At 37.4% G+C, this 72,089-nt stretch overlaps 3 protein-coding genes and 1 long non-coding RNA gene across 5 annotated transcripts in view; all 4 read right to left on the reverse strand.

Annotated features, from left to right (window-relative positions):
- LOC140341319 (V-set and immunoglobulin domain-containing protein 10-like) overlaps positions 1-2,377 on the reverse strand; it is a 7,537-nt gene extending 5,160 nt beyond the window's left edge. Inside the window, exons 1-2 of the mRNA XM_072426969.1 lie at positions 2,318-2,377; positions 449-508 (exon numbers count right to left, since the gene is read on the reverse strand). Coding sequence (XP_072283070.1) covers positions 449-508; positions 2,318-2,369 — 112 coding nt within the window. The 5' untranslated portion in view covers positions 2,370-2,377. The remainder of the gene's footprint in view (positions 1-448; positions 509-2,317) is intronic.
- An 8,874-nt stretch (positions 2,378-11,251) lies between these two features.
- On the reverse strand, positions 11,252-22,582 carry LOC140340845 (cell adhesion molecule CEACAM1-like). Of its 2 annotated transcripts, none has more exons than XM_072426263.1 (6): positions 22,513-22,582; positions 17,513-17,809; positions 15,238-15,480; positions 14,397-14,702; positions 13,851-13,961; positions 11,252-11,701 (listed from the first exon to the last, which is right to left on the reverse strand). In XM_072426263.1, exons 1-5 carry the CDS (start codon positions 22,562-22,564, stop codon positions 13,852-13,854), a joined length of 1,008 nt encoding a protein of 335 aa, XP_072282364.1. In that variant the 5' UTR covers positions 22,565-22,582; the 3' UTR covers positions 11,252-11,701; position 13,851. The 2 variants fall into 2 exon arrangements, with proteins under 2 accessions (XP_072282364.1, XP_072282363.1); XM_072426262.1 differs by lacking the exon at positions 22,513-22,582 and adding an exon at positions 18,564-18,712.
- A 9,135-nt stretch (positions 22,583-31,717) lies between these two features.
- On the reverse strand, positions 31,718-53,017 carry LOC140340784 (cell adhesion molecule CEACAM1-like). Its single transcript, XM_072426164.1, has 8 exons — positions 52,878-53,017; positions 52,382-52,693; positions 49,491-49,769; positions 37,261-37,551; positions 36,060-36,302; positions 35,055-35,360; positions 34,773-34,878; positions 31,718-33,232 (listed from the first exon to the last, which is right to left on the reverse strand). The coding sequence occupies exons 1-8, from the start codon at positions 52,990-52,992 to the stop codon at positions 33,220-33,222; spliced, it is 1,665 nt and encodes a 554-aa protein (XP_072282265.1). The 5' UTR covers positions 52,993-53,017; the 3' UTR covers positions 31,718-33,219.
- Positions 53,018-58,634: 5,617 nt separating this feature from the next.
- Positions 58,635-64,042, reverse strand: LOC140340647 (uncharacterized). Its single transcript, XR_011922695.1, has 3 exons — positions 63,895-64,042; positions 61,952-62,004; positions 58,635-60,715 (listed from the first exon to the last, which is right to left on the reverse strand). It is a non-coding gene; the product is annotated as an uncharacterized lncRNA (long non-coding RNA).
- Between the last annotated feature and the right edge of the window lie 8,047 nt (positions 64,043-72,089).

Below are 72,089 nucleotides of genomic sequence, written 5' to 3' on the forward strand. Positions count from 1 at the left end.
AAAGGATTTTTCCCACGCTGCATTCATTCATGAGTAGCCAGCGAGACTCACACTGTGTTCCTGGATAGAGAAACTCTATCCCAGAACACATAGTACAGGGCTGCAACAGCAATCAGAGGAGCGGAGCTGACAGCTTCACTCCCCGGATTGGTCTTGCAGGTCCCAAAAATTTGCTCTGTTTGGTAAGATAGAACAGCCCAATTTGCAGCGAGACCAAATTTAAAAAATTTGCTCGCTCATCCCTACCCAACACCACTATTTTCTTCTTCTCAAAGTTGTATTTTCGTAACATCTGAACATCTCTTCGGTCCCTTTTCTATAGCCATTAAAATTAAAATTGCCTCTCCTATTGTAATAATCAGAATTTTCCTGTCCTGTGCACTCTGTATCGGAACTCTTGATATAGTGCAAGGAAAGTTGTCAAGAAAAATATTTCAATATTACTTACTGGCCACACTGGGGTTCAGAGCATCATTGATCTCCTTCTCCACTTCACAGGAGGCCGGAGCTTCAAATTAAAAGAAAAGATTTCATTAAAACAAAAACGTCTAAGGTTTAAAACTAAAGCATGTACCTAAATATTCTCCAAAGTGTTAGCAAACTCTGCATGAAAGTTTACAGTCTAATTTTTTGGAATTGTTATTTAATATTAGAATTGAATAAGACAATCACAACACAGGAGTACAGATCAGAGCTGTCCATGCAATTGGTCTTTCTATATAACAAAAAGTGCATAATATGGTCCACAAACATAAAAGTGACAAATAAGTGGAGCCCAATAGGTTGTCTCTACATTGTGTGTGCTCCAACTTCTGCTAGATGTACAATCCAACAAGATGATGTTAGATGTGTATACCATGATTCTTCTGACCAGAAATATCACCAAAATAATCTTCAAAATTAAAGTTCTATTATCACTTTTAGTTGGATTGAACACATATCATTGGGAATACATTATGACTTCATCATAGCATTAGAAAACATTTAATAAAAATGTGATTGAGCTTTAAAAGTAAGCAATACATTTTTTAACTTTTATTTTGCTGGCCTTCCATTTAAAAAAAAGTAATGAAAGTCTACAAGTCTGATCTGTCTACAAAGAATACCAGTTGTCTGGCAGTAATATTGTCCTCTCTTGCTGCAGTGCTTTAAAGCAGTGATCCCCGACCTTTTCTAGCTCGCAGACCAGTAAATCCACGCACTGTGGACCGTGCATGTGTGGGGAGCCGTGTGTCACTGAAAGGGGAAGAAACTTTGTGACGTCAGGTTTCCAAAATCCACCCATTCCCCCAGTGGGGAGCCCTGCTTTAAAGTAAATGTACACTCCAGTTTTCTTTTCCTAATTTCTGTACAGTATTGAAAGCCCTGACAGATTTTAATTACTTTTAGATGGGAGACACGTATTACAAACACCATGTTTGATAAAAAGAATCTTTGGTGAGTTACATTTCTGGTGATACAGAAAAGAAATGTAACTCATCTAGTGATCTAAATTAATTAAAAGGTCAATATCACAGAAAGTAATAGGGCGCCGTATTGATGCTGTCGATTTCAAGAAAAAAAAAAATGACATCATTTTTGACTTATTTAATTATCCATAAATAATAATAAAGCAGACATAAACTACTTTTTTTACTTTACATAAAAAGATAGACAACCAGTTTTTATATTTTTTTTTGGAGGGGTTTAAAAACAAAAGGAGCATGAAGCCCCTTCCTTTCGATGTGGCGATAGAGATGGAATTGGAGCGCAGAGCCTCCAGGGATACCTACGTCACACATCCCAGGAAGCTTCTGGCTGCTCCTTCTGTGCATGCCGGATCTTAGACATGTGCACAAGGACCTTTTCTTCAATGGGTAAAAAAATTCTGATCTCACGCATGTACAGTGAGATTGAGACACTCTTTTTTCCCCATATACAGCACGCTACGTCACACCTCCACAGTGCGTGATTGGGTGATGTAGGCAGAAGCAGGAAGAAGAGAAATAAACATGGTGGTGCCCGGTGCATCCTCCACACTGGGACGAAGACAGATAACCAGACGGTGCTGGACCCTATCCAGGAAAACTATGCAGGGATTGAGGGATCTGCAGAAGTTTTTTTTTTCTTTTAGTTTAGTTCCACTTTACCAGAAAAGTCACAAGACTTGAAACAAATATACAGATAAGGTCAAATGAAATACAATGAAAAATCCAATGTAATAACCTATGTGACTAAACTACTTGCAGTGGGCCAGTAATGCAGATGCTCTGTGCAAATTTCATCTTGATGGATCAGGGCTATGGTTGGACATAGGTTGGAGTATTTATGTACTCACCTAATGCAGCACACAAAACGATGCTGATGGACACAACAGGATTGAGTTCCATGTTTGTAGTTTTTCTTGATCTGTGTTTGGGCTGATCTTCTGATTGCTTATATATGAAATCTTTAATCCCTGTTGTTTACTCAATAACCAGCCTAAATGGCTGGATAAGTTTATTTTTCTGGGTGGTTCCTGTAACTGCAGACTGTAAACTGACCGCAAGTGTAATGACAAGTTAATTGTTGGCATTGCTAAACCTTTCAGGTAATGCAATATCTTTGGCTGAGAAAAAAAATAATCGGATTATGGTAAAACTATTTTTCACCAACATTAGATAAAGAAAAGTTTTCTTTAAAAATTGCTTGGGAGTTGTCTTTAGGGCAGTTTAGCTAGTTTTATGTACATTCTTTTTTTTTTTTGCTTTTGTTGTATATAAAGTTCATCATGTAGTCAATTTAAATGTATACTGATTTTTTATGCACTTTGATAATGTATAAAATATTGAGAGTTTAGATCTTCATAACTCCTGTAACTCTGAGAATACCTTTAAAGTATGCTGCATATTTTACAAAACCTTGTCTCATTGACAAGAATGCGGTTTGTTAAAATAGCGATTTTCATCAATATCTCCTGATAAATATTTTGCCATCATTTTGCTCAACCTACCAGAAAACAAACATAGGCAGGGTACATAGTTAAGGGCCTTATACCAATTTCATATAAAACCTATTTCTCAATTCAATCAGAAAATACCTTTCCTAGAAATATATATTTTGTTCTGGTAGAGAAACAAATTATATTTAAACTGATCTTACAAAACATAAGTAACAAGATAGTCTTCATTCATTGAATTATTGATTATTATAATACACAGGTACTCTAAGGTACATATTGTTGTCCCCTTTGCTCTGCTCCACCTCAACTTCCTCCATCACCACCATTGTACCTCAAATCTTGGGCAAAGAACAGGTGAGGTGATAGGCCTTATCACCACATTTGTAACATTATTAAAATGGTGACTAACCCTTTTATATAATGTAAAAGCTTGGGTTTTTATTATTTTTTTATTGTTTTTAAAACAGTTTTGGGAAATGACTCCTACCTTTCCATCTTTTCCGCCGTACATATGACACATAAACCTCCTCCTTCCTACTGCACATGCCCAAAATCAGGCATGCTTCATAAAGGATTTGAAAGAAAGAATGAAAAAAATAGAGTTTGGCCCCTTTCATTTTTACATCTTCAGGAAGACATGTCACCCGATTTTGCTCCTGCACCATTTGAGATCGAGGCACATAAGCAGAACCCAGAAGAAGAATATGGCCCCTGTCCTATCTGCGCCAGAAAGAAGCTAGGAGGACATGAAACCTACTGGATTTTCGGGGTGTGATAGAGGGTTTTTCATCAGTAAAATTCTAAAATGTGCCATGGTAAATCAGTAAAAAAGAGAAAAGATAAGCTGCAGGCAAAACTTGTGAGTATTCTTTAAACTTTTTAAAGAGTTAGGCACCTGTTTAAAGGGTTAGGCTGCCCCCACCAGCAAACCTGTAATGGATTTCTCAAAAGTAATTTGCTATTTGTTGGTAAATGTTTTCAATCCTGTACCAGATCCATTCCAGATTTGCTGGATCACCCAGCTTCACTGATGAAAGTGTATCCTCTCCAGCCTTGGAGAGATTTATTAAATCAGGCCCATTGTTTTAGAGGAATTTTTGACCACTCTTCTTTAAAACATTGCTTCAGTTTCTGAGGTTTGCAGGTGTTTGTTTATGCACAGTTCTCTAATGTTCCTGGCACAGTATTTTGATTAGGTTGAAGTATGGACTGGGCCATTTCAAACGTTTGATTCTTTTCTTTTTAAGCCACTCTGTTGTTCATAGTTTGGAAATTCCCTTATTATAATAATAAACTTTATGTATAAAGTTTCAAAATGTAAATACTAATAAAGTACCTAATTTTGATAGAAAAAGAAGATGAGAAGACTTTTTCTTTCCAGGATTCTTTCTTTTGCTTTTCTTTCTGCTTTACAGTTTAATATCACAGAGAAGATTATGTATTATGATTGTGGCAGTCTTTCTGCCAACCACTGAGTCCCGTATTTAATTTCTTTTTTAAGAACATAGCACATTAGATCTGTTCTTAGGGGGTCTGCTTTAAATTCAAGGGGAACCCCTTGGGATTATCGATCGTCTTGATTGGTCAGGGCAGAATGATTTGCCTACCATGCGTAAGCAGAGGAATTCATTTTTGTACACTGAGTTGTGTAACTCCTAGTGTTCATTCAACAGTAGATTGAAAACAGGTAGGTAAGTTTGTTTTAGTGCAAAGGAGACATAGCATAACCCCTCCACCTAAATAACATGTCTGTTCTAAACTTATTATATTTTATATATATTTTATATACTTTTCTAGAGCTGCCCCAATTCTCTGAAATGGTCTTCCTTGTCCTATTCAGCTTGCTCCTAGTTTCTGCTCATTTGAAAGAGCACTCAAAACCCATTTTTTTAATCTTGCCTACCCCTCTTCTTCTGTCTTTTGAAACCGTCACTACTTCCCACCACTACATATCTCCCTCCTATTGTGAATTACTTCCCCCACCTCCTAGACTGTAAGCTCTTTGGGGCAGGGTTCTCTCCTCCTGTGTCACTGTCTGTATTTGCAACCCCTATTTAATGTACAGCGCTGCATAATATGTTGGCGCTATATAAATCCTGTTTATTATTAATATTAATAAAATAATAATAAAAATATTAATAATAATGATAATAATATTGTATTACTCTGCTTTGATTAGCTGTATGTATTGCCCTCACATAGCTGAAACTAAATGTGACAGCATAATAAAATAAAGATAACACAACCTTCTCTGACCTTTGGCCAATCGGCACTAAACATGTATTACCTGAAATCTAGCAGCCTTGGTAAATCATCAACTGTGCATTGCCATATATCGACCAATAAGATTAAAAAACTGTAATTATATATAGGTTAAAGAATTCAGACCAAACCTTTTTCATTTAATATCACATTAATCTTAGTGATATCTCTCAATCAAAAGATACATGGGGGGAGATTTTCACCTCCTACTCAATTTAACAATCTGAAATGAAGGGTAAGATGATTGTAAAGGCAGAATCTGTACACATTTGTGAAGTGTTTTGCAACCAAACAATTATCCTTTCAAATATTTATTAGATGAGTTGGTCGAGGGCAAAACTGGCATTGGATCTGGTCTTATGTACTATGCCCTACACTTAGATCACAATCTCATTTATCTTCCACTGCTCAGTGCATTAGGAGCCACAGAAACGTCCTGGGATTGTAAAAGGTTATAAATATGGTGTGTTGAAAAGATATTGACAACATAAAAACCTTTTTTTTTTTCATTTTGGCTAGAAAATGAAATCATCTGCATCCTGCTAAAGATATTTCTCTTTATTTCTCAACAACAGGAATTGGGAGAAAATCTATACAGCGTAAAAAATCTCCCCTTTATGAATGCCACTGGAACAAGTATCCCGTTTGGGACTGTTCTGGTAACAACTCTAAATTTGGGTTATTCCCTTACTTTCATTACTGATACCATTATTCATCAATACAAAATGGGAGAGTGAATCTCTCTAGCGAGGGAAATACAGACAATAAAAACCTGAAATGGTTCTATGCCTAACCCATTCTATCCGAAAGGTAAAGCTTCAAATATGTTCAGATTTAGGTAGGAATGGAGTGGACCATATAACCTCTCATTATAATTAACCTGAAAATGGACAGTAATATATCCAGCTTAATATATTATTAAACGCAAAAAAAAAAATATGGAAGCTGCCATTGCAGTCCTCCTTCTAAAATTCTAGTTGCCTCGCCCTTCCTGACCTAGAAGAAGAGTAGTAAACAAAGAACGGGAAATTTTAGGACCCCTAATCCATATACTTTCTCAAGTATTGCTTCTTGATCAGTAGTTATGTGCCTTTAGTCTCTCTAACCTAAGGTGGCCATGCACTGGTCATTAATGGATCTTTCTGATATAAACTGGTTAAACACTTCACCTATTAACCAGCCTTATCAGATGTTTAGCAGGGAGATCCCTGCATTGCCGGTCATCAGGTACAGCTTCCCCTCCAGAAAGGAGAACAGTGATTGGCACTGCAATGACACCTCACCAAACCTTACACTAACACTTCTGGTTAAACTAACATACAAAATAGTGCCTTTGATCACACACTGCATACAGCTACAGGCTGGAGACTTTCATAGACACATAGATGACTAATGGCTGTTTTTACAAAAGACTCCACACAAAAGAATTCATTTATAAATGATTCCCTCTCCAGTTCACTGATAAAATTCAATTCCTTCCTATTCTTTTCCTTTTGTGAAAGCTGTGCACTTTTAACAATTGGCCACTGGATGGCAGAACGAGTCATTGTTTTAATAGGAGACCAGTACAAATATGCAAACCTAGAATTCACCACCATAATTTTCAGAGAATTTGGCTGGGGAAATAATACATAGAGCCCAACATGTATATTTTTCATGATGCTGCTTAGTAAAATTACCATTTCTTTCTGTTCCCTAGATATCTTTTTTTTTTTATTCAAAACTATTATCAAATACATGACAGTGCAAAAATTGTTGTAAAATACTTAAAAATAAAGTGTTATAAAAAAAATTCAAAAATCACGTGCCAAACCCTACATCAAGTTTCCAAAATGAAGTCAAGTGTTGCTTGAGAACTTGGTATACAATTCCTGCTTTGCAATTCATGATAGATACAGTACTACAAAACAAAAAAAAAATGAAAGGAAAAAAATATATAATCGAAGCATTGATTTTCTTCACCCCTCAGGTACAAAAGAATTAATATAAAATTCTTACGGGGTTACTTATATCAATTGCAGACAAAGTTCAATACATTTCCATTGATGAACATGGTAGCTCATTGTAACCTTGAATGGTTTGGCTAACACAGCACATCACAACGCATATCAGAAAAAACGTACACTGTGGCTCGATGCACGGTGCTGTAAATTTGTGACATCTAGTGTATGCATTTTGGTCTAAAAATGGTGAACTGAAAAACCATGTGCTTTCCTATTTACCTAATTGATCTTGATGCCATTGAGTCCTAATTCTCTATGTTAAGTATTTACCAAGGACAATGAGACTCCTAAAATAGATAGGCAGAGATAAGATTGAAGGTGGAGGCAACTCAACACCTGACTCAAAAATGATAAAAATGCAAAGGACAATGTATAAAGATGGCATAACAGTCCTGACACACCTTTACAGCACATTTAGAATTTTTTTTTAATCAATGCTAATTCTGAATCTAATATCATAGTTGCAAATTAATTTACCAATAATAACTTAGTATAGTAGCAAAAAGTACCATAAAAATCCACCATGAGACATAATTCACACCAATATTTTAGGGGTTGTTTATTGTTAAGTGGCTTTGCTGTGCACCCATGGGGACTCCCGATTATGCCCGCTGATATTTGTAAGGCGGTTGATCAACTCAAATGAAATATAAAACAGCTTTTTTGTACGCGTGTATTTTATACTGTGGTCAACAGTGCTGGCGGGCCACATATTATTGATTTTATGACAGAGGCTGTGGGCCTTTGGAAATCTGAACATGGGCTGCAGCTGGCCCCCGGGCTGGACTTTGGACATGTCTGATCTAAAGGAACCCTAAGGAATGGAACTCTGGTTAAGAATGAATGCTTTCAAAAGTATCTAAACTGAAAAACAGAAATGAATAATTTTTCAGCTTATCAGTCCAAAAATGTAGTGGCTATGTTTGTTGTTCACATTGTGTTCCTACAAGTTACATCACTTACTCACTGTTCAAACAGTTCATGCATTCCTTTTAATGATATAAGGAGAAGGTGTTGAAAGAAGCTACCTATTTGAGGCTCATAGGAGTTCTTGCGATTTTAACTTAGCTACTTCGTGTAGAGAGCTGAGAACACATTGCTTCTGCTATCAGAACCCACATAATCATCAATCTCTGATCCCTGGTTTGTGATGATAAACATTGAAATATCACGCCCCTTATCTTTAATTCAGCAGGACTTAAAAAAAACTGAAATATATTGGGGATATTGTGGCATTCAATATGTGGTCATTGTTTGTCATTTAGTAACGGCTTTCTGTTAAACTTACCTTGGGTGGAATTACAAAGTAGCTCAGTGGTTCATGGAACAACAAGGTTGTGGGGATTTTGACACACATGGTAGTATGATGTGCAGGGCCACATTTCTCTCTAGGCTACCTAGGCCTGGTAAGCCATGGCCACTAGGGAGTGGCCATGTATTGCCCCTTTCAAAGTGACAGTTTCCCTAGATGTCTCATTTACCTGAAAATAGCTCACTATCCAATGACTTATATCCTAGCACATTGGCCTCTAAGCATTACCAGGGCAGACAGTGGGATGCAGTCAGTAGCTCAGGTGGTTTCCTTGGATTGTTCAGAGAAGGTGTTGCTGTCAATGGAAAGAGAAGGGGATGGGGCGGTTTGATGACAACAGAGCACAAAGGCAGCATGGCTTCTATTCTGTACAGCCCTGGTGCACAATGGTTGTGCTGAGGGCACTTCACAGCCTCAGGATATCCACGGGACTCCTGTCCATAATATCACCTTGATCTCATCTTGGCTACCATCCTGGTTGTCCTGCAGATTAGCCCTCCTCTGATGTCCAATGTCCATTTTGGTTTCTTACTTTTTTCTAATCAACAGGCAGTTTTCTAGGCAGCTAAGCGATTACTCCATGACCAGTTGAATTGTGTGCTACTGTAGACAAACGCCAACACGGCTGTAGGTGGCTGAGTGTACATGTTGTTGTGAAACCATTACAGCATTACAGTTTTCAATCATCAAACCTATGAACAAACCTATAGACTTGGTACCCTTAGTGCACTGCCGTTATTTCTTTTCACTTGTTCCATTCTTTGGGCACTTCTGATTTTTCATTAAAGCTATTGTTTAATTTGAGTCATATTACTAGTGTGATATTAAGGGACATATTAAGTCCTGATTTCCCCTTTAAATATAACAAATTGTCTTCCCTTAGAATATCTTTGTTGGAAATTGTCTCTCTAAAGCTACGTACACACTTCCAATTATTATCGTCGGAAAACGAACGACGAACGTTCCTGCACGATATACACGACCGATCGTATAGCACCGATCCTGCACATAGAGGTAACGACACGATCGTTCGTAGATATTGTACACACAATAGATACGATCGTTTGAGCGATAGAGGAACTATGTGCACGACAGGAAAGTGAACGGACGTTCGTTCATCACGCATGCTCTGAACATGGACGATCAACGAACGACCGTACACACGAACGATGTTCAACGATCGTCGCCCAATCCGATCCGCCGGTCCGGTCGTTCCTTTCCAACAATTTTCCTCGTTCGTTGGCGTCGTTGGTTACTTTTTTACGAACAATTTTTTGCCCAATCGATCGTTCGTCGTTCGATTGGAACGATAAAAATTGGAAGTGTGTACGCACCTTAACAGACAGGATCATAGATTTTCCCCAGATATTCCTTGATCTGACAAGCTACATCCTTCCAGAAGCTCTAGTTTACAACATCCATTGTAAAAGTTGGAGTTTTGTGTCTCCAGGTGTCATAAAACTCAGATAAGGCTAGCAGAGTGACCTTGATTGAACTTTGAGATGTATTCTGAAACCCATTTATTAATAATCGAAGTAGTTGGCAGATTTGTAGTTGGATCGTTATGGTGAGCATTTTGAGACCAAGAACTAGTCTCCTTGGCCCCAGGAAAGCCTGGAAACCATAGTTAGCCTGTCCTGGACCTTAAGTCCCAGACATGCCTAGTTTGGTCCTGTGAACTCCCTATTTTGTGGTGAATAATATTCTGGGAGTTGGCAGTTCATAAAACCTGTACTTGTGCAATTATTAATAAATGGCTAGAACAAGGGGATTCTGGGAAGTGTCCACAGAACATCATAACCCATGTGGACACAGCCCCTCAGACAGCCCCCACCCGGCTGTCATTGGATTGTTGTATTAGTGCCACCTCTGTTGTTGGCCTAGAAAAATCCATGTAAGTCTAGCAAAGACAGTCCTCACTGACATTATCTTGTTGCTAAGGACAACGGCGCGGACACATTGAGCACTGCAGGGAGCCCAGTGACTCTGACTAATAATTTGGACTTTACACTGGAGTGGCAGTGGGTGACACTAAAGAAGCAGAAGCATAACTGCGGTTGTCAAGGGTAACGGTGCGCGCTTCCGTCAAAGCACGTGATGGCAGTCTACCTGTATGGTGTGTGTGGCAAGGGTTACCAGAGTGGTTAACCTTGCCCTGTGACGGCCCCTCTTCAGCTTGCTGGTGCGTGGACTATTAGTGAGTGTGATGCGCAGGGGTGTGGGCAGGGAGGGCGTTCATCACAACTAGTATTACTTTCTTCACATGGAACAGCTTCCTAAGTGTGTGTGTCAGTGTCAAAGGATGTTATTGCCTCAAAGGTAAGTGAAGGCATCACAAGCTAGGTGGCCTAGGGGAGAAAAAAAAATAGAAAACCAGCCCTGATGATGTGCATGGACAGCACAGACACAATAAAAGTAGTCAAGGTACTAGATTGTAAGCTCTTCGGGGCAGGGTCCTCTCCTCCTGTATCACTGTCTGTATTAGTCTGTCATTTGCAATCCCTATTTAATGTACAGCGCTGCCTAATATGTTGGCGCTATATAAATCCTGTTTAATAATAATAATTTATTAAAGGTGTGTCATTGATTTGATGTCTGTCAGTGGAGGAGGATTCCAGAGTTGATAATAAACGTTGGTGAAAACTATTATAGGAAAGTTTAGATTAGCCCAGTGTTACTATGTGGGAGATGGTTATATAAAAAAAGCTTAGTTATACTAAAGAAACAAAACAAAGAAAACATAACACATGGCACTTCAAATAGAAAAAATATATATAATTTAAGTTTAAAAATATATGCACAATCCCTCCCTTCCCATTTCATATTAAGATATAAAATTATCTATAAATTATTTTTTTAATTGTCACAAATGCTATAAATAAACACAATTAATGATATTTTCCATTGCACATATATAAACTTAATATGGAAGGCAGTGAAAAAGCAAAGTGCAATGTCTTCTAACTACCAATCAGATTTAGAACAGAAGGACCATGAAAAATGTTTAGTTGCTATAGGTACACAATGCTATCACAAAAAAACAACAAAAAAACAGTATTGTAATGCTAAGAATTATAATTTTAACAGACAGCCAGAACAAAGCTGTCAGGTGTCCAGTTCTCCAAACCAAGGAGTGATGGTAACATATCACACAGACGTTTGTGCAAACTGTAGCTCAGGTTGGCGATGGTTTTCAGTGCCGACCTGAAAAGAAAAGAAGATGTTTGTTTATTGCTTTGTGAGTTGTACTTTGCATTACCATGTTTCATTATACTTATTTTATATCAACCTAAGGTTTTTTGTTACTCATTTTTTCATTTTAGGATAAAGTGCAGATGCCTATAACTTGTGACAGGTCTATTATTGTTGTTTTATATTGATATAGCAAAATCTTTCTTTGTTTGTACAAAGTACAATATACAATACAAAGTACAATATACAATACAAGTTAGGTAGTGGTACAACCTCTGTCAGGCTTAATTGCTGTATGTGTCACCTATCTTTTAGTTATTTTGACAGAAAAGCGGAAATTAAAAATCTGTGAGTTGTCACAGAAACAGGAAGACCTTTGGGATCGTCCAATGGCCAAACCAGGTCTAGTGACAACTGTAAGCCTTCTAAGCCTTCTCCTAGCCTGTTCCTGTGTAGCTAGGACCAGGGCTAGATTAGGATCAACCTTCTTTCTGCAAAATTTGGGGAATGTAGAGTGCTCCAAACCTTGTTGGGAAGATTCTCCCCGGCACTGTGTTGCAATGTCTTCTGAGATTTATAATGCTCACCATTCATGATAAGGGATCTAATCATATCTTCTATGTAGGGTCTATTGTTGAAGAAAAGTGAGGATGAAGTAGGATGGAGCATACGTTGCCTTCTAGATTAACAAGATTACCCAATTTTTCGGATTACCATGGTGGCCCCATTAAATAACAAAATGTCCAGGTATGGGGTAAATTTGCTGAATGCAACCTGCAATTGCATGCTTAATGATTAAGTGACTCCTCACTTAACCAAGAAATAGAACCATCTAGTTCGTTAAGGTTTTAGAAAGCTAGTGCGGTGGATTGGTGGTAGTGGGGTACAAATGCCCTTTTCAGACAATAGATGTAAGAACATGTAGGAAAATAGATGTGGTGCCCTCTGACCAGCCTCATCCTTGCCAATAGTTTGGCTGACGTCATCACAGGTGTACTTTAAACCTTTGTCATCATCATCTATCATTTGAAGTTATAAAGTTACATCTGTGTATTTCTTTTTTTATCAGCAGGCGTTAACGATAAAGATAAATAAAGAAATTAATCAACGTTTGTCTTCTTTCAACATCATCAGTCATCAGCTGCTGTATATTATGATCTATACTCTATGAGATATCCTTATGTCATCTCAAGTTGTCATGTTTATGAATTGTTTATGACTTTTTATGTTCTTTCCCGGAATCATTGTACCCAGTACAGCTCTAAAAACCTGTTTTGGATATCTTTTATTTTTAACCATATAATAATATTATGTCTATATCTCTAACTTTGCTTTTTTTCTACAGTTAAGATTTACCACTGTATGTTGCATGGTGTTGTATTCGTACTTTGTCATTTAAATCTTCAAAAAACAAACAACGGATAAAAAATATATAAACTGTCTAGCTGTCTATATTTAAACGATAATTTCCTTGAAATAATGTTTTCTATTGACACTGCATTTTTTTAAAATATAACATAACATAAGTGTGTTTAATAATAATGCTTAATATTACAACAAAAGGCAAGAAGTCAAGAAGCTCAATAAGCAGTTACAAGTACATATGCAGTACAAATATGTGAAAATTAGTTTAGTCAGCCCTGTAACCCACAACTGTACCAAATGGTATAGCCAGAAATTTACACATTTCTATATATTGTAACTTCTAAATGTGTGTTATAGGACTATGTAGCAAGGTCGAGGTATGCAAATCACAAGTGATATCTATACTTAGCTGTTTGCTGTAGTTATACTTCAAAATCTCCTCTGCTAGACTAGAAGTAGCTGATTATACAGAAAAGCGTATGATTCAAGTAGATGACAAAGTCATTTTTGTTTTTGTTCTTCATTCTTATCACAATGCTCTATCATCAGCTATCCTATATTAATGTATATTAGTATCATTCCTCAATGTATATCTATTTTTATTCTCATTTCTCAGTATTTGTCAACATTTGTTTTTATTATTACCCTCTATGACCTGCTGCAACCATTTATCTATCTTTTATCTTCCCTTATTCTTTATCATCTGTCTATGTCTGTAAAAGAAAAACATATATAGGCATGAAATACATCAAGATATAATATATGCTTACAGGCCATCTGACATTTGTACACTTACTTTACTTCAATTTCTTTACAAGAAAGAACACACCGACCCCAATAAGGGCCACTCCTGCGAGGACTCCAATTACAATGCCAGCTATCGCTCCACCACTTAGTCCACCGGAACCTACAGAAAAAGAAACAGATGAGTATTCAATAATAATTCAAATAATACAAATAGACACACTGGACCTGATTTAATAAAGCTCTCCAAGGCTTTAGTGGATACACTTTCATTAGTGAATTTGGGTGATCCAGCAAACCTGGAATGGATCTGGTCCAGGATTCAAACCATTTGCTAGCAAATAACTTTAAAGAAATCTATTCCAGGTTTGCTGGATCACCCAGCTTCACTGACAAAAGTGTATCCTCTCCAATCTTTTTTTAAATCAGGCCATCTGTGCTTAAAATATAATCTGATCTTATGGTAACAATATAGTTCCTATGTTGTACATACATTCGTCCATTTTAAAGAAAACTGCAATATTCAATATTAGTGTTTTAAATACTGCTTCACATAATATATATATATAACATTTTGCAACTCCAAAATTGGTTTTACCTTTCGATTTGACTTCCACGTTGAATTTAAAGGTTGTGGTTCCAATGATATTCCTGGCTCTGCATTCATAGGTCCCACTCTCACTTCCAGTCGCACTAGAAATGTGAAGTGTGGACCCAGAGCTACTGGATTCTACTTTATATTTCCCATCGCTTGTGATATTAACAGTATCTGTACTGAGGCGGACCCAGGCGTACTCAGGCGTTAGAGAGTTTTGAGATGTCAGGCTCACTGTCAGCTTTATATTTTCTCCTTCTGTCGCTGAAGTTACTGCATTGTTGTCATGACTTGTGGACAATGGACGTTCTGATGGGAAGACATTAAAGGAGATAATGTACACAGTCTTCACACGTCTTCACTTCACATATCATCACACATGAGAACTGCTATTCCTAACCATTGTGTGTTATTCTTTACTATAACTCTATGTTTAGCTACATTCAACCTATGGCAGCAACGTTAGCTGGTATCATGGTCACCCCATTTTATTGTGGTGCCACCACTGAAACCTTTAGGAACTATTAACCAATATATTGTGCCTCGTGTATCTGGAATGCAGGTAGAAGAGTAAAAATTGTCAAAGTTATTAGCGGTAAAGCTTGCTCACAAAAGTGTTCTGTCTTATACTTAGCTTTCTAAACATTCAGAATAATTATCTATAATTTTAGTTATGTCAGGCCCAAAGTACAGTGTATATTTATTATTGATGAGATATATTTAGGACAAACTGACAGCTTCTTACAATCTATCTCTTTTATTTCTAAGTGTATTGACCTACAGTTAGTGAATTGTATGTACAATTTATATGTATAATGCAAAAAAGTTATTGTCATTATCTCACCTAAAGTAATATTACACTTGGATGTCTTTCCCACTTGATTTCCTTGACAAATAAATTCTGGTTGTTGGACGTCATTATCCAGATTCACACTTCGGTTTACCTCGTTTTTTCCCTTATCAATAGTGCCATTAAATGATAGCTCAATGTCAGCTGCAGGATCTCCTCCAATCCAGGAGCAGGTAAGCTGTACTCCACCAGTCAAACTAGCTGCACTGCAACCAATACTTAAACTATCCGGGGGTTCTGTAAAAGGAGGAAATTATAATAGGCAAAGGTGAAAAGAGGTACATTTTTAGATATAGAATGCACACAAATAGATATAAATACTACATAGTTACATAGTAGGGTAGGTTGAAAAAAGACATAAGTCCATCAAGTTCAACCACTAGGGTTAAACATAAACATATCCCAGATATAAAACCATATAAGACATAGCTGGTCCAGAGGAAGGCAAAAAAAAAAAAACCCTGATACAATTTGCTTCAACAGGGGAAACACATTCCTTCCTGATTCCATGAGGGAATCGGATGTTCCCTGGATCAACAATCTCTGTTATTTTTTCTTTAAAGCCTTAATACCCAGTTCTATTCTGTGCTTCTAGAAATCATCCAGCTTTTTATTAAAGCAATCTATAGTAGTTGCTGAAACTACTTCCTGAGGGAGCCGATTCCACATTTTCACAGACCTTACAGTGAAGAATCCCTTCCTTATCTCTCTTCTCTTTTCCTCCAGACGCAAAGAGTGCCCTCTTGTTCTTTGTAATGATCTCAAAGTGAATAATGGTTGAAGAGAGTTCTCTGTATGGACCGTTTATATATTAATACAGGGTGATCATATCCCCCCTTATACGTCTCTTGTCAAGGGAGAATAAATTCAGTTCAGCTAATCTCTCATCATAGCTGAGCTCCTCCATTCCTTTTATTAGTTTAGTTACCCTTCTCTGCACTCTCTCCAATTCCACAATGTCCTTTTTGTGAACTGGTGCCCAAAACTGGACACATATTCCAGATGTGGTCTGACCAATGCTTTGTACAGGGGCAGGATTATGTCTCCATCTCTGCAGTCTATTCCTCTTTTAATACAAGAAAGTACTTTACTAGCTTTAGATATTGCAGCTTGGCAATTGCATGCTGTTATTAAGTCTATGATCTACCATAAACCCCAGATCCTAATATTAATAACAATTTTATAACTATATACATTAAATATTTATGTATATATGTTTGTTAAGGGTTTGTCTCACATTACATAATTTTAGTAGAAAAATAGATTACAATTACAATAGGACTGTTTTATTATTGAAAGTCTAACTTCCCCATGACTGAAGAAAATAGACTATCATGGGAGAACCTAGGTGATCCAGTACACATGGGATACATTTTTATAAATAACTTGCTAATATTTGGCAAATATTTTAAATCCTGGACCAGATCCATTTCAGAACAGTGGTCATAGAATTCCCAACAATTGGAATATGTGGTTCCAATGATAGCTGTCTATACAATAAAAATCTAGCTCTCAAATGTATGTTTCAGACCTCAGACAACAGTTAAAACAAAAGGACTGAAATCCCGAGTAAAATAGCTCAGCTATATAAGGGTTGCACTACCCAAAAGTCATATTTAGTTACATATGGAGCCTGGCATGCTAAGGCCAGGTTGGCCTGGCACCACACAGAAGTATGTAAGATAAAGGGGATTCTTTTACAGTTGTAGCAGATATGTGTGGTGGGACAGATAAATATAATAGCTCCTCTTCTCTGGATGTTCTCTGAGATGTTACATGGTACTGGATATCTAAGGGAAACCTTTACAAAAGCCAGCTCTGGCCAACTCCAAAGAATGGCAGCACTCCGAGGCTCTCCCTACCTGAATCAGTAAGGTGTGAAAAGGTCCATGCTAAGCACAACCCTCTCTCATTCAGTTTTCAATCTAAGAGCAAGTTTATACAGGCAGGAAGGTTACGGTGTTGAACCGTTCCTTACACCCGTGAAACATAATCTTCCATAGGCAATAAATGGGGTCACAGTGAGAAGTTAAGTTTTGCTCACAGCTGATCCCTGTAAAATGTTCAAATTCTTCATTCATTAAGAACCAGTGTACCTGCAGTTTTATCAAACAAGCCCACATTGTCCATGATAAATGAACATCCTACCAATACCTTTTCCAAAGTCATCAAGAACATCTCTCCCCGTGTAATTATTGGAGCTCTCCTGTCCTGTGCAGAAAACCCTTGGTGTAGTGCAGGGACAAATATACATTTCAATATTACTTACTGGCCACACTGATGTTCACAGCATTACTGGTCTCGTTCACTGTTGTGTTAGAGACTTCACAGATAAAAGATCCTGTGTCATTTCTGAAGATGGGACTGATGATCAAAGTAGAATTTGTATTTGCTTCATTTTTAGAAATATAATATCGATCACTTGCAGGTAATGAATCTCCATTCACTTTCCAGAGAAATGTGCCATTCTCAACTTGCGTTGTACAGTCTAGAGACACCGATTCTCCTTCCCAGACCCATTCTGTTGTGTTACTGGTCAGTTCTGTTCCAGAGACCGGAGCTACAACTTAAAAGAGAAGGATTTATCAATGTTAAGACTTGTAAAATGTGTAAAACTAAAGCATATACTTGAATAATCTCCAAAATGTTAGCAAAATCTGCATGCAAGCTTTACCCTGTATTTTAATTACTTTTTTTAATGTTAGCATTGACATGCATAATCACACAAACAGGAGCACAACTCAGATGATATGAGCTCTGTATACCCAGATTTCTGCAAGCAAGAAATCTTACCATTGGAATCTCCAAGATAAAATGTTAAGCAGATTACCTCTCCAGTGTGTTCACTTTTTTTCTTTTTTATCCGTAACTTAACCAAAAAGTCATAAAACGTGAAACATTTGCAAAGATAATTGCATCTAAAGTGTAGGTGACAATCTAATGTAATAATCAACATGATTTGGGTCAGTGACCCAGATGCTCTGTGCAGCCCCCCCGTCACTTCTATTTTCAAAAGCAAAACTGGAAGGACGGACCTTGTTTCTTGTTTACAGGATTTCTTTAGAACATAGACAAAAGCTCCGATTCATAAACCTTCAGTAGCACTTAAAGTATCTTATATGTGTCTTAAACACATAACAAAGCCATCTTTATAGATAATGTTATCCTGGTTGTTTTAGCATGCCTTTAAGTGCTTGTTAGCATGTTGCTGTGAACTTTCTGCTTGATGGATCAAGGCCATGGCTGGATGGAGTCAGCTGATCACAAATCTCATCTTTCCTTTCTTATTTTGTGATTTGATAAAGATTTTATGTACTCACCTAATGTAACAGACAAAAGGATGCAGATGCACACAACAGAACTAAGTTCCATTTTTGTAGTTTTCCTTGATCTGGGTGTCTGCTGATCTTTTAGATGCTTTTATAAGGCCTCTTTTATCTCTGCTGTTTACTTATTAACCTGCCTGAATGACTAAATTCATTTTTTCCTCTGGGCGGTTTCTCTGACTACACATGTAGACTGTAAACTGACTGTAGGTGATATGACAAGTTAATCATCTCTGATGTTTCCAAATCTTTGAGGAAATGCAATGCCATTTTCCTCTATCTCTTTGTCAGCCTAACAAGGGTCATTTCCACCCATTGACCCCCTCATAAGACAACTCCTAACAAGCTCATAAAATACAGCCCATACACCAGCGTAATGTTCGTATTTCATCCTCACTGTAATTATTAAAAAATGTACCCACATTTTTTTTTTTATTTTATGTTTCATAATTATGGAACTTCTTCTCCAATAAGTATACTGTGTCTTTCACTACTTCTAAAGTAGCAACAGAGTTCCATATTAACTAGGAGATGGTCCTTCCTTTATTCCCAGCTTTCATTCCAGAGGATAATTGGAGAGCCATGGACTTAAAGCAAGCATTGTCAGCATATCTACAAAGAACAAAGGAGTTTTGATGGGATGGAGTCTTGATTGTCTATCCAGCAGGTCCAAAAAATTTGTTAGTTTCTTCTCAAATCATTTACAACTGGATTTTACATGCTGCTACAGAGATTCAAGCTTACTCGACAAGAGGTATAGCTACATCAGATGTATAGCTACATAATGGATGGCCTATGCCAAAGTTCAAGTGAAGGTGGTATATAAGAAAGACAGTTGGAGTTTTGAAGCACTTTTAGAGTTGTTTCTGCTTGCCTCTATTGCTAGTCATGTCCCTTTAGACCAGTGGTCACCAACCTTTACGGACCGATGGACCACTAAATTTGCTGCAGGAAGCCGTGTGTCACTCGAAGGGGAAGAAACTTTTCTCATAGTGATGTCATAATGCTAGAACCCCGCCCGGGAGAGTGGGCGGGTTGTGTCTCTGGCCCACCGCCCTAAGCCTGTGATCCGTACAGGAGATTTGGTCTGTGGCTCTGGCCAGTGCCGTCTTTCTACTGACTCTGCTGGGGGGGTGCACCGGCCAGAGCAGTGGACAAAAATTTTCACGCAGACCATCAGTGCTCCGCGGACCACCGGTTGGCGACTTCTGCTTTAGACCATGCTATCTATTCAACAAAAGAAACATATATTTGCCTTTCTCCTTGACTCCAATGCAGTTTGCTAAAATAGCTGAAATCTGGATTTTTTTTTTAAAAACATTTTGCCCTAATTTCCATAACTCCTACTAAAAACAAATAGATCCCAAAAAATAGACATTAGGCTAAGGGCCTAATCTAATCAGATTATGTAGTGTACAGCCAAATCTAGATGTTTGAGGGCTACAAAGGTCACCACTATTGATAAATGACAGGAATGTCACAGACCAGTATTTAGAAGATCCCTGCATCTTGGGTGAATAGTGACTATTAAATTATCAGCAATAAAAACCGTGGGTCCTTCAAAAAACAAACTTTCCATAAAATCACATTTTAACTGTCAAATTGACTTTTCAAGCCTCAGGCACCAGTTAAAACAAAATGTTTGTACTCCTGTATGAAATAGCTCAGATATACCAGGGTTGCTGTATCTGAAAGTAGTATTTTATATAAATATTGGTATCTGGTGGGCTAAGTCAAGGTTGGCCTGAGACCTTACAGTAAAGTCAGATAAATGGGATTTTTTTTACAGTCATAGCACACAATTGGCAGCATGTGAGGAAGGACATGTATGTATTCTATCTCATTCTCAAAGAAAACTTTTGCTTTACTTTTAAATATAGCAACAATGCTACTTTGAAATGTAAAGGACTGAATGTCCAGGGATGTAAAAGTCAGTGATATTTGAAAAAGCCTAGGATGAGCACATCGCTCTCTCATACATTGCTCAAACTAATTATTGATGGGGAGGATGTGGTATAGTTATTGCTTTGATGGGTAGTAATTTAGTACTGCCCACACCAGCTTTCTGTAACATGTTCAAATGTCTGCTTAGTAAAAACCAATATAGATTAAAAAAAAATACTCAATATAAAGAAATGTAAGGTATAAAAACTAAAGCACGTACCTGAATAACCTCCAAAGTGTCTCCAAAATGTGAATTAAAGCCTTAACCATTATATTTACCTACTTTTATTGTTAGTGTTGAGTCATGATATAGAAGTACTAATTAAAGCTGACCATACAAATGATCCTTCTATGAACCTTACAGCCTATAGCAGCATTTCCTTGGAGTTCTATGGAATCCTAGGATTCCTCCAGAGATTGCTAGGGGTTTATCAAAATGTGGCTTATTGAATTTCAGTTTAATGATGCCTATGTAGCTGTGAGGAAAAAACAACTTTGTAGAGCTGGGTGCGTGACTTTACTGATGTTAGCTTATAAAATGGCATTCTTTCCATTGGCCACCAATTCAAGAACATTTTTTCCCACTGACTCCCAATAAATTTGTTTTAGTGGAGGTTGCCAGAGACCTGAAAAATATTTTAGGGGTTTCTCGGGTAAAAAGGTTGAGAAAGGCTGGGGCATGCTTTGGTTTAAATTCACAGACTACAGTACTGCAGCACTGATAATTTTGAGTCCAAAATTAAAAATAAAACATTTTGATATATTATTATTTTTTATCACAAATGCCAATAAATGTCATGGGCTTGTACTTGTTTCATTCAGGAGCATTTGCCATGAAACTTATCCAAACACGCACAACAAACAATGGCACTCTGCCGTTTAGTTTGCTGTCAGTCAATGTTTATTGCAGTTGTGTTACCCCTCATGTGCTAAAATCATGAGAAGTTTAAAAGTTTAAAAGAAGTAAATTTGGATTTTTTAGTAAAATTTCACACAAGAGCAAAAATAGTACTGCAAGGAAATTGGAAAGTCATCACTTCTGAGGATCTTCCAGTATGATACTGAAACAAGACGACAGTCTATGCACTGGAAAGACCTTCATCAACAAGAATCAAAAAAGTCCAAATTCAAAGACATGCTCATTGTGTTTTTGACAAGAAGGGCCTAATTTTGTCAGAATGGGTATCCGAAGGCACAACAGTTAATCAACAATAATATTAGGGAGTTTTGACAAAGCTGAGAGATAGAGTCAGGAAAAGATGGGAGAAATGGGGGAAAATGGTTTTATTCCCCATTAGGACACAGCACTTTCTCTGACCCACAAACACAAACCTCCATATTCACCAGAATTGACACCTTTTTTCTTTTATATATATATATATATATATATATATATATATATATATATATATATATATAAAAATATCTATAGTCTGTCTATTAAATAATGAGACATAGATATATAATGACTCAGTTTTACTTTAATTACAATTCCAATGCTTTTCCCCTTCAATACACTCTCTCAATTCGCAATTAAACACAGATGGATTCTTTTTTTCCACTGATTAAAAGCATTGAGCTGATCAGTTTCTGGGCGCTGATTCAAAATATCTGGTGTTCTCAGTTTCCAGTGCACAGTGAATACATATATATGTATATATATAAGTTAATACAAGAATAAATATTAAATACATTTCTGCAATAAAAAAAAATAATTTGTATCATACATCATACATTCAGCAATACACATCATTAAATAGAAAACCATCTTCCTAATCATTAAAAAAGAATCATCTGATGATGCATTTCTAAAGATTTTTTTTTATAATTCTCTGTTTTCTCTTATCCTGACCACTGTCAGACAGAAAGTTACAGGAAATGTTAACAACAACTTGCAACTTTCCCTTACTTTTGAGAGATTGAATTTCATTTCCTGGATAGAGCCAGCTGATCACATATTTCCTCTTTCCTCTATAATTTTATGTAATTATGTACTCACCTAATGTAACAGACAAAAGAATGCAGATGTGCGCAACACGACTAAGTTCCATGTTTGTATTTTTCTCTGGTCTGTGTGTACGCTGATCTCATGGTTACTTATATAGGACCTCTTTTATCTTTATTGTTTTACTCATTAACCTGCCTGAATGACTACATTTTTAATTTTTCCTGTGGGTAGTTCCAATGACTAGAGACAATGACTCTAGACTGACTGTGGGTCATATGACAAGTTGATCTTTGATGTTTCCAAATTTTTAAGGAAATGCAATATTTTTATTTGGCTAGGACACAATATCTAGGTTGAGAAAAAAGAAATAATCAAAATATGGTAAAAAATGGAAATTCTTTTTTAATCACTGAACAAATTATGGAACATTTGCCTGTAAAAGGTGGTGGTGGGAGTGGGGGGGGGGGGTTGCATTTGGTTGTATTAGGGGGAGTTTAGTTTATCTCATGTACATTGTGTAGTCACATTAAAGCGGAAGTAAACCCAAAAACCAAAAAATCACACTTACTTTCAATCTCACAAATCAGTCTATCCTTAGGGAGGTTTCTTCCATGGGGTACCACGTCGTCCTAGTATCCGTTTTCGGGCCAAGGCAGAGGGAGCGCCAGGTGCCGACATTTTCTCCTCTCTTTTCCCATGTTCTTCTTTCACTGTGCAGGCGCGAGATTAGGTGACACTGATTGGGGAAAAACTTTTTTTCCCTATTGATGAAGGGCTCCTTCTGTACATGCCCGGGATGCTTGGGCATGCGAAAAAGAAGCAGCCAAGAGCCTTCTAGGATGCCTGCGTCATGCATCCCAGGAGGCTCTTGGCTGCTAGGCGATCAAGCAACGATCAATAATTAAGAGGGCACTGCTGTATCCTTTTTTTTTCAACTCCAATAACTCAAGTTTTTTCTTTATAATTGACTTAAATGCTGGTTGCCAAAAAAGATTTGTACAAACATTGAGCTCATACCTACTGAAAACAATCAGACCTGAAATATAGACAGGCTACAAAACTAAGTGCCTAATACCACTCTTCAGTCAATCTAATTACATTTGACCAAACTGACTTTTTTCTTTGTTCTGCCGAATATCTACACAATGTACACCTACCTACACAACATAATTTACAACTGACCAAGTGCACTACTGAATAAAGTACAAACCATAACAAATGAGGGATTCCTTGTACATTGAAATAGTGGGACCTGTGGTATTACAAATGATTAGACACAGCTCCAGGAACAGGAATGAAATCTTGCGCTCCACAGTTTGCTCAGTCCAAAAAAAACCTACTACTGTGTGAATCTCCCTTTCCTGCCAAAACAGCTCTGTTCTGTTGAGGCATGGGTCCTGATTTATTAAAGCTCTCCAATAGTGGGACCTGTGGTATTACAAATGATTGGACACAGCTCCAGGAACAGGAATGAAATCTTGCGCTCCACAGTTTACTCAGTCCAAGTAAAACCTACTACTGTGTGAATCTCCCTTTCCTGCCAAAACAGCTCTGTTCTGTTGAGGCATGGGCCCTGATTTATTAAAGCTCTCCAAGGCAGGAGAGGATTCACTATCATCAGTGAAGCTGGGTGATCCAGCAAACCTGGAATGAATCTGGTCCAGAATTGACAACATTTGCTAACAAATTGCAAATGACTTTAGAAAATTGATTCCAGGTTTGCTGAATCACCCAGCTTCTCTGATGAGAGTGTATCCTCTGCAGCCTTGGAGAGCTTTAATAAAACAGGCCCATGGACTACAGGAGGTGTCCTTTGGTATATGACTCAAATAAATGAGTTAAAGGTCTTTTAAAACTAATTATTAAACTTCTAATATTATGATAATTCTTTCCCCCTTACATTTTTCGATTAGTTTTTCAATTACATACTATTTTACATGATTTTTTTTCCTTGTCCCTCCCATTTTAGTGCCGCGAAGGTAAAGACTGAAGGGGAAGGGGAAACCTGCAACTTTCTGGGATGATTACATCAAATATCCTAGGCGGCTGCAGGCTGCTCACATGCTTGAGATCAGGCATTGGGTCCTCAAATATATATGAACAAGCACATGATCTCGCGCATCACAGTGCGGGTTTGGGGGGCATCTTGAAGAACCTGGGAAAAAGATGGCCGTGTGAGATATAACAGGGAACCCTGGAAACAGGACAACATGGGATTCACTGGCTGTGGTAATTACATTATTGAAGGCATTCAGTTAGAAAAGGGAAGTGGAAAAGTGGCTTAAAGTGGAAAAATTCAACTGTCTGAGAAAGCTTGCCTCCTTCCCACAGTGCATCCTACTTCTAACTATTCCCAGATTGATAATAAACATGCTCCAAGCCATCCAAATGATCAACACAAAAATGAGATTAGTCATACCAGCCACCCTTGCGCCATCTTCTCTTATTGCTCCATGTATAAATTTAGAACTTTAAAGTTTTGACATTCCTGTTTTAGCTGCTACTATATTGTTTATTTTGCAGGAAAATCCTAAAATGGGGGATTCATTGGTCTAATATCACTGCTTTTTTAACCAAAAATGTGGGAGATCTCGAAAGACTGGTGGTTGTGATTGTAAAAGAATTTCATAAATTAAGTAGAATCCCTTACTTTGGGCAAAAACCCTATTTCGTCTACATAAGTTCCACTACTCACAAATTCCATAATAAATAATACAAATGTCCCACAAAGTTTGAGTAGCTTTTGGAACCAAAGCAACATAAATTATTAATTCATAAAAAAACATATTTTTAAACACTCCATATATATAAAAATATCATAGAAACATCAAAAGATATGATCAAACGATCATAGCACGTGAGCATAATAATTGTAGCCGTCTTCCAGTCTGATGGTCTGTGGCACGGGAGGTACACTGCAACTCTTGTTTTCTGAATATGCATTTTTCTTGAAGAGATGACGATTTTTACACGCAGAAATAGAGATTGGCTGATATTCCGTGTAAAAGGTAGTGGACATATTGGGAGACTTACTGGTCCCACTGTTCTCCCTGGATTGATCATTGGATGACAATATATAAGAGACTGTTCACTCCTGTGGTTGGCAAAAGGAGGGCTGTAAAGCTGACATTTGTTATGAAACATTTTAAACTTAATGTGCGGTCAGAGGAAGCGGCTTGGTTCTGTGAAACGTGTCACTAACTGAAAACTGCTAAAACTATTATGCTCACGTGCTATAGTCCTTTGCTATGTTTGTATGAAATCTTTCACATATACAGGTTGACATTCAAAAATCCAGCAACCTCCAGACCTGAGGAGTGTCAAATTTTTAAAAATTCTGGTTTGTCTTTTTATACTTACCTCCACACACAGGCCAGCCTTCCTCTTGCAGCACCTGCGGACATCTGGCACAGTTCCGGGGAGCAGGCAGCAGGGACGTCTCGACGTGTATTTAGTTTAGCAAGCAAGACCTAACAGCTGTTTCTGCAGAACAGCGCCATAAAAACATTAGTGACCAAACAATGTACTGCAGTCCCTGTATTGAAAATGCAATCCGAAATTCATGCCGGTAAACTAAAAGATCCGTATTTTTGATGGCCGGATTTTCGATTGTCAACCTGTATGGAGTGTTTTAAATTGCTAATCTTTTGATAATAAACATCAGTTTTTTTAAGAATGATTACCATTTGTTGCTTCAAAAAACTACTCAAAAACTGTTCTAAAAACTACTCAAACTATATGGGACGTTTGTATTACTTATACTGCTTTTTTACATGACTGTGCCAGCTCTTTCCAGCTTTTTGTAATGCATAAACTGCTCTTTAATATTATAGGATCTTTGTTACATCAGTTTAAAACTTTTAAGGTAAATTCAACAAAAAATTGCCAACATTGATAGACCACTCTAGCTGGCATGCTAATTTAATTAATTTCAATACCATTTGAGTCTTGGACCCAAACCCACTGTAAAGATCAAACTTCATTCTTCAATGCTTGTGCTAGTCCTGCATTCTGAAAGCATTTATGTTTTTGGAAATTAATATCCTCTTTAGAAGGGTGGGTCAGTAACAGCATCTTATGTATTTCTCTCAGCACAGGTTTCCTATAAAGAAAATTATATAAGCTTCCATTTCTAAAGTTTTCTTCTCTAAAAGACAGTCCCCTGGCTGTTCTGCTGATCTGAAAGTTTTAATAGTTTTTGTGTCACTGACTCAGAAGAAGTATGTAGATAAAAAGTTCTGCCAAATCTGCTGAATAATTACAGTAGGGATTGCTGAACCCTGAGCGTTCAGAAATAGTAGCTGACATATATCTCTCATATATCTAAAATAGATGTACGGTAATTGTAGGTATATATAGTAAGAGATAACATGATGTAATACCAGACATGTAAACGGTGGGGCAGAGGTAAAGTTCTCCTGAATTGCAAAACAATGCTCCATTACTATGGAATTATATAGCAGCAATATTATTGCCAGCAAGTTTATCTGTTATTGTAGTATCTTATCAATAGATAGGATTGCAAAAATTGCTCAATTCTAGTGAAGTTAAGGGAAAGTGTGACGAAGAAAAATCACAAGAACCTAATTAAAGAGATAAGGTGTGTCTTCACAATGGGGTATTGTCATAGCATTAATTTATGTTAGATAAAAAAGCCAGAAAGGTTTCCTTACCACTGACATTGCAAATTTATTCCATATTCCCCAACTTTTCAGATCTTAGATAAGAAAACCATTTCCCAAATTTATTTTAATTCCAATAGAACCAAACAAACCCACTGTTCGAGCTAACCAAAGTTAGTATGTTCAATGTACAGACTGAGCCTTTGTTGCCCGCTATGTATGGTTAAAGGGCACTCAAATCAAACAGGGAAAAATTCAAGCAACACTATGAGCCAAATGCTAACCAAGTAAAGTCAGATAATCCTTATCCTACTTGTACCTTTATAGACAACCTTAATATGGGGCTAGGAGACAGGATCAGATGCAATACCTTGGTAAGCATAGGAGTATAGGTGAGATTCACATCATAGTGGGGTTTTGTATGGCTAGAGTGCTAAGAGAGTAGTATTTTCACTGCGGAAAATTATTCTCCATGATTTTTTTCTAATAAAAACACAAAAGATAGCCATAAAGTATGCACTTTTTTGTTTTATTAGGTGATCGATTAGACAAAGACATCTGAATAAAAATAAATAAATAAAATTATTGGATTTATAAATTGGGTAACCATGGTATTGAACCTAACATATTTTTTTTATTGTCACAATCAATATTTCAAATAGGCATAATGTTAAAACCAATTCTATTTTAGATTAATTATTTGAAGTTAATGATACATCAAATACTTGTAGTCAATTGCAAGAATCAATCATGTTAATGATTGTAATGTTAATTTCGGGTATAGTCCACATACCGTTCACTTTAGAGATATCTCCAGTTAGAGAAAGATTAACAAACCCGGAAAGGTGATCAAGCAATTCTCTACTCCATCTCAAAAAAAAAAAAGATTTGACTTTGCATATACTTTAGGCTAAATTTTCAGGTTCACTTTCATGTCCTTTTTATGCACACTGTACTCCTTTTCTATTGCCAAACTCTACCCCGCTTTCCTCCATCACCATTATTCATATAGGGTTCTCTTTGTCTCTTGTTACCTGAAATAATGGGCAAATTATAGGTTTACTTTACAAATGCTTGCTTTAAAATTATATACATACCCTTTTTTCTATAGTTAATGTTAGATCTATTTCCATTAATAAAAGGGTCCACAACAACCAGGCCTTATAGAAGGGAACGAAGCACAAACAGGAACGTCTTCCAATGCACTTCTTAGTTACAGCTGCCTCTCTAGGAAGGAGAACAGCCTAATCCTACTTTAGGTCTGGTGGAACTAGCAGTCATGTAAAGTAGTGCCATAGATGATCTCACACTGCAGATTTACAGCTATAACGATCATGGATCCAAAAGTACCCAGGTACAGAAAGTGCCTTTCTGTTTTTTTAGATACATTCAACATATATTACTATTTTTCATGATGCTACTTAGTAAAAATAAAAAATAAAAAATCTACATAACCCCAAACCTAATTTTTGCACAAAGTTTCACTCTTTGGGCTTTATTTTTAAAACCAGAAATCACATATTCCCTTGTGGGTCCATGTTTTTTAACGGCGCTAATTGAATACCACCGGGGAGTGTCAAATTCCTGGTTTTATAGATTGCTTTGTCTTCAGGTCAATTTAAACTCTTGTGCTATACCCTACAGAATTATTACTGCACAGTATGTATATATACATACATATATATATATATATACAGAGCCCATAGTCATGTCACTAACTGTCCCTCAAAGGGGCTCACAATCTAAAGTCCCTACCTCAGTTATATGTCTTTATTATAATCTAAAGTCAATTTCAGGGGGAAGCCAATTAACCTAACTGCATGTTTTTGGAATATGGGAGGAAACCCACACAAACATAGGGAGAATCTGCAAACTCTATTCAGATAGTGCCCTGACCAAGATTAGAACCTGGGACCTAGCCCTGCAAAGGGCAGAGCACTTACCTCTGAGCCACCGTGCTGCCCAGAATGTTTATAAGGGCGTCAATAGGTAGCTACATTTTTTACAAGCTTAAAAAAAGTATAAAGGTTACTAGATAAAGAAAAAGAGTAACTGGAAAGATAACATTAATCAATAAACCCACAATTAAATGTGGCTTAGGACTTTGTTATAAACCTCCTGCTTGGCTTTTTACTGTTCAGATAGCTATGGTGCCACTACAAAAAACACATAACTAATCAAAACATTAAAATTCTTTAATATAAAGCTATATTTTTATGCTTTAGGTGCATGATAGTCTTCTTACTTTTGTGTTGTCCAACACAGCACATTGCAATGCTCCTCAGTGCATGAAGTCATATGTTGTGGATTGCTGTATTGTGGTGTGAATGGGCCCTAAAGTAATTACCTTCTCAAATCTAGTGTATGTGTTATGGTCCAATAGTTGTGAACTAAATCACCTTGAAGTTTCCTATTTATCTAACCCATCTCCCTGCCATTGAGCCCTAACTGGAGTTTTATTATTTTTGCTTTATTCCGTATGTTAAACATTTATTGCAGAGCTAAACTCTTACCCTTGAAAATTGTGACCAAGGTGGTACTTTATTGCAGAAGTGACAGATGATAAAATTCCTTTACCTGTGTAATTGCAATTTTTATAAAAAGAGTTGAGAATTACACTCGCCTGTTCCCATTCTACCACAGGCACCTCCATCTTCCTTTTTCTCCTTCTCCTAGTTTCCAATCTTTGGCCATCTTGATTGGTTTGGTTGTAATGTTGTAATGGGATAACTGTCAGATCCTGGAACATGGGACTAATACAACTCATTTATTTTTTCAAACAAAGGAGTGATCAGGCTAGTAAGTATATTGTATTGCAGTAAAAATATTACCTGTCCCTTCTAAAACTTTAAAAAATCACAACCTTCATCTTTAATTCAACAGTATCACTCCCACAGTCTTGTTGCCTTGATCTCTGATTGTGGTCATGATCTGTCATTTAAACTACGTACACACGGCAGATTTTTATCGCCCGATAATCGGCATCGGCCAATTATCGGGCGAAAATCTTCCGTGTGTACAGTCGGTGTCGTCCATCGTCCGGACGACCGACCTGCCGGATCCACGGACGATGGACGACAGCCGATCGTAATGAAAGGGAAGGGGAGAGCGCGCAGCAGGGTGCCGCTCCGTCGCTCTCCCCCCTCCCCTCTCCATAGAGCATGAACGGTGCTGTTAAGGCGCTAACAAGAGTTCAAATGAGCATGACAATATGTGCTGTAATCTAGCATGCCTTAGGGGTGGTTTCTGTGAACTATGGATCATTTAAATATCTCAGGGCTATTGGTCATCATAAGCAATGTATCATAGGTGTCACTATGTGATCATTGGTATCAAAATTTGTGTCAAAAGGCGGGCAAAGTTCTTTATCGTTGGTGTCAGTGTAAATATCAAAGTCCTTGAATAGACAGATACACTTTTAGCTAAAACAAGACAGTTTGTACAAAATGAATGTGTTATAAAACGCTTATCTGGTCGACAATTGTCAAGAAAAATGTACCTATTTCTTAAAGAACGTCAGCTGTTAGGTTAATATAACGATCATAAGAGAACAGAAACAGACAAAAGTTCATATAGAGTTGCTTTCTGATTTTTTCAGAAAAGATGGTGTTATTTATACAAAGTAAAGTAGGTGGTACAGTAAGGTAATTAATCTAAAAGTTTGAAGTAAACAATGGTCCTTCAGGAATCCAGAGTCATTGATGGCCCTAAACAGTGCATGGCCCTGATATCCAGGCTATCTTCTCTCAGGTCTCAGTTTATTAGTCATTGTTTCTAATTTACACTTTGATTATTAGACACACAAAAGAAACCTAATGAGATTTACAGGACAATCACCCCTCGCAATGCAGTCAGCTTTCCTAATATATCTCATTGATGATTCTGATACAAGATGGAGACAAAATCACTTTCCTTCTCATCTGGCCGGCAACCCTGTGCTCCTGTGCTACCGCAGTATATCGTGGCCTGTTTATTCCCTCCAGCCGCAGCAAAGAAGATGAAGAAATAATTGTCTGCCCTCTGCTCAGCAACTCGCAGCATCCTTAGCTTTTGTTTAGCCATGCAATGTCCACTTAAGATGTCAGTTTCTCACATTCAGTGGGCTGTGCGCAGTTGAATAGGATTTTAGATTAGGTGTCGCAACCGTTGCACATAAAAGTTCCTGGCTTCAACCCTGCCCTGCCATTGACTGCCAGGACTTTATAGCCTCTATTCTCCCAGTCACCAGTTCCTGTTGTAGTGTTTTTAGCTTGGCTGGCCTGCTGCTGGTAATTATCTGCTGGATTTTCTGTTTCTAACTCTTTGATGGGTTGCTGCCGGGACCACCATTTGCCTGTGATTCTGCTTTGTCTTATATCATATAATAACACTATCCTTTTTCAAGTTAGAGCACCCCTACTAGCTAGCTATATAACACATAAGCAAAACCACACTATAAATATCAGTTGTGCTCACACACTTTTATTTCTTTTAAAATAGTCATTCATTCTTACCCATGCTCTGCATTCTACTCTCTCCAAACCACAGTATGTCCAAATTGATATCGGTCTCACTATCAAATCACTTACAAGTAGCAATTCGGTATCACAAGGCTCTTATTGCGGTAAAAAGCCCCAGCAATAATACTATGGAAGTCTTGTTTGGTTTCTTCTCCTTTATTGATTCATTGTAAACATAAGTCTAATGTTCAGTCAATGCATATATATGGATTGGTAATACTGTATATTTTTATAAATTCTAAGGTCTCCCTTTACCCCTAAGAAAGCCAAGTTCGGGCGAAACGCATCAGGTGGGACACCTTACCGCCATCACTAACCTAGAATGATACTAAACCATATTGCTATGTTTTTGCAAAACTAGTGGTTATATGTTAGCTTAGGATTCATTTATAGAGACAAAGCTCTTAATCTTTTAAATTATGTTATTGTGTTTTTAAATTTAACTCCGGTTGCCCTTCAAAAGCCTAGCTTTCCCTCTCTCCTCTTCTCTTCCTCCCACAGATACACGATTTGTCTTATACCATTTGGTACCTTGTTTAGTTAATTGGCTAGCTGTGAATGCCCCATGGCTCTGTTTCCTGGACTTGCCTCTGATAGATTCTTCTAAAATCTAACAATGGGTCACCTGGTTACTGACCTTGGACTGTCTGACCTCCCATTGTGTCCCCTACCATGCTCTTGTGGGCCCCTGATCCTCTGTCAGTCCTCTTTCCACACGCCATCCAAGGGAAGTCAGAAGTCCTAGGGATATATATAGATTCCCTTTCCTAATTCACTGGGCCTGATTTAATAAAGCTCTCCAACACTTGAAAATATAGACTGTCATGAGTGAGCCAAGGTGAGCTGGTAAACCTGGAATAGATTTGCTCTGGGATTAAAATCATTTGCAAAATAGTGGCAAATAATTTTAAGAAATCCTTTTCAGGTTTACTGGATAACCCAGATTTACCCATGAAGCCTATCTTTTCCAGAGTTATAATAAATTAGGCCTGTTGTTTTTGCATACCTATTGTGGTCATCACAAGAGATTTCTATTTTCCCTGCTGATTTTTGCTTGAAGAACTGAAACAGAGAAAACTACATGTGTGAGTTGACTTATCCACTAGGCTCAGTCTATATCCTAAAAACTCACTGTTAAATGGACTCATTCTTTAGAATGACCTCCACCATAAACACAAAAATATATTAAAAAACAATTAAACATCCTAGAGAAATAAAACAATGAAAACACAACACATGGTACTTAGTTTCAATTAGAAAAAAACATAATTTACATCTAAAACTTTATGCACAATCTCTCCCCTGCCAGAATTAATATAAAATGTATCTAGAAGTAATAATAATGCTATAATAAACACAAATAGTGATATTTTTCATTGCACATATACTGTAAAGACTTAATAGGGCAGTGAAAAGCAAAGTGCAATGTCGTAAAACTACAAATTAAATTCAGAGCCAAAAAACCATAAAATATGTTTGGTTGCTATAGGTACAACACATTGCTATCATGAAATAAAACTGGTATTGTAATGACACCATTATCATAACATAATAAACCATTATAATAATAAAAAGGCAGCCATAATTTATGTGTCAAATTCTCCAAACTAAGGCGTGATGGTAACATATCACAGTGTTCAGTGATGACCTCTGAAAAGATAAAAAAAAAAATTGTTCATTGTTATATTAATTGTATTTTGCACAAACATTCCACATTATGCTTATATTTATTTTATATCAGATTAAGGTCTACAATGGTGCTAGGAAGTTTGTGAACCCTTTAAAATTTTTATATTTTTATATTGGACATTTGATTTTTAAAATGTCCTAAAATTAAGAAATTGATAAAGAATTACATTTGGTCATGAATTTAGGGAAAAAGTGATCCAAAAACATATCTGTGTCTTTGGTGTGGCCCCTGGCTCCAGCAATAATTGCAACTAAACATTTGTGGTGTTGATCAGTCCTGCACCTAATATCTAATCCTTTAGTTATTCATATAATTATTTTCTTGTGCATATTGTTTTTTCTGCATTTTTTTGTTTTAATAACCTAACTCAAAAGTGTCAGACATTCATGTTTAAATTTAAATCCCCAATCAATAAGTTCAGTGTACCATGGCAATTAAAATACATATACAGATGTGTGGAAATATGTTCAGTTTTGTAATTCACACACATCTACCAAACTCTGTAGCCTAAAGATAGCCTATATATTCTATCTCCTTTTTATGTCACCTTGTTGGATTTAAATCACAGTCCATTTCATAGTCCAGTAGGTGGAGGATAAAGGTATAAAGCTGAACCAGGAAATTAATACCTTGCTATGTTGGCAGAGGTTTGCAAACCACAAGATGAACTAATAAATATAGATATCTGTAGTTCTGCTTCACAGTCACCTACAACTGGAACCATGTAAGTCAGGGGTGTCAAACTCAAATACACAGAGGGCCAAAATTAAAAACTTAAACAAAGCCGCCGGCCAACCTTGAAATTTATTGAAAAAATTGAGGAAGTTTTTCCTTCTCATTAGGTATAAAACCTTTCTATGAAAATCCAACCATTCAAGTCCATGCCTTGGAGTAGCAAGGAAAAGTAAAGCTGAGGGGGAGTGCTGGAAATGCCAGAGGTGGCCATTGTAGAGCTAAATCTTATGAGTGGCCGGCCGCTGGAACTCCCTCTTCATTGAAATAGTGCCGCTACTAAAATTTCTGACATTACTTGCGTCTATAAATCAGTTCAATGTGGAGCCACACATAGGTGGAGAGCCCGCTAGTCTATAGAATGCCGGGAATTGTAGTAGCAGCACTATATCAATGCAGTGTTGGGCCAGCTGCAATTCATATTTAGGATTCCTTTGGGGCCCAAAAAAAAAGGCGTTGCGGGCCAGAGAGAGTTTGACACCCCTGATGTAAGTCATTTATTCTTTATCTTCATTTAATATTATGATCTGCAAACAGCTATCTTATATTATCATCAACCTTCCACCTAAATCTATTTTGTTCTCATTATCAACATTTATTTTCTATCCCTACCCCCTAAGACCTGCTGAAACCTTTGCCATCTAACACCCTTTATTTGCTATCATCCTTTATCCTTTTTAATAGTCTTTCTCCATCTGGAAATAAATATTTTATTGTCTGCGGTCACAAAATACATCATTATATAAAGTATTACATATATACACTTACTTTGATATATTTACAATAAAATACACAAGAATCCCAATAAGGACCACACCAGCTTTTATACCAATTACAATGCCAGCTATCACTGCACTGCTCAGTCCACTAGAATCTGCAGACAAAGAAACAGATAAGAAGAATAATTAATATAATACAAATAGACATTCTGTCATTAGGGTTCTTCTAATGTTCCAATTTAGTTCTCTTGCTGTACATATAAAGGTCTTCAACAGTTTCCAAAAAGAAAAGAAATATTACATATTTTGTACCACCATATTTTTTTCTTACCTTTTGATTTGACTTCGAGATTGAATTTAAAGCTTGTGCTTCCGATGGTATTCCTGACTTTGCATTCATAGTTCCCACTCTCATTCCCAGTCACATTGGAGATGATAAGAGTAGACTGAGAGCTACTGGACTCCACTGTATATTTCCCATCGCTTGTGATATTAACAGTATCTGGACTGAGATGGAACCAATTGTACTCTGGAAATAAAGGATTCTGAGACGTCAGGCTCACTGTCAGCTTTATATTTTCTCCTTCTGTCACTGAAGTTACAGCATTGTTGTCATGACTCTTGGAGAGTGGACGTTCTGATGAGAAGACATAAAGAAGATAGTGTAAACATGTTATATTCTTGTTTTTTGTATCAAAAACTTGCATCACACATGGAATTTGGTATTTATAACCATAGTGTGTTAATATATTCTATAACGCTATCTACTAGTCAAATGAATAGTTGGTATTGATATACTTTAATTTCCAATGAAATCATGGCAATTAAGAAAAAACTTCAGCAATTACAGATAAGATCTTCAGTGATAAAAAAAATATATTTTGTACCATGAATTGATCTACTAAAATCAGGTCACATGACCACTAAATACTGCTGTCAATTTCAAACAGTTTTTTAAATCTCCTAAACATTTAGAATAGATATTTATGGTTTTAGTTAGGTCAGGTTCAAAGCACTATGTATATTTTGTAATGATGGGATATACTGATGTACTGGTCAATGTAATGGTTAAGGAGGGCATTGTATTATCAGTTTACTGAATATGTTGTTCTTCTTCTAGAACAAACTGACTGTTTTTCTAATAGCCCAATACTAGCAAGCTATTCTCACCTATCTGAGCTCTTTTGTTTCTAGGAGTATTGACCTACAGTTAGTGTATTGTGTGTTCAATATGTGCAGGGAGATCAACAATGAGCACCTAAAGGGACTGACTAATCAGCAGATGAATATAGCATAGTACCTGTACAGTGCAAATCCTAAACTATTGTCATCTCACCTAAAGTAATATTACACTTGGAAATCTTCCCCAGTTGATTTCCATGACAGATAAATTCTGCTTGTTGGACATCATTATCCAGATTTATACTTCGGTTTACCATGTTTTGTCCCTTATTAATTGTGCCATTAAATGACAGTTTAATGTCAGCCGCAGGTTGTCCACCTGTCCAGGAACAGGTGAGCAGTATGCCACCAATGTAAGCTTTTGCAGTACAATCAATACTTAAACTATCCGGGGGTTCTGAGAAAAAAAAAGGGAAAGAGAACAGTTAAAAGGGAAAGGATGTGTTCAAACAATACAAAAGTATAGAAATACTACATTTCATAGCCCCAAAAGTGGTAATTAAGGCAGAGAGCTGCAAAGCTGAGCTAAACAAATCACAAGACGGTGGGGTGACAACTATGCTGTGGTTCTGCTAAAATTTACCTCCTGTGCTATATATAGAAACACAGTTCTCTACTTGGTATTTCCAGAAAACCCGAATTGTGGTTGGTTTAAATAGGAATCCTCATGACATAAGTAGGGTAGTATGGGTTCCCAATTCTGCAAGCCATGTTTTGCTGCTGATTAGGGTCAGCTAGACCTAGTGTTGAGTATTCAGGATATGTATCAAGGTATGCTTTACAAGGTGGATTCAAATTGGATTAAAACCTATCTGGAAGACAGAATTAGTATTATATTACTGAGTTGTGTACTGAGCTGTTCCCCAGCGAAGGACTACCCAAGACAAGGGACTTAGGGACATATAAGTCACTAATCATGTAAAAGCTCAATGGAGCAGAGATTGTTTCCATGTCTTTGAACTTTGCTTTGTGGTTATGTCTAAACTTTATGCCAATTACATCATACTGGACTTTAGCCTTGTTTAGGAAATTGAATGTTGTTCCTCTCTGCAAGCTGTACTTTTCAAGCTACTCTTTATATATACAGTAACTCTTTTGCAAAGCTGGAGCAAACTTTAGACCCCATTATAAATGATATACAATAGCAAAATGACAATAGATAACACTCAGCAACAGTTTTAAGCATACAATGTTTTTTTCAGGAAACAGACAGCACCATAAAACTACCATGTACAAAATCTAATACAGTACAGCTTCCATAAAGGACTGGATTCCTCTCCTGTCCTCTGCATGTTTATCATGAGCCCTTGATATAGCACGGACAGCTGTTAAATAGACATTTCAATATTACTTACTGGCCACATTGAGGTTTACAGCATTGCTGATCTCCTTCACCATTGTGTTAGTGACTTCACAGGTATAAGATCCCGTATCATTTATGAAGATAGGACTGATGGTGAGAGTAGAGTTTGTTTTTGCTTCATTATTGAAAATATCATATCGATCACTTGGGGGTAATAAATTTCCATCCACCTTCCAGAGAATGGTGACATCCACAACTTGTGTTGAACAGTATAGAGATACTGATTCTCCTTCCCAGACCCATTCCAATGTGTTACTGTTCAATTCTGTTCCAGAGCCAGGAGCTACGAATCAAAAACAAAGATTCCATTAAGGTAAAGAAGTGTAAGACTTAAAAATAAAATTATTTTATTACTTTTTAATGTTGACATCAAAATAGACAATCATAACACAGAAGCACAAATCAGAGTTGTCCATGCGATTGTTTCTTCTGTGGATATGAGAGCCTAGAGAAGTAATGTGCAATATAGGGCCAAGCCACCCAAAAGTAAATTCCAAGTGGAACACAATGAGTTGTATCAGCCTCTGGTTTCTAAAATGTTAAATATTAAAAAAGCAAACTCTTCCTGCTATAGCCTTTTGCCCTGCCCACCAGGATGTTCCTAGGTTCTCAGCAATTTTTGTGTGTGTTTCAACTTCTGCTTTATGTACAATACAACAGGGATAAAGTGAGATGTGTATACCAAGAAAACCAGAAATCTCACCATTGGAGTCCCTGAGAAAAAAAAAATTCAGATTAACACTCTAGCATCAATGAAAAGATATATATTCCATTTTAGCATTGGGCTTACAGTGTGATAGAAAAAAATGCATTATTAGAGCATTAGAAAAGATAAAAAAAACTCTCTGTATACACATTTAATTGTGATTGTGCTTTACAATGTACTCTAGGCTTTCCAATATTATTTGTTGTTTTTTATTGCTGTGTGTGAACCTGTAGATGAGAGGAACTACATCCAAGCACCATTATTATTATTATTATTAAACAGGATTTATATAGCCCCAACATGCTGTACATTAAATAGGGTTGCAAATGATAGACTAGTACAGACAGTGATACAGGAGGAGAGGACCTTGCCCCGAAGAGCTTATGATCTAGGGGGGGGGGGTATTTACACACAATAGGAGGGGAGATATGTAAGGGTGGGAAGTAGTGACGGTTTCAAAAGGCAGAGGAAGATGGGTAGGCAAGTTTGAAAAAAATAGGTTTTGAGTGCTCTTTTAAATGAGCAGAAAGTAGGAGCAAACCGAATAGGATGAGGAAGACCATTCCAGAGAGTTGGGGCAGCTCTATAGAAGTCTTGTACCCATGCGTGTAATGTGGTTATGAGTGAGGAAGTCATTAGTAGGTCATTGGAAGAGCGGAGAGAGCAGCTGGGGGAGTACTTTTTTACTTTGAAGGCAAAGCACAGGAGCTTGAATTTGATTCTAAGGTGAAATGGAAGCCAATGTAGAGATCTGCAAAGAGATGCAGCAGAAGAGGAGCGGTGGGAAGGATGGATGAGTCTGGCTGCAGCATTCATAATAGATTGTAGAGGAGAGAGTCGGGTTAGTGGAATACCGGAGAGTTTGATAAAGAGAATTAACAATGGAGTATAATACTTCTAATAAAGCTGCTCTAATTCAATAAAGGGGTGATTTGGGTCAAATTCACAGAAAACCATAGAGCACTATTAGAATATTATAATATTTCCTTGTATCACAGTTTCCAACACATTTCATGGGCTTTTTCATGTCCCATTTATCAAGACTAAAAAATAATAATTAAAAAATAATAAATACAAAAATTATAAAATGAACAATTTTACCATTTCGGAAAAAAAGGAAAGATACTACAATAGTTCAAACATTTAGCATTAAACATAGTTAACTAGAAAATTATGTTGACACATTTCTAAGGTTTTCTTAGCTTCCCGTTTTTCCAGGTTACCACTGTCAGTAGCACAGAAAGTAGCGGGAAATGAAATATCTTACAGCTGTTACTGAAATATAAAATTAATGAAAATGTTCCATTGTGTTTTATGGTAACAATGGCCTAAGACACAACTCCCCCTGTTACGTTAGAGAAATTCCCTTTCATTTTATGCTTTGTGTTCTCTAAAAAAGGAAAATAGAATGGGAGAAAAGACAGCAAAAAATATCACACTGATGCACACTGTATTTGGACTTTTCCATACTTTGTAACCTCACCTTGATAATTATTTCCCATTCTGACCACAACCTTCTTACCTTCAGCCTCTCTACATTTTCATCTACTTGTCCCCCTCTTAGACCAAGGCGATGACAAAAAGATCTCTGTAACCCAAAGTGCACCCTTTTCTCAAACTATCTTATTTCACAAACTCTTTCATATCTCCAGGCCAAGCTGTCACACTATTAGCTGTCTTTGGTTCATCACTACTACCGTGTTTCCCCGATGATAAGGCAGGGCCATCAAATAAGACAGCCCCCCCTTTTTAGGGAAAAATAACAAAATCTATATTTATATTCACTTACCGTGTTTCCCCGATGATAAGGCAGGGCCATCAAATAAGACAGCCCCCCCTTTTTAGGGAAAAAGCCTCGGGAGACTGGTTACGTCTCCCAGCACTCAGTGGCCCCCAGGACTTACTGCACAAGGGATAGTGTCTGGGGATGGGCTGGCAGCAAGCCAGGAGCCAACAAATAAGACAGGAGCAAGATTCCAACAGGGCAAAGTTCAGAATACAGAGCAGAGATCATACACAAGAGATCAGTCCACTAAATGAAGTACAAAGGAAAAGGCAAAAGCAGAGTCGGAGTCACAGGTAAAGGTCGGTCCAGGCTGAGTTCAAGCGGGTTGTCATGAACAGGCAAGGTCAGCAATAATAAATCAGAGGGAAACAAACTTCAGCACAGATTAGCCCAGCTATACGCTACAACAGGCACTGGTGACTGGGAGCAGAGAGGCTATAAAGTCCCAGCAGCCAATAGCAGTGCAGGGCTGAATCAGGAGCTAATTGCCTCCGAAATCCCCTTCAGCTGTGCACAGCCTCACAGAGTGGTGATGGGGATGCAAAAAATACATCAGGCTGCACAACTAAAGGGAAGCAGAGCCTGCTGCTATCTTGGTTTCCCTGGCTGCTGCAAATTACATTGCTGGAAAGAATAAACAGTGTTTCATACTGCGATGGCACACAGCACCGCTGGAGTCACTGGACAGATGCACATTTCCTAACACCAACTAACAGAAAAAGATTTTTTTTTAAATCCATTTCAGGTTTGCTGGATCATCCAGGTTCTCCCTTGATCTATCCTTTCTAGTCTTGGAGAGCTTTAAAAAAATCAGGGTCGTTATGAGAAGGAGATTAGTAATAGTTCCTGACATATTTCCCCCTGTCTAAAAATCAATACAATATTAGGTATATAGTAAGAGATAGTATGAGATAGGTGTAATATTACATATATACGTAAATAGGCAATATACAAGGCGGGGCAGTGGAAAAGTTCAGCAAGATTGCTAAACAATGCTCCATTACTCATGAACAATATAGCACGAATATTATAGTCGGCAAGTTTTTCTATTATTGCAGTTTTTATTGTTAGATATGATTGCAAAAATTGCTTTTTTTCTGTTGGAGTTAAAGCAGAATGTGACGTAGAAAAATCCCAAGAATGTAATTAAAAGGAACTAGGTGCGTCTTTACAACAGGGTTATGTCATAGCATCAGTTTACGTAAGATGCAAGAAAGTTTTGAAAGTTTTCTTACCCCTCTATCCTCATCGTGCCAATGTAGACCTAAGCACTATTCCTCCCCTCCTTCCTCAACTAATATTCAGATTCAAGCTAAATTTCCCACATTCAGTTTAGTTGTAATAGAAACAAACAAACCTGTTGTCTCAGCTAACTAAAATTAGCCCATTCAGTGCACAGATTTGGAAGCTTCTGCCTGCTGTGACAAATGAAAGGGCTCTCAGCCTAAATATACTGTGGTTGTTCTGAATCTTAGGATTTGCCTCTGTACGTCTAAACAGCACTCAAAAGAACAGGAAAAAAATGTAAGCAACACTAAGAGGCAAAGACTTACCAAATGGTGCATAAACATAGAGGATTATTGTCTTACTGCTTCCCATAAGTACACAACCTTAATATGGGGCTAGAAGATGGGATCAGATATTGGTGAGATTTCCTAAGTTATGGTGGCAGTGGTGTTGTTTTGTGGGATAGAATGATGAGAGTATATTATACCTGTTTTTATTATTTCTGTCTATTGGTGGAGGGATGTAAACAATGCCACTGACCATATATAATCAGAAGTACAGATCTATGGAGCCCTTTTACCTGTCATAGAAAGGTAAAACATACAATGAATTCATTTTCATTTAAACAGAGAGCACTGAATCTGGATAATTCGAGAACACTAGAGAAGGGTATTACAAGGGAGAATAGACCACTTTTTGACTTGTTCTGATATTTAATATTGAAGACTTTGGCTGTGTTAGAGTTTTGTCATTGTAAACAATCTTTTAAGAATAGATGAATGATAGATATGTACATACAGCGCCATTCTGCTCTATGGAGAGGTGGAAGGTGGAAGAAAGAATAAGTGGCACCCTCTGCGCTCTCCTTCCCTCACTTTCATCGCGGCCACTTGTCCTCCGTCATTTCTGGACCCACCAGGACAGATTCATGAAAAACATTGGACGGCCGCTGTACAAATGTCAGATTCTCGTCCGATATTGGCCCTGAGCCGATTATCGGGCGAGAACTATTGGAAGTGTGTACGTAGCTCATGTTCCATTTCCAGGACCTATTTCTTATTATACTTCCCTTTAAAAATGTTACTTCTTAAAGTGCAAGTAAAGGGGGAGAGCCTGCAGTGGGGCGCTGCTCCGTTGCTCTCCGCTCTGAATAGAACGGTGCCGTATGTACAGCATCATTCATGCATCGTGAAATAATAGTCGTTGGAAAGGATCTTTCACTATTATTGCACATGTGTACGCGGCTTAAGGCTTATTAGAAATAGATAGAATTTGAGATTTGAAGATTAGCAAGCACTTTCAAAGAGGTGGAATTGAAGTGCTTGTTTAATGTGTTAAGGTGACGGAAAGCTTTTTTGGAAGTGGAATAATAGAGCAGATGAAGTTGCATTAATCAGGAGTGTAATGGTTTCTGCAAAGGAATAAAAGTATTTTAGAGACGTTGCATAGGCGGAAGTTGCAGGACATTCATTACGTAATAAGTGTAAAAGAGCAGAGAGTCAGATCATGAGTCATTCATTTTCTTTATGTCAGCAGCCTAAAATGTTTTTGATGATAGTATGACAAATTCTTGTTCAAACAGTGCTACATAGATCGTATAAAAGTAGGGATGAAGCTTTTTCTAATTGAGGAGTAAGTATTGGAGAGAGGAGGTATGATCGGAGGTATGATCCCATCAAGAGCAAGACCAGTCGGTGGTGGGCTCAGTCCCCAAGCACTAGACTACTGGTCTTTGCTATATCCATTACAAAGGTCCATGTGAAGACACATTGAAGTTTTTCAAATTGTAAATGGATGGGGCAAATAACGGCAAGGCCAATATCTGTCCAGTGTTGTCAGCAACATCTTCAATTTCGAGGTCTTTTAGTTCTGATGGGTCTCCAGCATGATTATCATAGATCAAGTTTTCTTTGATATTAATGCTCTTCAGAATTATTTACTTAACTTTGTATGACTATTTCTCCTGAAAGGTGCTATGAGAACAAGTTCCATTTTCCACAAGGCTAGCATCACACACATTTTTTTGAAACCTTTCCATGACCCTGTGACCTTTTAAATATATCCCAAATTCCCACTAGGAAATTCCCTGCTGCCTATTACATTGAGATTATGCTCCAATTATTAGCTCCCGCAGATATCTGCAATACTCATTTTGCAATTAGAAATAACTGGCATCAAAGGATCATGTGTGACTTTGATCCTTAAATATTTGCTCAACTGTAAAACTCAGGTGCAGGGTATTGCCGTAGATATATCCTACTGGATTTATATGGTACAGGTGTAGCGCTCTCTGCCATTCTTTATGATGGGCTGAAAGTACAGGCTGGAATCCCTGCAGGTCACATAGGGTTTAAAGAAAATTTTATGTCATTACCATGGAGTGATACTAAAATGACATTACCAAAAGGATGAGGAACAGAATGAGGACATGAGAAATGAGAGGGCCTTTAAAGAATGTTGGAGATGAATGATCCTGATTGTCTTGGCCAAAAATCTAGAATGATTACAGCTGTCCCCCGATGTCGTTTACCAATCCATACTAATCAATCAATAATTGACCCAGCAGTGATGACGTTGGTGCTTTTCTATAAAGGGGGACATGCAGGGTGAGCACCCCATTCCCCTCTCTATAGAACAAACAGCGCTGTGTGTACAGCCTTCATTAATTCTCCTGTCATTGGAAATAATCAGGAATAGTTTCCAACGACCAAAATCCAACGTAGGTTCAAAATTTACTTACCAATTTTATTTGCAGTAATATATTTATAGATTTGATTAAATGTCAAGTAACACCCACCACCACCAGTTTATTCCATACAACACATAAATGTTCCAGGCTGGTTGGCAGCCATCACTGCAGTGTATGGAAGTCACAGCTACAGATTGACAAACTGTACAACCTTACAATATTTAATGAGGTGGAGTAAGAGGAATTTAAAAAGGTTCTCTGATAAAGGATAAAGAAATAAGCACATGAATAGTTAGTGTGATAGAGAACATGAAACTAACTGGTGGATAGAAAGACTCCAATAATACAGAAAGGAATACTTTGGACATGGGATAGTAGAGAAATTGTAAAAGATGATTCATTACACAAATAGCCAAAAATATAATGATACATGTGCAATTAAATGGGTGTAGAAGATGAAAAGCTCTTATCTGCTGGTAAATATTTATTGAAGGAACTTTAATTAAACTTCTGAAAAGTTAAATTGACATATGTGTCTGTTTAATAAACGAGGGAATTTGATTGAACTTCTTTGTTTTTTTTTCTTTAATGGCTGCAATATCTTTGGTTAATGTATGCAAGATCTTCAGGTTTCCTTCCTCCAGAATTATACAATATACAGGATCACAATTATTTGGGCAAGACTAGAGCTACATGGGTGGTTACATCTGTTTTCTACTGAGAGATTTAAAGCCGAACTCAGCTGTCAATATCTTCCTTGCAGTGCATCAACTGCACTGTTAAGATGAAATCTTCTTTATGCCTAGGGGGTCTAGGATGAAAAATATGTGACCACGCAGGACTTTATTGCAGAAAGGGACAGGCGATGTTCCTTCTGCAAAAAGCATCCTTATTACCTGCCTATTTGCTCGCTTTAGTTGTCAAAATCGCTGAGCTGAGCTTGCTGAGATACCCGGCACATTGCGGCTTCCTCTGCATTTATTAGGACCCATGCAGGAACTCACTCTCACTCTCTCTGCATGCATGGGATCTGCACTTTATTTTACATTGCAGAAAATAGCACTTTCTGTGCATGCCCAGCATTGAGCATGCACAAAAAGAGCACCCGGAAGCCTCCTGGGATGCATGATTTATGTGTTACTATTACTATAATATTATGTTAATTTTAAAATATTGCCACACTGTGGGCTAAAGCTAGCAAAACAAGCAGTTTTCATTTGGTGGTTATTATTTTAGGCAAATAGTAGGCCAATATCAGTATTGCCCCCACTCCCTACAATAGGGGTGTTAAATTTGGCCTGCAACACAATTTTTTTTAGGTCCCCCAAATGAATCCTAAATATGAACTGCAGCTGACCCATCGCTCCATTTACATAGCGATGTTACTACAATTCCCGGCATCACTCGCATCTATGGCTCATCAGGCTTTCTGCTTTTGCGTGGCCCCGCATTGGACTGTTTTATAGACACAAGTAATTTTGGGAATTTTAGTAGCGGCGTTATTTCAATGAAGAGGGAGTTTCAGCGGTGGGCCACTCATAAGATTTAGCTCCGCATTGGCCGCGTCTGGCATTTCCAGCATTCCCCCTCAGCTGTACTTTTTTTTGCTACTCCAAGGCATGGACTGAAAATTGTTATTATTTTTGTTAGTCTGTGCAAGAAGGTTAACAAACAGAGAAAGAGGCATAAGATTTTTTCCTAAATAAAATTTAAAAAACATTCTTATGCCTCTATTATAGGCCTGTTCCAGATTGAAAGTGGAGCAAAATGTCTTTATATCTAATGAGAAAGAAAAACTTTCTAAATTTTTTTCAATAAATCTCAAGGTTGGCTCGTGACTTTGTTTAAGTTTTTAATATTGGCCCTCTGTGTATTTGAGTTTGACACCCCTCTCCTACAAGGTCATTCAATTTTAGTTGCTTCCCCAGTTGTTTGCCTATCACACATTATAGAAGACCCCAAGTAAATGAGAGGCACGTTATATTGGCTTAATAATGACAGTGGCATTTCAAAAGAATTCTATTAAAAATATTTCAAAAGTATTTTTGGACTTTTCAGCCATCATCCCCTTTTTGCTGTTCATTTCATAATTACTAGCATAATTTATAAAGCTCTGGATGTATACACATTAAATATATAGTGAAAAGGAAATATGTCTCCATCACTCGTGATGAAGTAGATGAGATTTCCGTAAAACCTGTTGAGCAATCACGGATGAGAAGATATAATACATAAGAAGGGAAATATGATAAATTGATGGATATACACTAATTGAGGAAGCAATATTCATAGGCTATTTTATAATTTATGTGAATACATTTTATTAAAAAATGCTAAAAGCTTAGCAAGGTTTTAGAGAAGCTAGGTTTTACCATGTTCAAATTTAACAGTTTGTAATGCCTTAATTGACTTTTGATGCCTAAAAAGTCCCAATATGTTTTTGAAATAATTTATATGGAAGTATAATACGGGATATGGCATCAAGAAATTTTAAATGGGGCAAATACAGTATCCATCTTTTTCGCTAATACAAGTGGAATTTGAGAGTTGGAAGTTCTTGGTGTATATATTTTGCTGAATACATGAAGAGTTATTGAATGCTATAGCACTCTGGCCTTTGCCCCTTTGAAGGACAGTTAGTAATATGACTAGGGACATTGTAAACCTCTGTGTTAGCGGTATATAAATACAAGTAAATAAAATAATTTATATAAATGATTACTGTCTCCGTCCTTTTCAATAATTAGTATTTTTTACAAGCTACAGAAAGGATTTACGTGCATTTCCCATACTTAGCATTACAATCTAATCTCTTAAACATTCGTCACATAAACAAGCTGTTCTTAGACTTTGGGAAAGTTACAGAGGAAACGGACTGAGGGGTCCTCAGTAGGGGTTTAGTAAAAAAAACAATATTTTTTTGAGTGACAGTCTGTGAACTTTACAACATGTTATGTCCAAAAGCCTAAGACAGATGTTCTATGTTTGTCGTAGTGATTGTTTCGAGTGAGTTTTATGAATGATTGCTGTACACGCTGTTCTTTTCTATGGAGAGGGGAGATCTGTCTGATGGTTAGTGGTATGTAAAGGCAAATTGCTACACACCCGTCTTGATTTAATAAAGCTCTCCACCACTGGGGAATGTAGACTTTCATAGGAGAACCTGGGTGATCCAGCAAACTTGGTATTCTATTCCTCAAAATAATTTGCTACAAGTTAGCAAATATTTTCAATCCTAAACCGGATCCATTCTAGCCTATCTTCTCCAGTCTTGGGGAGCTTTTATAAATCAGGCCCAATGATGTGAGACAGTTCTGCTGACAGTCATCCTAGACAATCTTGAACAATTGTCAGATGCAAATCTGCAAGGACCTTACCTATCCAACTTTCGGACACTTTTGACAATTTTGTCAATTTTTACTGTACAGTTTTGTTTTTTAAGACTGAAATGGAGGAGGTGGTGTCAACCATTTGGCTATGCATTTTAGTCTCCTAAGAATTGATAATAAGCACTTCTAGCCCTTGAAGGCATTTAGTTTCCAGCTTGGCCACAATTTCCCTGTGAGAGGGTCTGAATATCAAGAATATCAGAGGGTCCTAACTAGTGTTGATGTTCGAATTCGGGTTGTCCCTATATTCGACCTGAATATGGCTTTTCGAATTCGGGTAGACCCGACCCGAAAATCACGGGATTTGACAGCAAAAATTCGGGAGGAAAAAAAAATATATATATATTTCGTATCCGTTTTTTATTTTAAACTTGTTTTTTTTGTTTTTTACAGGTTATCCGACAATGACATTATGAATCATAATGTCATTGTGGGATTCCTGGACCGTGGGAACTGTGCGGTCACAGCTAATTGAAAGCAGGTGCCTTCAATTAGCTGTAACCGCAGGCAATACAAGGGCAATAGAGGTTGAATGGAGATAGTATCTCCATTCATACCTCTACTGCTCTGTGATTTACTGAGAAATAAGAAATCCTGATGACAGCTCAAGCATCATCAGGGTTTCCCTTTCCTCAGCCAATCACAGAGCAGTAGAGGTATGAATGGAGATAGTATCTCCATTCAACCTCTATTGCCCTCGTATTGCCTTCAGGATCAGTGGAGCAGAGCTGTCAGCATAGTAAAGCTCCGCTGATTGCTCTGCTCCCTGAGTTGCTGAGGAAAGGGAAATCCTGATGATGCCTTTGCTGTCATCAGGATTTCCTATTTCTCAGCCAATCAGAGCACTAGGGATGAATTGGCACAAGTCTCCCCGTTCATCTCTAGTGCTGAATGGCTGCGAAATATAAAACCTCAGCCAGAACACTAGGGGTGAATGGAGAGGCTTGTCCTCATTTAACCCCTAGTGCCCTGCAATTTCTCACTGTCAGGAGGATTTCCAGGTTCATTGCAACCCTGGAAATCCTCCTGTCATTGGGATAACCTGTAAAAAAAAAAAAAAGTTAAATTAAACAAACACACACATTAATAAAATAATTTTAAAGCCTTGTCCTGTTTTTTACTTATATTTTAACCCTTTCAGGGAATGAGTAAGGGGATTTATGTACCCCTGTACTCATTCACCAGGGTAGGGCGGTGGAGATCTAGGAGTCTCCTTATTAAAGGGGGCTTCCAGATTCCAAAGTCCTGCTAAAAATGTTTATAAAAGCCCCCATTGTTTTCAATGGAAGCTTTCATAAAAGCTTAAAAACGCTTGAAAAAGCCTCCAATGAGTTCAATGGAAGTGTTTTCCCACGTTTATCCAGCGTTTTAATTTTTTAAATGTTGGAAGCAACGTTTAAGGTAACGCTCAAAAACGTGCCTGAAGGAAACGTCCTGGTGTAGATTAGCCCATGGGAATGCAGTCCGTGTAGACTAAAGCTGCATACACACGTCCAATAATTATCGTTAGAAACGACTGATGAACAACCGATTGGCCAAAAAAAAAGGGACCAAGGACACCGACGAATGAGGATTGTCGTTAGAAAATGAACGACCGCCACGGTGGATCTGATTGGCCGACGATCTTTCACTATCTATCGTGTACGGTCGTTCAGTGATCGTGCATGTTTCCGCGGTACACTTTCTCCTTTACATGTCCCTCCCTGCATCGTTCAAACGATTGTATCTAGTGTGTGGACACTGTTGGTGGATTATATATGAACGATCATATTGTTACAGCATGTACAGAATTGTGCACAATATGATTGTTCAAGTATAATCGTGCATAATCGTTGATCGGTCGTAATCGTTCATTTTCTAACAATAATTATTGGAAGTGTGTACCTAGCTTTAGCCTAAAATAGATTTCACAGGTGCTCTTTAATCTTCATGTGAAGCACAGGGGTATGTAATAGTGTTATGTATCTCTTTACAATGTATCTTTTTACATCTGTTTGGAGGCTGTAGAAGCTCCACACAGTGCTGAAACAAGCCCGAATTTTTCTCCCATTGACGTTAATGGTGTTCGAATTCGATGTTCAACCACCCAAATTTTTTTGCTATATTCGAGTGAATAGCTGCCGAATCCAATAGTGAGCTATTCGACCAACACTAGTCCTAACAATGAATCTTGTTCCTACCTGTCTGTCCATGCCCTGCTAGGTATGTTTCTTATAATAGGCACTATAAGCATTGTAGTATTTGGTCACTATGAGTAGTACAAAGCTTTAGTATTTCTTTTTGAACATACACAAAAATAAAAGAAAGATCACTTTACTATTAAAATGTATTCAATACATTTTATGATGTTTTAATGAACACATTTGCAATCATTGGTGTATTTTGTATACGTCTTCATGTTTATTCTTACAATAAAAATGCTTACCTGATATTGTCACCTGTAGGGTGTTGCTTGTGCTGATGCTGACCGGGTTCTGGATTGCGCAGGTGTAGCTACCGCTGTCACTCTCTGTGATTGGCTGGAAGTAGAGGTAGGAATCCCTGCAGGTCACATGGGGCTGAGAGCAGATATTCTTTCCATCACGGTAGAAGATGTAGGTTTCAATATGTTGGTTACCAGCATTGCAATGAAGGGTAACATTGCTTCCGCTCACAAGGTGGTCATGGTCAGGGTTCAGAATGAGAACTGGGGCACTAAGAGAAGCTTTGAAACAAAGGAAGGTTCGAAGAAGTAACTAAATCAGTAACTATTCATTAGAACTCACACATTTTATGTTTCGGTTAACAATTCACCAAATTACCAACCAAGAAAATAATCATAAGAACCTTTCATACAACTGATCAGAAGTTGACCAAGGCTACCTCACTAATGCCCATGCCCCTAGCTTCTGCACTGAATGATGGGTTAAATCTATGAATGTGTGTTGAAAAACATAAACCTACCTGGCTTTATCATTGATTGTTTTTATATTATCATTCATCAGGGACCAGAAAAGATGTTCATGCTCATCTTAATCAAGTTCTACCTTCTCAAGACACAACTTTCAGGGGTAACTGGCATTTACATGATGCCTCCAGATTTATCACATTTCTTAGAATGCCCTTTGCAGATAAAGTAATCAGGCCTGGTTGACACATGTTTGTCACAAATTAACTAACTACTAAGAGCACTTCCCTTTATACCCCAATCTATTTCTTACTCCTGATTGGCCAGTCTGCAGCCCCCGCTGCATCTATTTATGAATAATTATATTCATATACTATGCATTCTTTTTAATAAGGAATATAATTACATGGATTGAATTGACCTTTTGCTATCAAGCAAGCAAGTATTTTATGTATCATCCGTTTGTTCAACCATTAATCTAGATTAGGAATGAGTTATGTACGTACGCTTGACTATTGTCTTTGGACATTATCTTTCACAATCGTTTCCAATGACAAACGACTGAAAGAATATTATTATTATTATACAGTATTTATATAGCGCCATCATATTACGCAGTGCTGTACAAAGTTCATAGTCATGTCACTAACTGTCCCTCAAAGGAGCTCACAATCTAATGTCCCTACTATAGTCATATGTGGTTAATGTAGTCTAAGGTCAATTTTAGGGGGAAGCCAATTAACTTAACTTTCCAATTAACTTAACATGTTTTTTGGGATGTGGGAGAAAACCGGAGTACCCGGAGGAAACCCACGCAGACATGGGGAGAACCTGCAAACTCCATGCAGATAGTGTCCTGGGTGGGATTCGAACCCAGGACCTAGCGCATAAATGGATAAATGGATAAATGGATGAATGCTGTGCATACAATGCTATTCTGTTCTATTGAGTATGGAATGGGGAGAACAAGTGAGCGGCACTCTGTTGTGCTCTCCTTCCTTCACTTTCAACATTTACCTTCCGTCGTACATGGGTCCGCCAGGAGGAATCCATGAAAGATGTTGGACGACCTCTGTATACAGGTCAGATTCTCATCCGAGATGAGCCCAACAGCTCGTGGAATTTTTAAAATAATAATAGACAAGGCAGGTCCCTTACTCCAGGTGATGTCCCTTCTGCAACAAAATACGTTTACCAGCCTGATCTCAGTTTTTTATTTACATTGCCTGTCTTTATTCTGGCCTGGGTGTTGTCATCTTCCGTACATGCATGCAGGAGTTCATTCAATTCCGGAAGCCCCAGGGGATTTCAGAATACCTGGCATATCCTGGCATCCTACACTGATCAGCATGCATGTACAGATGCACCGCTCAGTAATTGCATGAAAGGTAAGAGGTACAGGCAGATAAGTTTGTTTTATTGCAGAAGGGACATCACTTTTTTTATTGTAGAGCTATAGTCCGCTAACCAAAGGATTTTTTAGAAATTGAAAGAGAAATATTCTGTCTAAGCAGAACAAAATATAATACAAATTATCCTCTCCTATTGCCTGATAAAATATCACACCACATTCTGTAATTTGCAAATGTTAATTGCAGTTTTATAACTAATTGTAAAGCAATTAAATATGCTTTTAAAGGAATGGGAAAATTGGAATGGAAGATTATTCACATGAAACTTTGTTTCAGATATGCTTTGATATAACTTTTAATTGTGTAATGATAATATAACCTGTTCTTTAAAAAGTATGAAATCTCTGAAAACATTTTCTTGATATAAATTGAATTCATATGTTTTTAATTGTATCTCCAAAAATTCCACTCTAAACATAGTCCATTGTAAAAAGCCAATGTGCAAATTTTTGCCCCAACCTATGAAGGGTGACACCCTTGGCCAATATGGCTATTATAAATAGGGCACATTTATAAGGTTTTATTTACTACATACCCTATTCATTTTTTACAAATCAGGGAAAATAGGGACAGCTAAAGAGCTTAGGTATGTGCCCTGTTAAAGGGAGCAGCCATAACTGGAAATTAAAATGGAGGCTTTATTTATATATAGGTAAATCAAATACCTATCTCTATCTTACACAAATTTGTACAAGATAACACACTTCCTACAGTTATTGAAATATATAGGAGGCATTGAGAAGTTTAATAATATAATATCAAAAGATTACAGGTAGTAAATACTCCATGTTGACTTTTTTATATCCGTGTCATCTACTGTTAGGGGTGCATGATTTTATATAATACACAAACCCCTAGGACTGGGAATAATTTGCAAATCCATTATATTACAAATGAATAACCAAAACAGATAGGACAGAGAGAGTTGCAGAGATGATAGGTATAGGTAGATGCTGTGGTTGAATGAATACACAGAACATTCAACTTGCACTCTGTAACATCAGAATAAATACTTACGGTATACTTGAAGGTGATAATAGACAATTTGGCTGGGATAAGGATCAATTGCACCAACAATAAACACATATTGCCCTTGATCAGCGTATGTCAGGTTGTTGAGTCTCAGTGCACCTTCACTAGAAAGTTCACATCTTCCCTGGTAATGAGGGTAACAATATGGTGGATTATAAAAAGGCCTTACTGCAACTACAGCATCATGGCCAATCTCTCCAAACCTCCATTCCAATGGAGCCTTCCAGTACACGAACTGATGGAAGTATACAGAGTCCCCCAGAGTCCCATTCACCACCGACACAGCAGATGCAGGCTCTGTGGGAAATAATACGCAGGATTAATACATGGGAAATGTGTGCTTCTGGCCTCTGTCAAACACAGCTGAATGCTACAACTGGAAATGCCACTTCCTGCCCTTAAAAAAACAACATAGAAGATAAAATAACAATTTTCTTTTTTTTTTCTTGTCCTGTCAAAATTTTAAACTAATAGTTCTTACCTAAGGAAATGAGCCAAATGGCCCAGAGGTGCCAAAAGCGATTGCGTGGCATATGTGGTCCTTTGTTCAGCCTGAAGATGTAGTGAGCACTGCACGATTTTGAGATTGCTGTCATGTACTAATGGCATCTGTTTATTTATTTTAGTGTATCCTTTAACCCTGAAATGACTGAATCATCCGGTTTTGTTACTGGATGCTGTTTGGGAATTTGGTCTGTTTTGGTTCTGTAGACCCCACAGCAGCTTCTCTTATAACCACACTTCCTGCATACCTGAATCCTGCACACCTGGTGGAAACTTATGTTCAATATTTAGCAAAGAAAAGTTTGCATCTCTCAATGTAGAACTATAGCTACACTATAAAATCACATATTTAATATAGATTGTCTATATCAGTTAGATCACAAACTCTTTTTTATTAAAAATATTATTATTGTTTATTTTATATATTTATTTTATTATTGTTTTTCTCATCACCCCATAAAACTTTTTGTAAATACCCATTGTCCTGTCTGTTCTTGTGAGTGGATCAAGTACTTCCTTTCCCCTTCAATAAGATTAGTGCAGAATTATCACCCTCTCAGCTTAGGCTATGTACACACGTCAGATGATAATCACCTGATACGAATGGTCGGGCTCATCCGACATATGTACAGTGGTCACCCAACATTGTTTATGGATCTGTCCTGACGAATTTACGAACGACCAACAGTGAACGACTGCAATACAAGTCAATAGAGAAAAGAACAGCGGGGTGCCACTCGCTCATTCTTCCCCCTCGCCTTTCCATAGAACAGAACAGCATGTGTACAGCTCTCATTCCTTCATCTGTCACTCTTTTGTGGCTGGAAATGATGAGGAGAGACTGTTTCTAGTGACAAATATTTAATGTGTGTATGTTGTTTTAGATGTTGGTACCATTGCTCTACCTACAGTGTTTTAGAATGACCTCACCTTGCTCTGCTAAGTCTTTCCTATACCATCCAGCACTGTTCAGCAGGCTGCATGAGCAATACAGCTTCCTGGCTCAAATTATCATTTAAAATAAATGACATTTCTTTAAAGAAATTTAACATGACACCTTGCATTGAAAACATATGTTTATCAAACCAAGATGAAAACTATTGAAGGATTTAGATGGAGTTTAAAATTTAAATTTTAAATGTATTTAATCTAGTGTTAGGCTAATATACTTACATGTTTTTGTTGGGGTGGCTGGAATTATTTTGCATAAAGGTATACAAAACATTTTTAATATTCCAAAGCAGGGCCGTCGAACCCCAGTCCTTGTGGGTCACAGTCCAAGATTTTTCTGATTCTTTGGGCTCTATTTATAAAGCAGGGAATCTGACATTCCCTCACACATTAAATTATCCAGGTCTACTTATTTGATTCTCCACCAGGTAATGTTTAAGGGAATGCCAAATTAGATAGATAGGGCCCTTTGAGCAGCACACTTTACTGATTTACTGATTATCTGTTTAAGGAAATACTAAAACGTGTGTGAATCCTGGCCCCCCGCGGCTGGAGTTGAACAGTTCTGTGTTAAAGTAAGAAAATTATGGAAATCTTTTAGGATATCCAATCAAATGTGTTTTAAAAGATCAGTTTAACCAAAGTTAGTGTTGTGTGGACCGATCATTCACTGTCATTTTGAATATCTGCATCAAGGCCACGCACCTGGGTACGTATAATATACCGTGCTTTGCTCTTATGATAACCCTCCTATACCAGTGGAGCTCTTCTTCACCAATCCATCTCCACCATTTTATTCTTCTATGACACCTATTCCGCATTCAATGTTTTCCTTTTTAGGCCTTTGTGGAGGAAGGGGTTGAGCACAATGACGTAACTCCTGATTAGGTACATTGTAGTTATAGTATTCCACTATTTCTCATAATCCATGTTGTCAAAAAAAAAAAACAGCAGGCAGCATTCCCATTGACTGGAGGTTGTTAGAAGCTAGGACCGTACCTTACAAACTGCCTTGCTAGAAGTTATTTGATCAAATGATGTTTTTGATATAATGGGTACACTTCACCGCTATATATCTTCTTTGGCCTATATAACAAGGTGTCTACATAGTGTAGAATTATTATTAACTGCCATGTTTGACATGTATTTTTCCAAAAGCATCTTTAAAGGCTCAAACTACCTTTCGACACAGTCAAGTCTTAAGGTGCGTACACACTTCCAATTTTTATCGTTCCAATCGAACGACAAACGATCGATTGGGCAAAAAATCGTTCGTAAAAAAGTAACCAACGACGCCGACGAGGAAAATTGTTGAAAACGAACGACCGGACCGACGGATCGGATTGGACGACGATCGTTGACCATCGTTCGTGTGTACGGTCGTTCGTTGATCGTCCATGTTCAGAGCATGCGTGATGAGCGAACGTCCGTTCACTTTCCTGTCGTGCACATAGTTCCTCTATCGCTTAAACGATCGTATCTATTGTGTGCGCAATATCTACGAACGATCGTGTCGTTACCTCTATGTGCAAGATCGGTGCTATACGATCGTTCATATATATCGTGCAGGAACGTTCGTCGTTCGTTTTCCGGCGATAATAATTGGAAGTGTGTACGTAGCTTTAGTTAACTTTCCAAAACTGGAGATAAGAAGAGGGAAAAAAGCAAACAAAATCCAACTAATAGCTTCATGTGCATTGAGGAAGTCCAGCTAAGTTAATCATTAAACCTTTTATTGTTAGATATAATGGGTGGTGATAATGTGAGATTATTACTAAAGATCCCATAAATTGTTTTTATATCAAGCTGTGTCTGTCTGGCACCTATCCATGTTGTCTCTTAAAGAAACTGCAGTCATTGCTGTGGTGTCTATGGCTTTTAGGCCTAAGCTACACAAGCAATCTTTTAGCTGAGTTAATTTCTAAATATCGTTCTTTTGTTTCATCAATGCATGCAACGCTAGAGTGTAAACAACACATCAACATAAAACCGATTAGATTAGTTGTACACAATGGGCATACTGATGCAAAGTTGGTTGGTAATATATATCTCAGTACAGCTAGGGACTCATTTGTCCCCTCTGAGAATCAAAATTTGCTACTTTTAAGCAATTTTATTAGACTGATTGAGCGTAATTTGTCCTAAATAAGCCAAGCTCACAATAAAGGGCTAGTCACCATTTTTGCTGTGGTTAGGACTAGGCTCCAGTTTTAATGTTTCATTTTTGCAGCTGGGCTTTCTCCATTACTGACTTTATTGTCATCATCTGCACTTTGGCCCTGATTTATTAAAGTTCTCCTAGGCTGAAGAGAATACACTTTCATCAGTAAACCTGGGTAATTTAGAAAACCTGTAATGGATTTCCTAAAAGTCATTAGCTATTTGTTAGGAAATGTTTTTAATCCTGGACCAGATCAGGTTTGCTGGATCACCCAGCTTCACTCATGAAAGTGTATTCTCTTCAGCCTTGGAGAACTTTAATAAATCAGGGTCTTTGTCTCTTTGTGGAGGCAGCCATCTTGGAAAAGGCAGGGTTTTGCTCCCTTACTGTATGTAAAAGCCTCCAGGAAGAAGAACAGTGAGCGGAACAGCAGTTCAATCAACAAAACCCTCTTTAAATCTCATGGCAGAGGTAGAAATGTCCAATGGGTGTAAAAGGATTGTCGCTGGGAACGATCTTTCATGATTGTTTCCAGTGTCAGATGAACAAACAGGTGTTGCACACACAGCACTATTCTGTTCTATGGAGAGGGGAGGGGGGGAATGAGTGAATAGCACCCTGCTGTGCTCTCCTTCATACCAGTGAGCAGTCATTCCTGAAACCAAGTACATTAAAAGGCAGTCAGAGTGTTGCAGCTTCTTCTTCTTGAGTGTTTTTTAAGAACATTGGTGTCAGATTACTTTTAACACTATAATTGCAAAATATATTTCCTGTCTGCTTTCTGAAAAATGCTAAACTATAATCTGGATTTCTAAATGTAAGTGTAATTCTGACCTTTCCAGCAAAAGTTACTGGAATGCAAGTTTTTCACATTTGAAATAAATTTAATGTAATTTTTCTGGAGTGTTGTAAGGAATTGGGGGGGTATCTAATATTAAAAATGTATCAGGGTCTTTGCTTCTGGAGAAAAAAAGAACTTTTAACATTTTCAAGCAATTAGTTTTTGTAAAGGGTGGAATGTGGATGATTAGTGGGGTCATGTCAAGAGGAAGTTCTATTATACTTCTGTTTTTTTATGAACCTTAGAGAACTGCAGATAAACCAAAGCTGCAGACAGTCCTAGCTAACAAATCTTGGTAGTGGTGGTGGGGAACAATGTAGGCAACCCTTCCTACTGTCATACAATAAAAAATGTGTATAGCGCAAATATGTTCCAGTATTCTTTAAAGGCTCATACTTATTACTAAAAGCCCATAAAACCCATCTTTTCAAACTCAACTACTCATCTGCTTCTGTCTTACCCCACCGCTGGGGGGATGTACTGGCCAGAGCAGTGGACTATGTCCCCCGTGCAGTTCCCAGGTTTAGGGAAGTGGGCGGGCTGTGTCCCTGGACACAACCCGCCCACGCTCCCATTGCAGGCTCAGATCTGCGATGGGAGAGTGGGCAGGGTTATGTCATGATGACATCACTATGGGGGAGTTTCTAAAAGTGACAACCGGCTCCCCCGCACATGCGTGGTTGGGAGTCGGTGATTTTAGTGGTCTAAGGAACCGAAAATGTTGGCGACCACTGTCTTAAACCCTCAACACCAACCCACCATTCCATATGCCCCCTCCTATTGTGCCACCTCCCCTACTTCTCAAATGACGGACCTCTCTTTCAGGCAGGGTCCTCTCCTCCTGTATTATTGTTTGTATCTGTCTGTCATTTTTTGTGTGGTGCTGAGTAATATATTGGGGCCTTAATAAATACAATTTAATAATGATAAGATAGGCAATTCTCTTGATAATGATTATTATTTGGAATATCATTATCAAGCAGATTGCTTTCATGGTTTTGGTGTATCCAAAACTGGGTTCTGGTATTACAGGTTGGATTATTTGTCATAGATCATTTAATGGAAATGAGTAATTAAAGCACCACTTTTTAGTCAATGTCTGTTATGTGCTACTCTCAGATGCAAAAAGAAGTATTATTATTATGATTAATAATATTAACAAACAGTATTTATATAGCACTTACATATTACTCAGCACTGTACATTAAATAGGGATTTCCACTGAAGAAGAAACTCAGCAGACAGTCCAGTGATAGTGATAGTTTTTGCCATGCCATTTATAATACACAATGATCTAACCCAATTTACTTGCTGATTGGAAGTTAGTGAGGCAGGGCAGGAATCTGTGCTCCATGTACTTTATTGGGCTCTCCAAACCAGAATTTAGCAGGTAACTTGTCCAAAGCACTTTATCTGAAGGCAGTAAGTAGATCAATCCGGATTCCCAACAATATAGAAAATGGAATAATTGATTTCATCTTGCTAATAAAGCAAAATTTCTTACTGTGCTTCACCAATCACAAAAACAATATTCTAGCTTCGTAGACTAGACTTTTGTGTCCTCCATCAAAAGTAGAAATTCCCCTTTCCTGATTATTTTGACCTCACATTGCATTTATAGAGGTTAATATGCATGTGTAGCAAGTCGAAGGTGTGAAGACGTCAGCATTATTTCCTTCTGTAAACACTATGACACTAATTCTCGGTCTCGTGTTTGTCTTCGCAAAGCACAGGACATATAAAACACACACACACATAATAAAACACATGTAGGGCAGGGATATTCCAGTATTTATTTATAGGACAATAAAAGTAATGATAGAAACAATTTTAACATAATATGAAAGTAAAAACTTTCGGAATTATTTCACATGTGACATAATGGCTCTGCCTTACATTTTTCACCCTGCTGGGCTTCCATATGGGTTGGGTTAGTGACGTGTATCATTGAGTTTTATAGTTCAATAAATCCCTGCTTTAACTAAAATTAAACCTTGGAGCTCAATTTTAAAACAGGGAGTCAGACATTCTCCTAGTCTATGTGTTTCAATGCCACCAAGGAAAATTTGAGGGAATGTTAAATTCCCTGTTTAATAAAAAAAGAGCCCTTAGCGTGAATATAAACACAAAACATGAAACCTAGCTAGCATCATTATTTAAACACATAAGATTGGAATAAACAGATATTTTTTGTGGGTCATATAATTCCATGATGTATGTTTACTTAGAAATTGTCCTCTTTTTTGGTTATATTCCCTCTAACTTTACAACTAATTTGTTTATGTTAATAATTTAGCCCTTCTGTATATATATTTTTTGTTGTGGCATTTCAAAAAGTGCAGTGAAAAAATATGGGAGGTGAATCTTGTTGGCTTCCACCAGCTGGGCTTCATATGGAAGCATAATAATAAGAATAAAAAATAAAATTGTTTATAACTGTGTGCTGTTTTTTGCCATTATGGTATTAAAGGAGCCCAAACCATTTTATAAGGTTGTTTTTTGCTAAAGAACTAGAAATTAAATAAATAGCTATTTATTCACAACAGCATTTACATGGTTATATAGGAAAACTTGATGAAAGCATATGTAAAACCCTAAAAAACTGCTGTATATTGTAAAATATCTAAATATTTATACATTAATATTTATACAGGTGAATCTACGCACCAAGTTTCTTGGTTGGATCTCTGCATAGGAAATGGGTTTTAATGTTCCTATGTTTTACGTTGCTATCCGAAGAAAGAAAAAACTGAAATATTTGTAGTGAGGACGAGTTTTGGATGAGGTTTAATGGTTAACATACATATTCATCCTGTCTAGTTCCATAATGGATATCAGTCCAAACCCCACCAGCCGAGACGCATGCCTACTCTGATGTTCTGTGGTCTCTGCAGTCTTTACCAGTTGAAATTCTACCACTAACGATGCCTGTTCCATTGCCTACGACCCTGAACCCCACTCCATGCCCAATTTCATATCTCTATACATCTTGGTATGAAGGACACATGACACTACCCCTAAGGCAGCAACCAGGCCTGGCAAATGTCCACTCAGGCTGGGTGGTAAGAATTGGGTAATTGTAAGAACTGACAATAGCAGTGATTCTTGGTATTTGACAGCAACTGGAAGATGCTGATTGTGTTTTGCTGAATTGCTATTTTATTCTTTCTTCATTATTATTAGTATTATTTAGTATTCTAATTTCTTTTTTATTCTAATTTAGACCTGTGGCCAGGCGATGAATATTCAACTTTTTATTTTTAACAATCAGTTAAATGTTCCAAAACAAGCTCTCAATGGCATCTGTAGCTACAAATACCTTGGAGTAATTTATTCTCAAATTTCTGAGACCAAACAACGTTGGTGAGCGAGCATACTGACGCGCAATAGAGCTCAAGCGTTTCACTTACCCCTTTGTTCTTTAAAGTAGCTAAGTGTTCCAGAGGTAGCTAGAGGTAGCTAGATAAGATAAGATTATAGTGCCATAGGTGAAGCTTCTACTAGACTTCCTCCATGGCACTACAGGCCAACTTATACATGCAGAGACTTTGGATTGATGAGATTTCTTCTTTTAGTATTGCAGTGTCCTAAGAATAAATAACTCCCCCTCCTAGCCATAGAAATAGTGGTTTTGTGCCATTGAGGCATTGAGGTTGATACCTTGAGTCTGTGCTTTATATGCCAGGGCCTAGCAGAACCTTCCTAATAAGAGTTCAAGAAGCTCAGACAAGTGAAGAATGTGAAGGGAAACGCTGCTTTGTTCTGTACAGGATTTTATACGGACCCACTGTTGAAGATGAGGAACAATGAAACCTTTTAGGTCAGAGACAGCTTCATTCACTGCAGCATTTCGGGTTAGGAGCTGGGAAAAAAAATAATAATAGTTATCCAAATAAAACTAAAAAGAAGAAAAAAATGTATGGCCTGTTTCCACTAAGTGTTGTGTTAATGCATGTTTCTTTGTATTCATAGCCATGTACAGACATGCGTTGGTGTGTTGGGATGTCATTCATCCTTAATTGAAGTCAAGGCACTTTGCCAGCACATTAGACCTGCATTAATAAAGCTCTTCAAGACTGGAGAAGATCCTGGGTGAACCTAGGTGATCCAGCAATTCTGGAACAGATTTCTTTTTCTTCTTCTTAATAATAGTATTAATATTAATACTACTAATAATAATAATAATACTAATAATAATGAACATGATTTATATAGGAGCAACATATTACGCAGTGCTATTTCTTAAAACGATTTGCTATTGTTGAACAAATTTTTTCAGTCCTGGACTAGATTCACTGCTGTGTTTGCTGGATCACCCAGGTTTATCCCTGAGAGCCCTTCATGACTGGAGAAGATCGACTATCATAGGTGAACATACCTATTATCCTTATGGAGAGCTTTGATAAATCAGGCACAATGCCGTGTATTGCTGTGTGTTACCCACCTAAAGGGCAGCATGTAGTGTATTACATCTGAGTGCCCTTTTAAGTGGATGAGCTGCCCAATGCAACAAACACCTACAACAAAGGCATCTTGCTGCAGTTAAATAAATGAATTGTATTGGAATCAGGTCCTTAAAATTATAGATCAAGGCAAAAATAAAGCATTTGCACACCCTGAGAAGAATACTTAGTTTGGGAATTACGGTATTGTTTATGCCCTGTACATAAAAAAAGCCTATACATTCCCTTTAAATCTGTAATACTGAATACTTTCTAAACCTAATGTTAGTGAGGTGTGGGACATTTTCTAACTACTTCACTTGTGTGTAAAAACCTCAGTTATGGAGCTCTGTAAAAAACAGGCTTTTACAATAAAAGGTAAAGGCAGACTGAAAAATGTAAAAAGCAGACAGGAGCTCCATCTGTTGTCTGAAAAGGAGAATGCTAGATATTCAAATGTAGTAATTCACATATGTCAGATTGAATAAGCAAAAACAAATATTTTTCAGTAATAAAGACAAACAAAAGGTACATAACTACTATATACAAATTGGTCCTCTAAGTTCTGTGGTGACACTTTTCAATTTATGGTCTCCAGTTAGTGCCCGGGGCTAACTAAGCAGATGGATTGCGTCTGTTATTACTAGGTTTATTACCTTGGACCGGGAGCCAGTGTGCCGTATACATTGTTGTCCTTTTGCTTGAATTGCTGACAAACAGAAACAACAATTAGATACTAATATTTAAAGATATGTGTAAATGAAGCTTTACTTTAAATAAAACATTGCATGAAAATTAAAGGTCTGTTTGAATGAAAATCCCCAGGCTTTTTTTGTGGGTTACTTATTAAAAAAATATTTTCTATTTTTCTGTTTAATACTTTTAAAATGCCATCTGATTGGCTGTAGTTCTGATCCAGGGGCTTTATTAGTTTTTGAGTTACCAGCCCCTGAATATGAGTCAGTTCCAAATCCGTATCTCTGCATGAATTGAAGATAGAAATGGTATTTTTAGCAGGTCAGCAATGATAGCCCTTAAAGTTGTTGTAGCTGTTGCATGTTTATTTTTTTATTTTTTTTTACCAAGCATATTTTTGGTCTTTATTCATTTTTTTTTACAGTAAAATTTAGGTGACAAACTTTTTATCCCCTTCTTCATTTTATAAAATATGTTGTTAAGCCATGAAAGACAATTTCAATAGACCACTATAGCTACTTTGCTTCTCTGCCTAACATATGTTGAAATAAGATATCAGTCACAACTATAGAACTTTTTTCACTTGGGAAGTACTTACATGGTTTCCCCTTACATCCCTCCTTCCAATCAGTTTTGATGGTACTAATATGTTCACCAATTTTTAAGCTATTAAACTTAAAAAACTTCCCAAAAAACATTACCAAAAAAATTTGGTTACAAGAAAAACAACATGCTTTAAAAAAATACCTGTTTTCCCCCTTAGCACTTTATGTACCAATACCTAATGTGTGTATACCCAATAAGTGTGGAAGGTATGTGTTGGTATTGGTTTGGATTCTCTCCTTGTAGGAGCATTAGTATCAGCTCAAACCAGGCTACACAGCCACCAAATACAACTAAACTAACTAACGGTCAGCATAACTATGGGTGCCATTATAATGGTTTCACTTAACTATGATGTCAGTTATTAGCAGTTAGCTCCTGAAGGAGATATGATAAATGTGAGGAGAACAGGGAGAGAATAAATAGTCAAAATGAATTAATCTCTGAGAGCCAAAGCTGTGCTAATTTCTAAGAGTTCATGAGTGAAAGGTAAATAGTGAGGTGTAATATTTGCATAGATGACATGTACACAACATTAAATTGTAACTGATACACTTATATTTAGCCTGATTTAATAAAGCTCTCCAAGACCGGTGAAGATAGACTATCATAGGAGGACCAATAAACCTGGAATGGGTTTCTTAAAATCATTTGCTATAAATTGGCAAAGGTTTTCAATCCTAATCCATTCTTGATCTGCTGGATCACCCAGGTTCTCCCATGATAGTCTATCTTCTCTAGTCTTGGAGAGCTTTAATAAATCAGACCCATTGCATCTACTATTACTCACTGTCCCAAATCAAGGTGCTCATCTGAGCCAAGTCCTCTCATGCTTTCTCATGCACTATTATTCATTCATATTAAGGGGTTCATATGCTTCCAGGGCAATGATTAAAAATGTATGTGGGCTTATCAGTGATATCTCAATGGATCAGTATAAGGCTAAATTCACACAGTGAGGTTGTGGTGTTTTTACAGCTTCCTCACCCCAGGAACTGCTTCCACCCAGGAAGATGCTACATGTATCGTCTCCCTGCAGCAGCCCCATATCAAATGAATGGGGGTGGCAATGAGTGGTACTGGTACCAGCTATTACATGTGCATGTTCTTTAAGAACCAGAGCTGCCATGTGAGAGTTCCAGTGGCTGTCAAGGTGCAGAATCACACAATGTAGAGCCACGTGTAAACCTGCCCTAAGACTTGCTTGGGCTGCAAAAAGTTACAATATAATTATAACTGCAAACATACATGGTAACTCATTACAAATATCTCTATCTATCTTAAAAATCAGTTTACCCACCTCATCGCTTAATCCTGCACTCTGCGTTCCAAGCCGAGCTTCTCTCTATTACAAAAGAAAACAGAACTTCTAAATGTTGGTCCATTTATATAGACGATTCAGCAGAACATATCAGAAACAGAACTCTTTTTACTGCCACTTAGATTGGAGTAACTGATCATAGGATTGTGAAATGCTGTCCCCATAAATATACATTTCTAATTTACTACTCACTCACAGCTTAAAATTTTTTTGCTAAGTGTGTCAGGAAGTTGTTCCACAATTTTCTTGAAATTTCAAAGATGTAGCATGGCATTTTAATGATGACATTCAATCTTTATTATAAAAATTGACTTTTAGATTAGAAATGATATAAATAATCTACATATACTGATATGCAAATGATCTGTAACAATTTGTTGGATGTGTTACTTATATTAGGGCTCATGTAAAGAATTGGAGAGGTGCTTCTTGTAGATGTGACTCTGCTCTGCCCCGTTTTAAGATTTAAAACAGCATGATTCTATAAACTGACAACAATCAGACATAATAGACCTGATTTACTAAACAGTAATATAGAGCTCAATGTTGTCTAACTTTCAAGGGCAACACGTTTTTTGAGCCTACAGGGCAGGCCAGCTTCATTAAGTAACTGCCCTCTGTACTAATACTGGTGTAAAATGACTAATGTGACATAAGCCTTTGGGCCCTTCACCATCTTGTCCTTATGGTAGGGAGTGAATGGCATAATACCTGCTGTGACGTTTCAAAATAATGATTTTTAATATTCAGATATATGATATACAAATAAAAATTCTATGATCTTAACCTGGTTGAGCCTGTATAGATCATTAATTTATAAACTATGATAAATACAGGAGCAACAAAAGAGAAATGATAACGAAACAATAAACATAAAAATAATAAAACATATACATAGGCTTTGCTACCTGCATTACAGTGCCACAATATAATTGTGCATTACTGGTGCTTCTATCCATGCATGTATCTTAGGGCCCATCAACATCTTATCCTTGTGGTTAAATGTGAATGTCATAATACATGCTGATAATCTTTATGTAAATATTAACTACGGGTATATCAGTTATCATGTGCAAACAAATACTGTTTGCAAATGTCCTATGCACATGATCTGGTATTCAAAGTCAACTTTCTTTCTTTTTACATGATAAAGTGAATATTGACACAATGAGCAAAGGCTATGAAATCTTCCTCTAGGAGTGGTTGATCTGGGGAGTGGTTAAGCAGATAACTCCAGTAAGCTTGAGCTACATCTAGAGCTGTACCTTCGTATGGTACCTTTTAAAGCCCTTTTCACGGTCTCTCATTTTACCTTATGGTTTCCCTATCTGCTATGGTAAATATAACCAATGACATTAGACACCTGTGGCTACTTTTTGTGTATCATCCCCTGATGAAGCAGTGAAAACCCCAAAAAACTGTGAAACGCGTTAGGAGCTTTTACATTTTTTTATCTGAGCATATTGGTTTCATTTTTTGATTTTTGGTTTCATTTCATGATTTTTTTTGTCTAGGCCAAGGTAAAGTCACACTGCCAAAAAGTTCTTTAAAACTAAAAAAAAAGGTATTTTATAAAATGTACTGATAACTATGGATGTTGTACTTAGTATACCTTATATATGCGCACTTACAAAACACGATCTTAACTTTAATGTTCTGCTATGTAAATACTACACTTAAACATCAACTATTCATGATACCCTGTATATTTATATATATATTTACTGCATTTAGCCTATCCCCCAACAATCTCTATACACCCCCTGAGGAAGCCCACAAGGGCCAAACGTGTCAGCTCAGGAGACGTTATACTATGTATTGAACCCTCTAATATTATGCAGTCAGGGATCTAAACTGTCCATCAAAATGATCAATTATCAAAATATAAGCTAATTTTGCCAAAAAAACAGCTTTCTTTCTTGTTTATATTTACATATTCAAACCATGGATTAGCATTAATTCTACTCTACCGGGTGCTATTGCTTTACTATTTCCACTTATAACTATGGAAAACAGAAATCTCTTCAACCAATGTTGGAGACCAGATTTTGAATAAAAAATTAGATTTAAAGTTGCATTTAAACTCTATAATAATATTTTTTTAGAAGGGCATTTGTTGCTGCTTCCTAATACTTTAAAAGTTCAGCTTTACCCTGGATTAACATGGAGCTGCTGCCACTAGGGCAAGCTAGGAGTTGAAAAGTGATTGCCATGAGACATAGCAAGGGTTAAGGGGGCGTTAATTACACTAAATTCAGGATTAACAGTAGTAATAAGTATAGGAGTATCTTTAAAAAAAATTACATTTCGTATCTTCTTCATATTATCATGTAAACTAAGACAAGGATTGCACCCACCAGGGGTGTTTGAATATTGGTAGCTCTCAGTTTGGAAGCTCAGCAGAGACATGACACTCTCTCTGATTTCCAATCAGCACAAGGGTGGGAGACTTTTGCTGATTGTAGGGGTAGCAACAAGGGACAAACCTCACACCATCTGCAGGCAGAGGAGCTCCAGTAACCATGCATGAATGGGAGATATTGGCATCATGGTTAAGCCCATGCAGAACACTGCAGTAGATCTGAAATGGCCCCCTAACTGTGAGGACATTTTTTGTTTTAATGCACTTATATATTTAGCAAATTCAAACTGGCTTTAAAAAAAATATAAAGATAAGGTAACACCTGTAAGCACCTTTAGCAGTGTTATACTTTGTCCTAACCCAATTAATGTCACTGTACATTGAAAGCTGTGTATATCTAGAGCCATGTAAATGGAGATATGAGAAATGCAAACTACATATTATCTTTTCATTAATTTATTGCTTACAGTTATTTGATATTATTATCTTTTGTTATAACAAGCCTATAAATTATTTTTATCCTAAGATATAATCTTGAATTTCATGGGTTTAGTTATTGATTTTACTTGATGACTGTGGTGTGTACAATACAAAGGTATAATATGTTTAGAAATTACCGGATGATTGAAATACTGGCTGGAATATTCCTTTACAACACTATTTTTAGTTTCAAACTCTTAAAGCTTCACATCATTGGAGAGTAGAGGAAGGACAATGTAAAATATAGAAATGAAAGTCACTAATAAAGCTTCATTTGTATATCAGCTAGGCAGATCATTTTAACAGGCAAATGCCCTGATTTGCATACACGTAGAACCTGACTGCCTCTGGTCATTTTGCAGTGAAAACAGCATTGAAACATTACCCTATGTTTGACTAATGAATAACTCTATATATTCTGCAAAACGCTAAAATTCGATCTGCAGCCATTCGATCACTTTGTGACATTACAGATTTTGGTGGGACATAAGGTCATCCAAAACAAGGAAGCAGATGCCAATTATTTAATTGCTAATACAATACAGGAAATACAGAAAAAAATAAAATTCAATGTTTGAATAATGCATGCAAAAAATGCTTGCTAATGCAATGTGTGCTAAATGTTTCCCTCCTGGTGTAATGCAACCCTTGATTTGATTTGAATAGATGCAATTCTTACCTTGTTTTATATAGTGAAAAATTACATAGTAAGGTTTTTAACCTTAAATGTTGCCTTGTGTGTTGCTTTAGGGCTATGACAATGCAATGATGCTGTTTGCATTGCTACATATTGCTTTGGGGCAGCCAATTCAATAAATGCACCACATTGTAAAGTCTACCCTGAACGTGCACTGAAGAACAATGAATGGCAGTGTATTGCTGCAAACTGCACTGTAGTGGGCAGGTAAGATGAGTTTGGGGTTCTCTTTGTTTTGTGTGCTGTCTGACACAAGTTACCTGGACAGGTAGTGAGGAGAAGTCTTCTTAGTAGGTATACAGACTTACGGGAGGCATCTGCAGACCTAACAGAAAGTAGGGGTTCCAAACAAAACTTTGAGCTGCCTCCCCCCTGGGATTGGAGGTTTTCTATGACTGCTGAGGAGGCTGGCAATGCCTTTAACCTCCAACACATTCCTGCCCCATTTCACATCTCTTCTGTCATCAGTACCTGCAGGCTACTGTCCTTATGTCTTCTTTTCCCTGCTTCATCTGCTCAACAATAGGGCAGGCAGGGAGGAGAAAATGTAAGCACTGCGACATGCTGTTGCTTGTACCAGTAGAGCCATGGAGCAGAACACTTGGCAGGTTCGGGTGACTCTGGTAGCTCAGCCCCCGCTTGTCATGTCACCACCTAGTCCCTGGACTGCCCTTTGGCTTCAGACGTCACAGGGGTAATCATACGGCCCTCGTCTGGAGACACTCTCATGAAAAAATGTCAGTGGGTACAACTTAGGGAAGGAATAGTAATGGTTCATGATGTTCAGGGAAAAAATATAGACAACACAGGGCCTCATGACAATAAAATAAAAAGAAACAGTTACTTGAAAGTCCATTTAAAAATATATATTTATATTTTACGACATTTACCAGGTGCAAAAGGCTGCTCAGCCTTGATACTTATGTGGGACAAGGGCACCGGTATGCCTAACTCTTGATGAATGAAACATAGCTAGATAAAAGATATTGGACACTCTTGCTCTTACCTCTGCGGCTATGGTTTTATCACAAATGCTTGCAAGACTATCACCATAATTCTTTGAACTTTCTGTAAAAAAAAAAAGAAGATATACAACCACAGGGATGAAAAGAGACAAAATTAACGTTGGCTAAATCTTAAAGTTAGAAAGGTATCCACAGGGCTAATAGGGAGACATTGTGGAGTTTTCCTGTGAATGCCAAGGTCCCCAAATCCCAGGAAATTTGGTGTAAGTTTTTATACTTTTATGCCATCTTTTTAGCCTATACCGAGCTCATGGGAAGACATTGTATGTGGGGGAGGCAAATGTGCTTACAAAACTACAATTTGTATATTGGAGCACTCTGGTATTTAGGAATAAATATATCTGACTCTATTAATCTTTAACAAAATTATCTTTAAGTTAATTGGAGATAATTGAATTGTTTTCTGTATAACTGGTACTACACTGAAATTCTTCTATAATTAGACATATACAGATAGTTTCCAAGGTTAACCTTACCTGTCCAAAGGCATTGGACTTATTATATGGATTGTGGGTACCTTAAAAGCTTTTTTTTGTAGACTATTAGATACTACAAATCACAGATTATGGTTTATTAAAAAATAAGAAATGTTAACCCAGCAATTATACCTATTTGTCCCATGACCCACTACTCCTATGTTTTGCCCTTTGCAAAACTAAGGCCTCCAGAAGAAACTTCACATCCACCACACCTGGTTTCCTGGTTCCATACTTACAGAAGTGTGGAGTTGTGAAGATGCTACAAGAGACCAAAGCTCTTAAACAGAGAGGGAATATATGGATCAGGTGGTGAGACAAATGAGTCAAAGTTGTCTTTTTTTAAACAATTACACTTTCTTTAAATATTTCAAAAATATAGAGAAAAAATGTTGATTATGTTGACTAAACACACAGGAGAGAATGAGAAAAGAAACAGAAAAATAAGAACAAAGACACCAAACATTACAGTGCAGTATATATCATACAAATAAAAGAAAATACCTTTCTTTCGCTTTACGAAATAGAAACCAATAGCTCCAAGGAGGACCATGGAGCCGACTACTTCACTCAGGATTACAGCTATACGGTTCGTAGATCGCAACCCAGAGGTAAGACCTAGGAGACAGCTATAAGTCAGGAAGGTTTATGGTACATATGTGGTGTAGATATAGATACCATGTCTGGCAGGAGTATCCCTAATCTAAGATTAGATATTTCTCTGCTAAATATGCTTTAGTTAGCCAACCAGAGCTGTGATTACATTTTCTGCTTTCTATATGTCTTTAATTATTTCCCCTACTTTGTAAAACCACTCAAATAATGGGCTTATGATTGCTAATAAAATAGAGCAATCTAAAAAAGGCAGGGAGTACAAAACCTAATAAAACATAAAAAAAACTTTATAAGTCCACAAATTCCTTCTGAATAGAGCAGAGTTCTAAGTAACCCAAGACTTCCTCCAGAGATCACTAGGGGTTCCTTGAGCAATGATGACCAGCAATGCAAGGACATTCTTCCCCATGACCCCCACTCTAATAAACTCTGATTTTTGGATATAGTATTTATATCTGGGGTTCCCTGAGAAACTGAAAGTTATTTTAAGGGTTGAGAAAGGCTGGGATAGAGAGCAGCATTGCCATTCTCATGCAGATATTGCCTGCTTGCATTACAGCGGGACTAGTTGCAGGGGTGTAGCTATATTCATTGTCACGGCTAATTCTGTAGCTTGTCAATCAGCACCTGAGCACACCTAACTCTGCTCATTGCTTTTTGGATGGACTGTATTGCCTCTGTCGCTGAACCCCTCTAAATATGATCTGTAGTGTGGGAGGGGGAGCATGTAAGACACATATAAAGGAGGATTTGTCTCTTAGTATCTGGATTTGGAGCTTGTATAACTTATTATTTAGAAAATTGTAAGTAAAGTCATTTATACCATATTGGTTTAAAAAAATTGTTTGGTGTCTTTTGGAAAGTCTTTTTAAAACAGTTGTCACAGAACATTTGTATATATTAGAAGTTTTTTTAATTTTACTACTTCTGCTTTTGTGACAACTGTAATGTATTGTATTTCCTATCATATTCTGACCCCAGTGACAACGCTAATCAGGACAATTAAGGGAAAGAATTTCCTCATTTGGGGCACTGACAGTAATAAAACTGTGACACTTCCTTAGTCTGTAAAAACATTTAACGTACCATACTGGTTAAAATATCTTACACACATTTTCTTTGTGTTGTGTATGTATTTCATAATTCACTGGCACATCACTTCCCTGATTATGAAAAATTTTGTAAAGAATGCATAAATTATGTGTAAACTTTTCTTTTCTCCAAAATCTGCCCCTACCTGTCCCCGGAGAGCATTTAAAAGAGAACTCAAAACTCATGTTTTCAAACTTGCCTACCCATCTTCTGTCTTTTAAAACCTTCACTACTTCCCACCTCTACATTTCTCCCATCCTATTGTGTGATACTTCCCCCACCTCCTAGATTGTAAGCTCTTCGGGGCAGGGTCTTCTCCTCCTCCCGTGTCACTGTCTATATCTGTCATTTGCAGCCCTTATTTAATGTACAGCACTAAAATGTTGGCTCTATAAGAATCATGTTTATTATTGATAAAAATATTAATAATATTTATTTACCAATTTTCACATATTTTACATGTATTTTAATTCATTCTAAAACATTAAAAATGCAGTTTATTTTTGCACAACATACTGCTGGGACTCTGGGACAATATTGAAAATATTGCATTTTGATTGCTGAAGTGCTTTGTTATTAGGTGCTGAAAGATTTATGAAAATGAAGTGGGGGAAAATTCTCAAGCAGCTTTTTGAACTATGATGTTCAAAAACTTAGGAGTCCTTACTCCTAAGCATACTCTTTTGGGAAATTGTGGCTACTATATGACCATGGTTACTCCCACCGATCCCCTGCTGGGTTTTCTGCACTCATTAAATAGAGCTGCAATAAACTAAGGAAAGAGATGTGGAGGTCTGGCCAAACCCAGCACTCACCAATCATGAGATCCTCCTTTTTCTCCGCTCCTCCTCCCCAATGGCTTTAGATGTGATCCTTTGGCTGATATTGGTGCAATGGTGCACAGTTGCAAAAAGCAGCTCATGGAGTGAGGCAATGCATATGTGCATGAAGTAGTTGCACAGATGTGGATGTGGCATTTTATTTTGATGTTGATAAATGGAACTACACGATGTAGGGTGGGTAGGTAGGTACCAACATATCCTGGTGTGTGAATGCCAAACATGTAAATGGTGAAGATTTTGTTGGAGGTAGTGGAGTTCAGAATCCATTGCCTCTAGAGAAGTACATAGTCAATGTTTTCTATTGTAGGAGCAATGTAGGAACAACAGTCAATTTAAATTCCAAATCAGTCTGGTTGAGTCTTACATGGCACTAAGGACTGTTTTCCTGCTTCAAGTTAATGCTTTTGGCCTTGACTTTTGCTTGCTAAGACACCTAGCACATTACCTTGGTGGAGGGAGAAAAACTCAGATGGTTTACACCCAGGGGTGTAGAAAGAGGGGTCACTGTACTATCCATGCCCGTCCCACTACACCCCTGCCTATGATTCACTCAAAGGGGAAGAAACTTCTCCCAGAGTAATGTCA

Source organism: Pyxicephalus adspersus, chromosome 11, assembly GCF_032062135.1.
Source record: "Pyxicephalus adspersus chromosome 11, UCB_Pads_2.0, whole genome shotgun sequence".
NCBI classification, from domain to species: Eukaryota; Metazoa; Chordata; class Amphibia; order Anura; family Pyxicephalidae; genus Pyxicephalus; species Pyxicephalus adspersus.

Coding starts and splice junctions, on each gene's coding strand:
- LOC140340845 (XM_072426263.1), bottom strand. CDS start 22,564: ATGGAACTTAGTCGTGTTGCGCACATCTGCATTCTTTTGTCTGTTACA. Junction 17,810..22,512: donor TCTTTTGTCTGTTACATTAG/GTGAGTACATAA, acceptor TTCTCTTTTAAG/TTGTAGCTCCGGTCTCTGGA. Junction 14,703..15,237: donor CAAGTGTAATATTACTTTAG/GTGAGATAATGA, acceptor TCTTCCCATCAG/AACGTCCATTGTCCACAAGT.
- LOC140340784 (XM_072426164.1), bottom strand. CDS start 52,992: ATGACAGCAATCTCAAAATCGTGCAGTGCTCACTACATCTTCAGGCTG. Junction 37,552..49,490: donor CCTACAGGTGACAATATCAG/GTAAGCATTTTT, acceptor TTTGATTCGTAG/CTCCTGGCTCTGGAACAGAA. Junction 36,303..37,260: donor TGTAAACCTCAATGTGGCCA/GTAAGTAATATT, acceptor TTTTTTTCTCAG/AACCCCCGGATAGTTTAAGT.